This window comes from Apostichopus japonicus, chromosome 9 (genome assembly GCF_037975245.1).
Source record: "Apostichopus japonicus isolate 1M-3 chromosome 9, ASM3797524v1, whole genome shotgun sequence".
In the NCBI taxonomy this organism is placed as follows: Eukaryota; Metazoa; Echinodermata; class Holothuroidea; order Aspidochirotida; family Stichopodidae; genus Apostichopus; species Apostichopus japonicus.
Genome location: NC_092569.1, coordinates 25,916,881 through 25,981,218, shown reverse-complemented (window position 1 = coordinate 25,981,218; position 64,338 = coordinate 25,916,881). Strand labels below are relative to the sequence as shown.

At 39.1% G+C, this 64,338-nt stretch overlaps 1 protein-coding gene and 1 long non-coding RNA gene across 4 annotated transcripts; both read left to right on the top strand.

Annotated features, from left to right (window-relative positions):
• The first annotated feature begins 301 nt into the window (after positions 1-301).
• On the top strand, positions 302-4,524 carry LOC139973595 (uncharacterized). Its single transcript, XR_011795263.1, has 3 exons — positions 302-747; positions 2,200-2,414; positions 4,183-4,524. It is a non-coding gene; the product is annotated as an uncharacterized lncRNA (long non-coding RNA).
• Positions 4,525-9,689: 5,165 nt separating this feature from the next.
• On the top strand, positions 9,690-63,807 carry LOC139973207 (multifunctional protein CAD-like). Of its 3 annotated transcripts, none has more exons than XM_071979723.1 (41): positions 9,690-9,875; positions 11,573-11,677; positions 13,921-14,190; positions 14,760-14,818; positions 15,650-15,733; positions 16,288-16,429; positions 16,931-17,102; positions 17,885-18,172; positions 18,749-18,902; positions 20,412-20,543; positions 21,198-21,431; positions 22,277-22,498; positions 22,857-23,045; positions 23,770-24,003; positions 24,455-24,592; positions 25,043-25,287; positions 26,027-26,273; positions 27,427-27,627; positions 28,106-28,228; positions 28,615-28,797; positions 29,591-29,809; positions 30,302-30,469; positions 31,335-31,517; positions 33,503-33,607; positions 34,834-35,076; positions 35,493-35,741; positions 36,836-37,000; positions 37,809-37,940; positions 38,740-38,941; positions 39,435-39,550; positions 39,952-40,167; positions 41,159-41,384; positions 42,182-42,202; positions 49,353-49,537; positions 50,354-50,431; positions 51,363-51,504; positions 52,369-52,565; positions 53,602-53,757; positions 57,254-57,355; positions 57,984-58,078; positions 59,384-63,807. In XM_071979723.1, exons 2-41 carry the CDS (start codon positions 11,593-11,595, stop codon positions 59,484-59,486), a joined length of 6,705 nt encoding a protein of 2,234 aa, XP_071835824.1. In that variant the 5' UTR covers positions 9,690-9,875; positions 11,573-11,592; the 3' UTR covers positions 59,487-63,807. The 3 variants fall into 3 exon arrangements, with proteins under 3 accessions (XP_071835824.1, XP_071835825.1, XP_071835826.1); XM_071979724.1 differs by having other exon boundaries at positions 9,690-9,941; XM_071979725.1 differs by lacking the exon at positions 42,182-42,202.
• The last annotated feature ends 531 nt before the right edge of the window (positions 63,808-64,338 follow it).

Sequence of the window (64,338 nt, the reverse complement as noted above, 5' to 3'; positions counted from 1 at the left end):
AAAATGTACCTTGACCGGTCTTAAGAGAGTTTGACCAATTTAAATGACAGCTACACCACCACTTCTTAAATGGAGGAAACGGGACAACGAAAACAATGTGGGCCCTAATCAAACCAGCACGCCTTGGACCACCTTCCCCCAATGGGTCATACGAACTCTAAGGACAACGTTGTAATGTACACTAATGCTTCTTGCCAGGTCCAAAGAGTGCTTGGCCAATTCATATGACCATGCACTACACTGCCATCACCGCCTCCAAAAAGGTAACGGTACCACGAAAAAACTTTGGGACCTAATCAAAACCAGTATACTGAAAAAATAAACTAGTCAATATTGCTACGGACTAACGTTAAATTAGTCTGTAACGTTAGTCAATGCACACGGACTAGCAAAAATCTTCGTTTCATCGCTGCTTCTTAGTTAGTTTACACTGACTAAGGAAAATATAATCGCAGCTTAGTCGGTGGCGACGGACTAAGGTATTTTAACCCATGGAATAAGAACGAAACGGACACCCGATTTACGCTATAATCGTAGCTTAGTCGGTGTCGACGGACTAATGTATTTTAACTCAATTCGATTCACTTCAATTTGGAAACCGAGAGGCAACGGCAGCTTGCTGGGCTTGGCATAGTTTCATACGATCACTCTAAGCAACTTTCAACCGTAAATCACCCAAGAAGGTCTTTAGAAGAATGGAGGTATTAACTGCATCATCGGCCTACCTGTTATTCCTTTAACTTGAAGGTAAAATTAAAGTTAATTGTTAGGCCACTGGCACTAGTACTGTATTATGGTTAGTGTAACGCTAACGTTGTCACGTTGGCGTTTCGCAATACACAAGTGCAATGACAGTGAGTAGCCTATAGGCTTCTACTGGGTACTGCAGTGCATTCTCAACACTAAAGTGTGCATTCTAAACACCAATTAACAATGTGTTATGTGTGTATTGGGCTAGATTGAACAGTGGCACATAATCTTCTAATTTATTCCCAAACAAATGCTGGAACTATAAGGCTCAATAGTTTATTTGAAGTCTACACTCATTTGGTAAAGATTTCCTGTAATTTCCCATGTGAATCTAAATGGGTAGGCTTTGTGATATTGAATAAGCAAGGCTAGACCTTCAAACGTACAGTCACAGTAGTCTGAACAAATTATGTTGGCTAGTCAACGGTATTATATGTTGCGAGCAGTCAGGATGCACGCTTCAGTTCTATTTAACCTTTTCATTTATCACTTTTTAGTATTTAATTTCCGGTCACGCCTAGGAAACAATTGCGACATTCCTTCACGGTCGACTTGCTTACTGTAAGAAGTATTAACCGTTTTTTCTCAGGAAAGCTTGATAGTCTGAAGTTATTATAACATGTGCTTTTAGTATACTGCCAAAAGAGTAAGTTGTTGTATTTGTATTGATATTTTATGTAGAAGTAACGGAAAATTTAGTATGTTTAGTTTGGTCTAATTGCACGTTTTTTTTCTCTGTCCAATGTAGTGCAGGGTTCACTTGCGCGAATTCAAATTATTCTGTTTATGTATATGTATATGCATCGATTCTTAGATTATGTTTTTTGACATTTATTTGTAATTCAAGCATATCTGTTTAGTAGCAAAATTTAAAGGTTAAGATTAATTAGTTTTCTCTTTTTGATCCTGGATTGAATGAAACTCATTGGCGTAAATAATAGATCAGATGATACAGTTTAACGCAGTTGCTAAAACTCTGGGTATTCTCTACACCGTAGTCTTCGCCGGTCCATTACATACTTTAGTACTACTAGTAAGACTAAATCAAAACGACCGAAGACAAACTTAGTGTAACAAAGTACTGATTCTCCTCTAGCCTAGGTCTAAACAGGCTTGTTATGTGAGCAAGCAAAATAACAACTAAAAACGATTAGGCCTATAAATAAGTTGGCTCAGTGCATTTCTGTTTCTAAAATTTTATATTTTTAAAGATCATAAAAACAAACAAAGATTTAGCCCATGTTTTATTATCTCTGTATTCTGGGCATTTGATTCTGGTTGCAATGGTGATGACACTCTCGTTCAAATTTTCAGCTTTATACAGTCTGCTTCAAACTTTGGGATTGTTTTTTGAGACTATAGTGGAAGCAAATCTCACATAACTTTGTGGTGACAACTTTATTTATTTTTTTTTCAAATGATGAATACTTTGCTGTTTCTTTTTTCCAGCAGGAATTGAAAAGCCAAATATCTAAGTCAAGGGTGAGCTTTCCTGTGATGTACGACACCAGTGTGGAGGCAACAACAGAAGAGGAGAACTGTGTTATATATGGCTTAAAGACATGTTTTAAGATGATATATTGGTACCCTTCGCAGAACAAAAGAGTTTATCCAAGGGTCCAAAAAGCAAAGGAACAAGTACCATAGAGAAAAAAGATGGAAGAGTGAGTTTAACTATTGTACCCAACTGTTTAATGATATTTAAGATACTTTTCATAACCTGTTTTAAAAAAAAACAGTCTAGTATATCATTTACGTGCAAGCTTCATAAGTTTGGTCAAATTTTCACTGTTCTGTAGAGCAGGAGTCCAGAGGGTTTGGTTAGGTGGGAAGGTAACCAATTGCCTGGTACATCACAATGTTCACAATGCATTCCTGTATATGAAACCTGACGACTGGCAAACCGACTGTGGTGGATGTGGCTGGGAGAGCAATTTAAAGTCACCTACCCTGTAATAGCTAACCTAGATCAGCTTTCATGGTAACCACATCAAAGTAAGAACAATGTGTCAGGTATGGCCCCAAGAGCAACAAATGGCCATCGCCAGTAATTATTGGTGGTGGGGTACCCCTGCCAGTGATCTATAATTGACCCCTCACGGCTGACCTAGGTCAGCTCATGAGGTAACCACTTGAAACCTACTGGAAAATGTTGGTTAGGACTTCAGATACAAGGGATGGGCATTGCCAGTAATTTTTATTGGTGGGGTACCCCTGCCAGTAGACTCCCAATATGCCCATCCCCTCATTGACCTAGGTGAGCTCATGATTTGACCAGTTGAAACCTACAGGAAAATGATAGGTATCACTTCATATGGGGGTCTACTGGCAGGGGTACCCCACTAATATAAATTACTGGAAATGCCCATCCCTTACATATATATAGAGTCCTGCCAATCATTTTACAGTAGTTTTCAACTGGTTACCTCATGAGCTAATCTAGGTCAATGGGGATGGGCATTTTGGGGGTCTACTGGCAGGGTTACCCCACCAATGTAAATGACTGGAAATGCCCATCCCTTACATATGAAGTGATACCTATCATTTTCCAGTAATTTTTCAACTGGTTATCTCATGAGCTGACCTAGGTCAATGAGGGAATGGGCATTTTGGGGGTCTACTGGCAGGGGTACCCCCCCCAATATAAATTACTGGAAATTCCCATCCCTTACATATGAAGTGATACCATTTTCCAGTAGTTTGCAACTGGTTACATCATGAGCTCATCTAGGTCAATGGGGGATGGGCATTTTTGGGGTCTACTGGCAGGGGTACCCCACCAATAAAAATTACTGGCAATGCCCATCAGTTGTATCTGAAGCCCTAACCAACATTTTCCAGTAGGTTTCAAGTGGTTACCTCATGAGCTGACCTAGGTCAGCCTTGAGGGGTCAATTATAGATCACTGGCAGGGGTACCCCACCACCAATTATTACTGGCAATGGCCATTTGTTGCTCTTGGGGCCATACCTGACATATTGTACTTACTTTGATGTGTTACCATGAAAACTGATCTAGGTTAGCTATCAGGTGACTTTAAAATTGCTCACCCAGCCACACCCACCACAGTCGGTTTGCCAGTCGTCTGGTTTCATATACAGGAATGCACTGTGAACATTGTGATGTACCAGGCAATTGGTTACCTTCCCAGCTAACCAAACCCTCTGGGATCCCGGTCTATTGGGAACATTATTAACATGATTAACATAATTATTAAGCTTTGAGAAATAACTTGGTGTTATGCTGTGCAAAGCTAATAATAATTTGGTAAAGCTGCTATTCCTGGCTTATAATTTGAGGGACCTAGATTTAAATGTATACCTCCCAATATGTTATAAAATTTTAATGTAAATGTATGTTTATGATAATGTGAGTTATCATGTGCTATATCTGTATCTGTGCTTACACGTATATCATATTTTCTGTTCACAGGTCAATAATGATGCAGATTTTGGCTTCCTGAAGACAAGTGGGAGGCCATTTGTAGTTAAGAGAAACACTCTTTGTTCGTGAAGACTTAACTGGTGTCGATTTGGGGTACCACTTTAAAACGAAAGTCATGAGGAACCCTTGCCCAAGATTCAACTTTGCATTATTGTGCAGTGCTATACTTTTGCGATTCATGTTTGATCCATTAACTTGTCTTAACTTTGTTGAAAAAAAAAATCAGATTTTCAGATTTTATTTACAGTGATTTCTTCTCTATCTGTCGAAAGTCAGCCTTTTGTAGACATCAGAAGTTTTATCAGAAATAAATACTGCCAACGTACACATTATTTGTGTTTCTTCTGCTCTCTTTTCTTTCAGTGATGCTAGTCAGTGAAAATAGTCGGGTTTAATTCTTTCAGTGATTCTAGTCAGTGCAACTAGTCAGTCGATACCGACTAAGAAAGGTTAGTCGGGAGAGGCACCATCCTGACTAATGTAAAACCTGCTATAAACTAGTCGGTGGCTCATATAAATTAGTCGGTAAAGACCGACTAATGTCACCAACTAATGTAACTGACTAATATACATTTACCGACTAAGAAATTTTTGATCGACTAAGCTGACGGACTAAGATGACCGACTAAGAAATCCAACTGACTAAGGAATAAATTAGTCGGTATAGCAACTGACTACGGCTATGTTAGTCGGGAGAGGCACCAGATGGACTAACGTTATGTTAGTCGGTGAACCAATTTAAGTTTTCAGTGTACGCCTTTGACCACCTAACCAATGGGTAATATAAACTCTAAGGACAATGAAGAAGAGTACGGGTGCCATAATGCGTCTTGCCCGGTCCGAAGAGTGACTGACCAATTCAAATGACCGCTACACCCTGACTTCTTGTATTACTATGTCCTAAGTGCGGCTTCGGGTACGATAGATCATATAGCATACTTTATAGACACGTTTCAATTTTTGTTATGGTTTTTCTATAATACGGGCCTTAGATTTAAAGGCAATTTAGAGTTCACATTCAATCCCATCAATCTTCTGATCATCTACTTAATTTTGGTGTGCATCAGGGAAGCGTCAATTAGGCTTAGGCTCATTATTATTCACTCTTTATACTTAGCCACTGAGTAATATTCTACTTACTAAATCAAATCTTTCTTTCCGTATGTATGCAGATGATACGCAAATTTGGACTGAGGTTAATTTAGATGAACCTGCAACTGACATCCAAACTAAGAATGACTGAATTCAAGACACATTTATTGAAATTCAGAATTGGATGGTACTAAACCAACTCAAACTTAACGCTGACAAAACTGAATTCTTGTTGTTATTATCAAAATCACGACAGAACAGGTACCAACATAACATTAAACCTTTGCGGGGCGATTGTTAATCCATGCAATCATGCACGACATTTGGGCATCACCCTTGATACAAATTTAACCCTTAAGAAACATATCTCAAATAGTGTTCAATCTTGTTGTGTACACCTCAGATATATAAGATATATACGGCAATATCTGTCTCGTGAACTAAGTGAACGTTTAATTCCTGCTTCATGACATCTGGTCCCGACTTCTGTAACGCCATTTTAATTGGTCTTCAAAAACCTATACAAATTGTCTGCAAAAGTTCAAAATTGGGCTGCTAAACTGCTGTTTGAGCAATCAAAATGCGCACACGTTACCCACCATTGTTAGATCGTTGCACTGGCTACCAGAATACAGTTCAAAATTATTACTTTAGTACATGGCTGCATGTACGGTTTCTCACCTAAAATACATATGTATTGATCGCCCACCAGTACGGTACCTAAATTATATCGCCCCTTATAGTATACACTGGGCATGCCTTTTGATATATGAGATCGCCCATTCTAATGAGTAAGAAAGGATCGTGTATCATATTGTGGGATATATTTTAGATGCATTGCTTGGACGTGCGGTATAAATTCTCACCCGGGCAATCCCACTTTGTAACGTACCCGCATATTCCCTATAACTTAGATGTAGCTACCAAAGATCTCACCCGTGCAAACGGTCAACGCATGCAAGTTTATTATCTCTCTCCTAAATATATGAGCTTACTTACCGTGAAAAAAAAACAGACCGTCAAAGTGGAGACAGATAGTCTATCATCCTCAGTGAATATGCACGTTACGAAAACGGGTACAAAAAAATCAATACAAAATGACACAGATTGCATGTTTAACGGAGAAAAGCTTGCTCTTTCTGGAATACTTTGATGGCCATAAAAAGAGCCGTTGAATTCGATCGATCTCTTTCATCTTGTATGACCTTGGTTCCAATGTGTGGTATTTTCTGGATACATCTATAGCATAATTCCCTTCTGCAGTTTTTGTAGGCCTATTGCTTGTTATTGACAAATAAACAATATTTGTGGGCGAAAATGTACAGATAACTGTGTTTGACAATGTCTTTTAGCCTATTTTGATTCATTTCAATAGTTTTCTCAAGTCATTGTGATCAAAAGTTGAGATTAGGCTACTTATGTTACGGCGCCAGGATTTAGTACATTTTATATATTCATCAATTTCTTGTATAAGAAGAATGTTTAACAGTTTTACGTACGGTATGAGATTAAATGTCGAACTTTGAGACCAAATACGAAAGTTTCGAGTTTTACCCCTTCATATCACGGCCGTAAACCCCATGCCGTATGGAAAGCCGTTTGAGCATTTAAACCGAAATATAAAACATCTGAAACTGTGATTAATTTCAGATATCTTGAGTGCTAATACAAATATCTGAAACTGAATTCGACATATCTGATATGGAATAAATGGTAGGCTATCTTAAATAAAATTAAAGATATGTGAAATTCCGTGTTAGTTTAAGAATTTCTGAAATTGATTTAAAATTTATGCGACTCGTAGATATCTTTAATAAAACTGAAGTATCAGAAATTAATTTGAGATATCTAAAACGCCTGGAGGCTCAGCCCCCCCCCATGAAAAAGTTGAGGGGGCAAATGCATGATAAGCCCCCCAATATTTACCAAGGCTCCGAAACGTGCATCTGCCCATTTTTCAATGCATACTTGTCGATCTGTCCGATGCACACGTATACTATATATATAGGTGTAATAATTTTAGTAATTGCTGGGGGACCCTCGGCCCGTCCCCTGGCTATAGACTACATTGTCACCCCAACCGCGTCTTCACGCCCCGTGAAAAGTGGAAGCAGTGAGTGTGAGTACCGGTAAGCGTAACACAACTTCGTCTTAGGCCAATGACTTGCCTCATTTCAGCCAGTTCTCCAACATCCCCTTACTTAGTGGCGGAGCGTCCATATATACAGTCAGGGGCGGATGCCCCCCCCCCCCCTGACGGACTCAAATGGACTGCTGGCGCCCTTTTCAGCTTTTCACTACTTTTTACTTATTCGCGATTATTGACTATTTTATTGCGCTCTCATATACCTATTGACATTTGTCATATTCTGTTGGTGTAATTTTTCGACAAAATGGCGACGACACCTTTTTATTCTCCGTTAATCTGCAAATTAGCAAGGCCCGGAAAGGGTCATTTCCTGCAATCTAGGGAGTATCTTTTCTCAAAAATTTTCTGTACGCTCCGCGCCAACTTGTGGTGGCGCTCCGCTTAGATAGTGTCGAAAGCGCCCCTACAGACCATTCTTGCCCCCCCCCTGACCAATACCCCTAGCTCCGCCACTGCCCTTACTACACTCAAAAACGTCTTTGCGAGTACACTACGAGGAATAGCTACTCTCTTAAAACACCATCGAACATACAAGTTACAATGTTTTTACAGACTTTTAGGTGCAATCTGAGAAATTGCAGGCTTGAGACCCATATTTTAGGGCTAGGTATTCGCAGCATTAAACACTCGGGAAGTGCCGTTTCCGGCCATCTGGGGGTTTGTAAAAACCTAAAATTTTCTTGTACGCTCCGCGCCAACCGATGGTGGCGCTCCGCTTAGATAGTCTCCACACATTAGCCCCCCCCCCCAATAATTTTTCCGTTCCGCCGCGCCTGCCATCTCCAGCGATCTGGCAGGTATTCAAATCTGAAATTTTCTTGGTACGCTGTGCGCCAACCGATGGTGGCGCTTCGCTTAGATAGTACTTACGGCCGGAATACTCGAATCGATTATGTCCCCCCCAGGCGCGGATCCAGGGGGGTCCAGGGGGTCCGGACCCCCCTGCTCTTGGCCAATAAAAAAAAAGGAAAAAAAAAGAGAGAGAAAAAATAATTAAATTAGCCAATTTTAAACATGTAGGACGTCAGAAGGGCGGTTATCCTTACAAGTCAGCCAGGTGTGTCTTTTCCGTCAAATGAACTATAGTGTGCATGCACGCGTGCTACACGTGCATAAAATGTCTAAAAATCTCATTTTTCAGACCGAAAAGTTTCAAAATTGAGGTGGTGTTCGAATTGTTTTGGGCGGTAAGGTGGCAGAGCGGTAGGCTGCATAGGATGCGCCGACGAATTCTTCATGAGAGATCGTTTTCTGCGGTGAGAAGGCATAAAACTGTTCTCCGATCAACAATGGGTAAGGAACGTCTCACAGCTCTTGTTCTCATGAACACGTATTATAACACTCATATCGACACTGACGAAGTGGTCCGAAAGTTCATTGAGAAACATCCACGGCGTTTGTTCTCTCCAATCTACCATGAATAGATCATCAATAAAACTAGATAACTCGTACTGATGCAGATACATTTCGAGTGAGTTTTTGTATGCTTTGAATGGCTAAATTGAAGGGGGTTCCCTGTTGTACTTAAATATCCAAGAATTTCACAATGGATAGAGGGAAACCCACTCCCCTTAGACCCTAGGATCACTGGAGGCCAAACCCCTCACCCTTCCAGAATCCTGGATCCGGCCCTGCATCAAACAGTGGTGACGGAACGGGAGGGGGATTGGTGGCTAAAGGCATTATGATTTTTGTATCATCTCAACTCATCTGATATGTATTACCATATTTCATAGATTGTTTTTTTCTCATCAATTGAGAAATTGCAGACATGAGATCCGTATTTTCAGGCTAGGTACATGCAGCTTAGAATACTGGGGAAGTGCCGTTTCCGGCCATCTGGGGGGGTTTGTAATGCCAAAAATTTTCTGGTACGCTCCGCGCCAACCGACGGTGGCGCTCCGCTTAGATAGTCTTTCGATCAGGCGCGGCTGGACCAGTCAGACCCCCCTGTCAAAAATCCTGCATCCGCCCCTGCCCCCCCACGTTTCAAATCGGATTGACGCCCCTGCCCGCCCCCCAGGCGCGTAGCCAGGAATTTGCCCCCTTGACTACGCGCCTGCCCCCCACCCCATCCCCACCAATATCTTCCACATTGAAACATTTCCCGCCTATGTACTGTCTCCAATATATTACAGCGAGTACTATAGGCAAATATATCTTGCCCGTGTTGGAGAAACAACCTTGGCGTTCCATAGGTACGTTGGCGCGAACCGCATGAATCAACAACACTGTCGTTTCATCGAAGTCAGTGTGTGCCATGTGCTCACGTTTTGTGGTGCGCAGTTATATTGATAATAACAAAACATATACACATTGTAAATTCTACAAAGAAACCGTTGCAAGCCGAGGCGTAGTGCGAATACAAAGTTTTCCGTGGTGTCATTTTTCGATTTCGATTTACTGGATACAAGCAGAGAACACTTCCAAACAAGGAAAGGTACTACTACATGCCATTTGAACACTATAGCCTCAGAGTCAGAGGATTCACGATAAGGTTGATTTTGTACGTACATATATACAGTAGGCCACCACTGGCACTAGGCCTAGTACTACTGTTGTAGTTCTAGCCTATAGCCCTATGTGAGGCCTAGCATGCTTTGGTTGAGTCTACTCTAACATGACAATAATGTCATTAGGGCCATTCTCGGTCACGTGTGTGACGGAAAAAAGGGGAGATTTGCACTTTACCCCTAAATAACTACTTTTAGGTAAAGAAAGTTGGGTTGATTGAAGTATGCACTAGGGGACTCTTTTACAAAACCATATAGCTTAGCCAAAATCAGAACATTCATTTGCTGGCAGAGGTTATATAAAGGTCGGTCACGTGTGTGACGTGAAATGAAAAGGCACAGGAAAACATTGGCAAATTCCTAAGTTTCTAACAGGGCTGGATAACCCTAATTTCTCATGTTTCTACCTTATGTGTTTGCATTCTAACAAGACATCACACCTCAATATTTCACTTCTTAAAATTTGCATAATACAATGGACACTTCGAAGTTCGGACACCTAAGCCTTAAAACACCCCCAAACTAAATCTTCTGGTATAAATCACCGGAAAATATACTTCATATGGTGGGAGAATTGTGTTATAGTACGATACACGGCCAAACTTTCTTTCCTGCAAACTGTTTTTACGTTGTTTTCCAAGAAGATTCTTCGTGATTGTGGAACTGGTATTTCTTTGCTAGAGTATTGCTAAGTTCGGACACGCAACCCACAGTGTGGCGCTGGTGATAAAATTGGTGGCGCAGTTGCTCTTTCAGTAATTATAACAGCCTTCATAGATCTTCGTCATTTTATTGACAAATATGTAAGTAATTTCTTGCACACGGGTCATTTTGGAGAGAAAATAACTGTAGCTTCGTACTTTTTGGTGAAATTTGGCTCTTCCTGTAGGTTTTCATGGTGAAATCGTGTATCGCAGTATGCCGAACTTCGCAATACTGACTATACTACATAAGCTAAAAAAATCCTGTCATGTGTGTGACATTCTTGGGTCACGTGTATGACATACTGAATTTTCAGTCCATAGTATGCAATTTTTGCAGTGCAAATGTGACTCTAGTAATGACCAAAGAACAGCACTGTTGTTGATATTCCATAGGAATTACTTTAAAACGGTTGCATATTAAATGTGGACATCATAAGGCACATCAGTTGCTTTTTACGAAAACTTTTGCGTTATTTTGGTCACGTGTGTGATATCAAAATTATGCTAATTAGCACCCATTATTAACAGAGAATTGAAGATCAGGAACCTCTGCTTTAGAAATGAAATAAATGAACCCATGTATAACTGCCTCCATGTGATAGTTGATAACTGAAATATTATTCTAGATACTCATGTAGAAAAAACAAATTATATACAGTTAAAAACTACAAATTTTGGCTAAAACTTACAATACTGCAAATTTATGCAAATTAGTATGTTATGGCAAGTAATTTTAATGAAAAAAATATGAAACAGAAAACTTGAGGAATCCCTCTAAAACAAAAAGTATAGCATTTGGTCCTGATGAACACTTAAGTTTTTTCATGCCAGTTTCATTTTCCAGAGAATGGCCCATTAATGACCCACCAATATTAAACATATGTTACTTGTCTTGAGTTGTCTTGTTTCTTTCATTGTAGGTTTGAATTGTGGATAGAACATGGAGGCCACCCTCATATTGGAAGATGGAACAACCTTTTCTGGCAATCATTTTGGAGCAGAACAGAATGCTTCTGGTGAAATAGGTGAGGCTGCATAGGCTAGTATAAAAGTAGTGACATTATTTATTACTTCCATTCAGCACTCTTTTGCTGCAATGGAACGAATCTGTTTTAACTTGGTGGAAAGTGTTATCCACGGGCAAAGGATCTAACAGTAACAGGCACAACAAGGGAACTAAATTATAACATGAAAACTAAAGACCATTGTGAAATGCAAGCCAAACCACACAAATGTGAGATACCAATCATTCAAAAACTTTTCAGAAGTAGTCTAGCATGGTAACATGATGGTGCGCGTCTATATAAGTCAACACAGATACTGGTATACCTGCTGACAAATATTTATTACTGGTATTACCGAGTATACTGGAAATTTTCTCAGAACCGCTACTTCCAGCGTTAACTGTACTAATACTATCGAACACTAACATTAACCTATGGACACTAGCCTAGCCTACAAATGTGATCTGCAATTGTATTACGACTTTCCCATTCTCTGTTTTTTTCTTATTTCTCATATTTAAAGATTTGATTTAAAAGAAATAAAGTATGAAAAATAAGTGTTGTTCATGTGTCTTTCATTTCAACGCGAAAGTACAGTTCAAGTACACTAGTTACACTACAGCCTACAGGGCCAGTCCAACAACAAACAGTACACTTAGCATATATTTGGTATGGGAATTACCAGGTAATTGAGTATTTGGATAGTAATATGCATAGAATCGGTATCAGAACAGGTATGGCGTATTGCGCCAAATCGGTTAGTCAAGAAAATATAAATCGGTTGTGTGGGGCACCACTTTTCGCAAGCCTGTGAATCTGTAACCTTTTTTCATCCAGCTACACTATACCTACCTGTGTCTGGAATAATAACAATTGGCTTAATAGCATGGATTGGGGTTAGAGCAATTGATCATATTTTGATCATATTTTAACAGGGGGCATTACAATAACAACTTCGTTGCAGGAAGATTCTCCATCTGGCAAATTTTTTTTGTGTGTTAACAAACGAATGCTATGCTGGGGTATACAATGTATTATGTTGGAAAGTAGATAGCTTAAAGTGCGGGGAAAATTACCACATGATATGATAACCTTGAAAATACTTTTTTTGTGTGCATTTTCTACTTCAATCAGGGTAAAACTTGATTGTTGACCCTGTATATTGTGTAGCTCGATTTTTAAGAAGGTCAAAGCCAAAATGGCACATTTAAAAGAACGAAAATCCGGCCGTTCGAACGTTTAGATCATTCAATGTAAAAGAAACTCCCCTAGCACACATGTCATCCAATCCTTTTTTCCTCGAGGCCAAGTTTCAAGCAAAATCTCCAACAGGTGCTGTGCTGTATTCTGTACCTCCCCCAAGTTGCCCCAACCCCTCCCCCATCCGTACATAGACTGTTCCAAGTTATCGTGTGTAAATGTACCCCTTGAACTGTGCTCGTGATTGGCTGATAAGGCTTAAACCATTTTTCAAGACCTGTGAAAATGCAAGAAACATATATGTGTCTCTTTGTTGACCTTTTGCTCGGTACTGTACAAGCAACAGATGCAAGTGCTAAGATTGTGCAGCAATAATGTTTACAGTTACGGTCTCAAGGAGTTATACAGTAGCAGCGGTAATATAGCTATACTTGAGTTTGCGTGTACTGTGAAGGTTGGTATTTGAATAAGGTATTATATTTACTGGGTATTCAAGGTTGTTTCGGACATACCTGGTATTTTTGGTATATATTTGTTGATGACAGATTTCAATACCGTCGGTATGGGTGTCAATGAAGTTACCACTATACTGGTATTATTGGTAAACCGACGCAACCTAGGTAACAGTTTGCTGATTTGTACTTACATAAAGTGAGCATATGGTGTTTACTTATTAAAAATTTCCTGCATTTCCAATGATCCTGTTCAGATTGTAATCAAGGTTTTCCTTCCCTGGTCAAGCTAATCACCAACCAGAGTACATGTATTACACCGGATAATGCTGGTGAAATTGTGATGACTGATGAGATAGAATACTGGCTTAAATACTTCTTGGTCTGTAGTTCTACATGCAGGAAAGAAAGACCTTTTTTTCCACCTAGCTCAGTTGGAACTGTGCAAGGGTTTTGTTGCTGTACGTGTACTGTACAGTAGGCCGTACTGAATGTTGAAAGTTCTGTATTAAACCAGATTCTGGATATTACAGTATACTCATTTTGTGAAGGATTGTCAGAGATGTGGAACTACAGACAGTACTAAATTCATGTACATGGTTTCACTTGTAGTGTTCCAGACTGGGATGGTAGGCTATCCAGAATCTCTGACTGACCCCAGCTACAACCGGCAGCTGCTCGTCCTGACTTACCCTCTCATCGGTAACTACGGTGTCCCAGGCGATGACTATGACCAGTTTGGGATCCACAAGTGGTTTGAGTCAGAGAAGATCCATGTTGCTGCCCTCATCGTTGGCGAGGTGTCGTCAGAACACAGCCATTGGGCAGCAGTCAAGACTCTCTCTGATTGGCTGAAAGAGAACAACATTCCTGCCATTCATGGTAAATAATAAATTAATGAATGTTAGAAAACTGATTGTGAGGGGAGGGGGAAGGGGAGCAGGGCAGTTGAGGGGAGTGGGAAGTGTTAACAAATTTGTAATAAAGCAGAGAAATATTTGCAAGTTTTTTCCCAGATTTGTTTATATATTCTCAGTCACTTAAATTCCATTGTTTACTATGATGTAATGTTCATAAAAAGCTGAATTTTGTTTGAAATACTGTACCTTCCATGCTGCTTTGTGCTTTGCATCCCACGAAAATGGGCACCTGGGATCCCTTGTTGCACAGCATGGTAGGTACTGTGACTTTTGACTATGTAAATATTGTCCACTAGCAAATTGAAAGCTGTTTAAAAAGCATTTTTAGTCGGGAATCAAGAATTGAAACATGGAGCGCTCAAATTTCAACTGTTGAGTGGAGCTGAACTAGTTACTCCTTGCAGTTTCCACTAAATGAAGTTGTTGTTAATTTAGGTATAGAGAGAGGGGAGGGGGGGGGAATGGGGGTTAATCAATGGTTGATATGTTTTGTGAGTGATCTGTAATAAATTTTCTGCGATTCCATTCTAGGTGTGGATACAAGAGCTCTTACTAAACAGATCAGAGAGAGGGGTACAATGATGGCCAAGGTATGTTCAGTTTGGACCCTCAAAAGTAACTGTAGGAATCCGTTGAGTGCATAATATGCAGGTTGAATAGTTGATATGGATCATTCCATAAATGGTTGGGTCATATTTAAATTGTCCTTGTTGACATATACCTTGTGTACTAAGACATGTCTTGCATAATTATGACTGGTAGATTACTAACCGGTAATCGGTAATAACCGATTATCATATAATCGGTCGAACACTATTGTGCAGTACTTATAGCCAGTAAGCCGGTTAAGACTTTGGTGTTGATTTTTTGAAGTACAGAGGCCAAGGGGAGTTGTTTCTGTGCGTGTAACAGACACATTAAGAATGTCGACACAATTGAAAAACTGACATGTATGATTTATTTATGATTCACTGATTGCATCACACGTACACACCGTACACTAGGTGATAAGGACATAGTATATAACAACATTCTCATAGACTTGTTCTTCAAATGACTGTAGGCTGTTTCCACATTATCGACTGGTACATCTGTTGCTGATGAGAAAAGATTTGTCTTAAAGAGTCCAATTTTGAGATTTTGTGAATTAATCGGAATAAATTGTGAATTAATCGGTCAACCTCAAGTTATTGACCATGTATTGTATGATATCAGAGTAGTAGTACTGTAGATGCCAACAACTTGGAATATATTTGTGTGGTTAAGTCTTTGCTTGGAGAGTGAATGTTACATTCCAGATGGAGCACACTTGGAAGTTTTACAGCAGCCCAATCTGTGAGACTGAGATGTTTATTTCTTAGGTATGACGGTAGTAGAAGAGAGTTAAAACACAGTGTGGATATGATTTCTCCTGATTTCAGATCGTCTTTCAAGGGACCAAACCTGAGGAAGTGGAATTCTTAGACATCGATAAGATCAATCTGGTCGCAGAGGTATCTGTCAAGGTAAGGTCATGTCTTTGAATATGAAATAATTATAGCACTGGCAATGGTTGTGAGCTGAAACATACATGGTCCACTGGACAAAGTTACAGGTTGTCATGGTAACGTTCTCCGGCCGGTACGTTCGACGTCCAGATTGATGAAGCTAGGTGCTCTAGTTGATGAATTGGGGTGGGTGCTCATGTCTATGAATTATGGTGTCATGGTTGGATATGAGCAGCACCATTGAATTTCAGATGCAAATTGACTAACGACGGTTTGCCCTATTGACAGAGCAATGTGCTCAGGTTGACGAATCAGATTGTGCAGATATATAAAGAACACAAGTCAGGGAGGGTCCTCAGGTTAATGAAGAAAGGTGCATTGGTTGGCTGCAAGCAGCACAATTGATTTTCAGATGCAAGTTTTATTAAAGTGTTGATCCAAAATACTTTGTAATTATGTTTCATAAACACTGGTTGACTTGGCAGTGCCATGTGACATATCTTGCCAGTAATCTTTTACAAACCTTGATAAACATTTCATGGCATTTTCAATTTCTTTATTTAACTTGATAGAAACCAAAAACCTTCAACAAGGGTGGTGCTTTCAAAATAATGACTGTAGACTGTGGGTTCAAGAATAACCAGATTCGGATGCTAGCTGAGCTGGGAGCAGAAGTCACGGTGGTACCGTGGGACTATCCCTTTAAAAGTTCAGGTTAGTATTTTCTGATGAGTTTGTCAGTGTTTTTGACTGATCACAACCCGGGCAGCTGTGTAAGCATTGAAGGTACTGTAACAGAGACTTAAAGTAGGTTTATTTCCGTTCAATATTGTATACCATAAATATGAACTGTGCCTTGTTCTGTCCTTCCTCCAACTCTGCCTCCACCTCTCTGTCAGTCCAATGTGCCTGTCTCCAATCCCTCCTGCAACCCATCACCCCCTCCCTCCTCCTTCATGCCTCCTCCTTATTCCTCACACCCGTCCTGCTTCTCATCCCTCTTGCCTTCCCTCCTTCACTCTTTCCCATCTGTCCTGCATACCATCCCTCCTTCCTCTGATCCCTTCCGTCTCCCCTCCTTCCTGCCTCTCATCCCTCCTGCCTTTCATCCCTTCCACAAACCATCCCTCTTGCCCCCCTCCTTCCCACCTGACTTTTCATCTTTCATAATGAAATCCTAAGTAAATATTTCTGATTGCGTCTGTTTTTGTCTAGAATATGATGGATTATTCATTAGCAACGGACCTGGCGATCCCGAAATGGCAGAGAAACCCATAAGTCACATAAGGAAGGTCATCAAGGAATCAAACCCGAAACCAGTCTTTGGAATCTGCTTCGGTCATCAGTTGCTGTCTCATGCTGCTGGGTTGAAAACATTCAAAATGAAGTAAGCAGAAACTGTCCACATTTAACCAACTTCCATCCTAGAATGGTTTTAACTGTTTTGTGCTTTCTGTCAAGGAGGTGTTTTTTTTTGTTGGTGGTTTCAATTTAGTAAATTATCATTGGTGGTTTCAATTTGCTTCAGATTATTTAGTCTCTAGTTGATTTTAGTAGGATTATTTTGTAATTAGTACTCTGGCCACAGACAGTGTGACATGTTAGGTAATAAAGAGAATATTGTACCTACAGACTTAAGATACTCCATGTAAAGTATCTTGTTCCGAACTCCTGGTGGTTTGAAAGTAATTTATAAATATCAGATAAAGTCTTTGTTACTACAGGAAATGGATCACAGCGACTGATCAATATTTTGCCAGTTGGAAGTCGCAGTGGCTTCAGTTTGAGAAGTTTAAAATGTAGAGATTTCTGGACTGGCAGTCAATAGTCGGAGACAGTTCAAATACTAGAACTTTTCAGTTTAAACAAAATGTAACCAATCACGGGGGAAATAATGTGACTTAATTAATTAGCGCAAAAACGTATAAAACAACTTATTAACATTTCTCTAATTAATGGTAATATTTTCTCTGAATGTTACACAGCTGTGGCTGGTGGAATAGATTCTCTCCAAGGAGTGCAAGACACTTTTGGTCTTCTCCTTTAAGAGGTTAAAGACGAGAGTAAATGAGTAGACCATCAGCTATTGTTACGTTCATATGTTGATAGGTTGATTCTTTGATACCTTGATACGTTGATATGTCTGACATGTTCCACCTTAATTTTCAGGTATGGCAACCGCGGTCACAACCAACCGTGCATTCACGAAGGAACAGGGAGATGTTACATCACCACGCAGAACCACGGCTTTGCTGTCAACGTGGACAACATGCCCGCCGATTGGTCGGTGCTCTTTACCAATGCAAACGACCGGACCAACGAGGGCATCATACACAATAATAAACCTTTCTTCAGCGTCCAGTTCCACCCGGAGCACATGGGTGGTCCCAGGGACCTAGAATTTCTCTTTGAAATCTTCATGGATGCTGTGAAGGAAAGGAAAGTAGGACAACTTAGGTAAGATTTTCACCGGAGTGCTCTTAATCGAGTTAGAAGTGGTTTTATGTTTTTACTTCTCTATTATGAGTACGTATATACTTCATGCTGTGAACCAATAATGCTGGCAAGATGTGAAGCTTTCATCATAGTGTCTATGATCCTGTTAGTTGTTATCACACTGGTTTCATCCTAATGTGTCATAAAACTTTTAGTCACTGTTTAAATGTTACTTTTATATATTGTTTTTGGTCACTCCAGTTTTATCTGTTAAGCATTTTTATTGCTTGTTGTTATAGTTGATGTTTTTGTCTGTTTTCTGTCCTTTTACACCTATCATCTTTAAATGTTTTCATCTTGGTAGATTTTTATTCCCCAGGCCTCAGGGAATTAACTAATTGGCTAGCCCTGTTTACAAATTTTGTCTTCTACGTATATACCCGTACAAGAATCAGAGATCTGCACTTTATTGATAAGAAAGTTCTCCAAAAGAGTTCTAGTAAGACCCTTGCACTTTTTGATCACAACATCTATACTCCAATATATTAAAACTTGACTCGGCATTTATTGTCTTCATTAAAATTCTTCATCTCGTAGCAAAAGCATCAGTGAGAGGATAAACACCAGACTGGCGTACAGCCCCACCCTCTACACCCCTACTGCTGAGGATCAACCCAAGAAAGTCTTGATTCTCGGCTCTGGGGGACTCTCCATAGGACAAGCCGGCGAATTTGATTATTCCGGCTCACAGGTAAATATGTTACCATGGCAACCACACATGACGGACTGTTTTATGATAGCCTAGAACGGTTGAATGTCTCAAAGAGATAAAAGTTTCACTTCCCGTTTTGTAGACAAATGACTTACGTTGGCTTACATAGTTGATAATATTGTTATGCAGGTGGTTTGCTATATCATGTACAGGGATGTGCCCACGCTGGGTGGCACTGGGCGGCCCCGCCCAGCACTTAATATTACCGCCCTGCATTGTCTTAAAAATCGTGAATCCCGCCCAGCACTATTTTCATCTAAAATCCCCCCCCCCCCCAAAAAATTAAAAAAATGTAAATTGTTAGCAAAACTAGGACTTGTGTATGTCCTTAAAAAGCTACACAAGTGCCAGCATTTGGCATCTGAGCACCTTTAAAAATCAATTTCTCAAAGGGGAGGGGGACACCCCTCCCCCTTAAACCCCTCCCCCAGGACGGCGATCAGTGTACCCGGCACTCAGGAAATCCTGGGCACATCCCTGCATGTAAGTAATAATAAGTAGAACTAAAGAAATACAGCTGGGACGGATAACAATCAGGGAATAACTTATCCGGTACCGCATCGCATATTGCTATGTAAAATGGTCAAACTGCTATGTAAAATGGTCAAACTGCTATGTAAAATGGTCAAACTGCTATGTAAAATGGTCAAACTGCTTTGTAAAATGGTCAAACTGCTTTGTAAAATGGTCAAACTGCCGTGTAAAATGGTCAAACTGCCGTGTAAAATGGTCAAACTGCCGTGTAAAATGGTCAAACTGCCGTGTAAAATGGTCAAACTGCTATGCAAGTCGAAGAAATATGTGTAGCTTCTTTGTACACAGAAGGCAAAGTACTTTGGAAGAGACAAAGTGTAGATTCTTTAGAAACATATACACACGATGAGAGCAATCAATTACTCCCCTGACAATGGTTTCTAGCCATTGACACTTGATCTAAGTTAAATTTTGTTCCCTAAATTCATCCATTAATGACAATAACCTTTACTTGCTGTGTACACATGAGTCATCATATACATGTGCACACTAGGCGGCTAGGTTAGCTGCGTCGGCCATGAAATTTGCTATCGCCGTTTTCTTGAGGAATTGAAACGGCTCGGACTTCAATATTTATACAACGATATTTAGTATTTGGAGGTGATAAGTGGTATCAAGTTCAAAATTCCTGAAGTTATCCGACAATTTGAGAGTGGTCTTTATTGCTCTAAAAGTCCCTAAAATTGTGGAATTCTTAATGCTTCTATATAGTTGCATATTTAATGCATCAATCAAGTGGTTACAAATTAGTCTATTACCTAGGTTTTGCTGTGAATAATGTTTGTGTTTGTGGTTAAGAAAAAATTGGTGTTTAATAGATTGTACATATGCTAACATTTTGGGTCTTTGTAACACCTTTTGATGTATTGGAGTGGTTGAGGGGGAGGGGGGGCAGGGTAGCTGATAACCATCATTGGATTAACATTGTTTCTTTTCCGTTTGTAATCATAACAGGCAATCAAAGCATTGAAGGAGGAGAGCATTCAAACAATTCTAATCAACCCAAACATAGCAACCGTGCAGACATCTAAGGGAATGGCCGATCGGGTCTACTTCCTGCCAATCACCCCGAAATATGTCAGTCAGGTAGGTCATGAAAGCCATTGATAGGGTTTAAATATATCATGTAATGGGGAGACAGACAGGATCAGAGAAGAGAGTTCATGAGCATTTCATTTGGTCTTGTGAACCACTGTGAAAGGGCTATGAAGCTTAGAAGTCATACTATTTCATACATATATTTCTTTGTGGTTGGAAGCATCTCACTTTGTCCTGATTAGTTATCTTAACATATTAAAAAATGTGTAAAGCCTGATGTCCGAGAAATGACACAAGGACAAGTTGCAATATTTCCATAACTTATAATTTAGTCTTCCAATGGAAGATTAGACGGTGTTTAAGGCTGAATGTCACTAAAAATGCAACCTTAGAAACGGAGAGCTCGATTAGCGACCACAAGAGTGTGATTCTCTTGGTACGAAACGAAATTATGATTGAAGGAATGTGAGAGAAACAAACAGATATTAGTATGAATTTTTTTTTTTTTTATATTCAGAGACTAAAATGGACTGGTACAAGAAACGCAATACATAGTATACAGATATTCTGCAATCACATCATCATATTTATGTTTGGGAAAAATGAGTCAGGAATCAGGTTGACGTTAGAATTAAATCACTCTTCAAAACTCAAAATGCAGTACATTCCATGGTTGTTATTTTTCTCTTCTTTCTTTGACAGGTCTTGGAATGCGAGAGACCAGATGGCATCCTTCTGACATTTGGAGGACAGACCGGTCTCAACTGTGGCGTTCAACTGAAACAGTCCGGGATCCTGGAGAAGTACAAGGTCAAAGTACTGGGCACTCCGGTCAAATCCATCGAAGACACGGAAGACAGGAAGATATTTGCAGACAGGATGCACGAAATCGGAGAGCAGGTAGCTCCAAGCCAAGCAGCGTACTCGGTGGAAGAGGTATATTGTCAGATGAGGGATTTGTATGTATTTAAGATTGCAATAGAGATGAGTTGGTAAATAGGAGGTGGTCAGTGAAGGTGATGAGGGCTCCAGAAGGAGAGAATTGAACAAAAAATTGTCTCAAAAAAAATAGGTAGTTATTTGCTTTTTCGCCATCAGTGTCTTGTTGTGGTAACTGATGTAGCCTACTATATCACCCGTATAGCAGGAAAATGGTGCCTAAGCTTAACAAACTAGATAGTTTTTTCCAAGATGTCGTCTTTGCACTTTGGTGTTGCTATAGATAAGTAGAGAATAAAACAGGCATGTTCTTCCCTGACTACTTACTAAACTGTAGTTTTTCCTACCAGAAACTATTGACATAAACCACCTGATACGGACGCTGCAACACACCATACGAATGTTCATATATTTTCTTTTTTCTTTTTCGTATTCAAAAAGGATTGGCTCTCGAAATTTTTTTGACTTAAATATATTTCGGGATAAAAGATGAGGTTTGTCGAGAGATTTTGAAGCAATGAATGTCAATGCCCAGTAGCTATTTTTTCGTCAAAGTTAATTCCACCTATTTATTAGTCAATTATTACTTAATTATGATTACTTAATTATTTATTAGTTTATTCTACTTATTTATCAATGAAGAGTATTTAATTGATCAGGTACTGTTAAAAAAGAGAGAAAAACAACAAACAAGGGAATAAGAAACCCCCCAAACCCCCCCCCCCCAAAAAAAAAAAAACCCAAAGAGACTTGAGGGAATAGATTCCTCTGGAATAATGTTTGCTTTTGACAACATATTTCCATCACATTGACTATTCTTAAAACATTTCTGCTATTTGTAGGCTCTTACGGCTGCCGATACCATCGGCTACCCTGTCATGGTAAGAGCCGCTTACGCTCTCGGTGGCCTGGGGTCCGGCTTTGCGAACAACAGATCAGAACTGACCAAACTGGCATCGGCAGCGTTTGCTCTCACGAGTCAGATCCTGGTGGATAAATCGATGAAAGGCTGGAAGGAAGTTGAGTACGAGGTCGTGAGGGATGCCTACGATAACTGCGTTACGGTAAGAATAGTGTACACGATATGTGTACAATGTGGGACAGCATGTCACCAACGAATGTTAAGAAATAAAAAGAGTTTCACAAGTTTTAAGATATATATATTTTAAGATGAAAGGGGATTAGTAGACAAGGGATGGAGAGAAGAAAGGAAGAAACCAACAGGGGGAAGAGGAGAGGTAGGAGATAAGCTGTAAAGGGTCAAAGTAGGATGAAGGGAAGAGGGTAGCTGGGAATAAACTGCAGAAGGACACAGACAGGAATTGTGGAGAAATGAGGTGGAAGAGAGCTAGGAGAAAGCCCCTGGCCTTTTCTTACATTTCTTTGTTAACGCCAATCAATTAATGTCTTCTTACCCACCAGGTGTGTAACATGGAGAATGTTGACCCTCTGGGCATCCACACTGGTGAGTCCATCGTAGTGGCACCCAGCCAGACCCTGACCAACATCGAATACAACATGCTGCGTAGCACAGCCATCAAAGTCATCAGACATCTGGGTGTGGTTGGGGAATGCAATATTCAGTATGCACTGAACCCAGAGTCACAGGAGGTAAGGAAAACCCTCGAAGGGCATTCAGAAAGAAACCCCAGTCAGTAATAGGGTAGTTACATTGATTCTTTTCATTAAATAAATATGTTAGTTTGAATGATGGGTTACTTCAAATGGTAGGTAACTAAAAGCCTACATTGGGGAATGAATTTGAATGAATTTTTTTTATCTTTAGCATAAACCATATGTAAGTGTGAACTAAGGATTACCTTAGAAAAGTAGTTTATTAATATCCGGTGCATGGTAATTAATCTGAAACTGAGTAATTTAATATGTGTTTTTAACTGTTTTATTTTGTTTTTTATTTTGTTACTTTTTATAAAGCCATGGTAGGGAAATGTCTCTGAAACCTTTTCCAATAATAAGAGCAGTGGAATTGATCTTTTTCAGGAATAGCAGTATTTCAGTTTCAACTATATGTTGCCTTAAAAAAGAAGGAAGTGGGAGACGACGAAAGAATACTTAAAAATGATTCATAATATCAAAGAAAAAGGAGGGCGAGGAGGGGGAGTAGAAGGAGGGTGGGGAGGGGAAAAAAGGAGGGCAGGGAGGGGGTAGCAAAAGGAGGGTTAAGCAGTGATGGAGGGGAACCAAATTTCCTCTTGTATTCTTTTTGAATTTATGCCTTTAGCATTCATTGGTTCGTGTAGTTCGCCATTTCTTCAGGTCGACGTAAGCGAAATAGAAAAACATGTGACATATATTTCTTTCCCTCGTGTCCCAGTACTTCATCATCGAGGTGAACGCTCGGCTCTCCCGCAGTTCCGCCTTGGCGAGCAAGGCCACGGGGTACCCTCTGGCCTATGTGGCAGCCAAATTAGCCCTGGGTATACCCTTACCCCAGCTCAAGAACTCGGTAACCAGCTCAACCACGGCCTGCTTTGAGCCCAGTCTGGACTACTGCGTGGTCAAGATGCCCCGTTGGGACCTGAAGAAGTTTACAAAAGTCAGTAATAAGGTGAGTGTCCAGTAGATGTCGCCGAACGACGGGCAACATGGATTACACCAGACGTCTTGTCATGTGACTGCCCTACCTCATTAATACCGTCAGGAACCAAACCAAATTAGGCGTTGTTTCCTCTCATCAACAAGAATGTCAGTTTACTTGCAAGTCTATTCTAATGTTTTCTCAAAGTTGCGGTTGTGCACCAAAGTTGTACCCTTAAGTCCTTGTGAACATAACTCATTTATCATTTTACTTTAGAATATATTTAATCCCCCCCCCCCCTATTTGCAGCTAATTTCTTAACATTAAATAGTATGACGGTACACTGATATTTCGGGTTTTATCATAATCCTCTGCTCATTCCTCTGTTTGATCAATACAGGCATTCTTTATCTTGTTGATTTATATTAAATGCGACATGATTTTTTCAATATATTTTTCGTTGTCGGTTTCCCTTCCTCAGATTGGCAGTTGTATGAAGAGTGTCGGAGAAGTTATGGCCGTCGGGAGGAAATTTGAAGAGGCGTTCCAGAAAGCCCTTCGGATGGTGAACGAGAATGTAAACGGTTTCGAAGCACATGTCCTCCCGTATAACGAAGGGGTAAGCTCATGGTTTAAATGATCGTGTTGCCTCAAAATTTGACAAACAGTCCTGCCTGTTTTATTTGTCTTTTTCTTTTTAGTGAGAGCGTGGTGGCCAATTGGCTAAGGCGTCGGACTTGTGATCCAAGGATTGCTGGTTCGATTCCTGCCTAGTTCATCACGTTGTGTCCTTAGGCAAGATGCTTTGTCTCACTTGCCTCTCTCCACCCAGGGGTTAAATGTGTACCTGTGAGGTAACTTGTCATTGGGCGCAGTATGTAACTGCTGCCGACTGGAGGGATTGTCTCTGGGACAGGTTATCATTGACCAGGGGTAATATAACGTCTGTAAAGCGCTTTCAGACCTATCGCTGGTATAAAGCGCTATATAAAAAAAGCAAATATATATTAACAAAGTTAGCATTGTTTACTTGCTATAGTAAATCCTTTGAACTTATCACGACCACCAGGTACTTAAAATGCCCACCGACGAACGAATATTTGTAGTGGCTACTGCTTTGAAGGCAGGCCATACCGTCGACCAACTCTACCAGCTGACCAAGATTGACCGCTGGTTTCTGCACAAATTCCAAAACATTGTCCGTTGTGAAGGCAAGCTGGAAGAGTTCAAGGTGAAGACCGTGGAACCGGAGTTACTCCGTCAGGCTAAGCAGCTTGGATTCTCGGACAAACAGATCGCCAAGTGTATCGAGAGGTAGGAAGCTAGTTCCACTGTTATTACTTTGGGATCATATGATTTACTAGTGACTGAGACATTGCAGACGACACACTCTGATGGGCCTATATGGACCAACATATATACTAGTGTTTGTACGGGGTATCTGCCAGACGCCCGTTATACGCCCGGGATACTACCCGGTTCCTAATTTATTATCCGAATCCTACGCAAAGTGTTTTTTTTTGTTTTTGACTTGGTTAGGCAAATTTTTCCCATTGACTTAGTGTGGTGTTAGGCTACTATTGTGGTCGAAGATAACAGCACTAACGAAAATATGCCATGGATATCTTATAACTGCGTCACAATTTCAGCTAATAAACAGATGGTTAGGTAGATTAACCCATTGACTTAGTATGGTGTTAGGTGTAGTTTCTTGAAAATCGCGATACACGAGGGTAAACTATTTTTTTTCAGGTACCCGGATACCCGACGGGTAACCAGTCTCGGGAACCCGGTTCCCGATTTTTGGACCCGTGTAAACACTAATATATACAGAATTGGAGGCTCTTGGTACATTTCTGTTAGTCTGGTACTTACAACAAGCTTTATAAAGACAAGGCTGTTATGTTACTTTAAGTGTACTCTTGAAATATAGGTTTACCTGTGGAGTGCTTTTATGTCCCTTTAACTGTACTATGAAATACAGGTGTTTTATAGTTGTGTTCAACAGCACTGTTTATAACTGTTCTCATACACAATGTCTTCACACACTCAGCACCGAGCTAGCCGTCCGCCATATGAGGCAGGGTTTCGGGATTCGTCCGATGGTGAAACAGATTGATACCGTGGCCGCAGAGTGGCCGGCCAGTACGAATTACCTCTACCTGACCTATAATGGTACCACCAATGACCTGGACTTTCCAGGTGGTTACACCATGGTGATCGGTTCCGGGGTCTACCGCATCGGAAGTAGCGTGGAGTTTGATTGGTGCGCTGTCGGCTGCATCAAGGAGCTCCGAAAGGTGAGGCGACTGCTATCCTTAGCTGTGTTGTAGCAAGACAGTTCTGTGAATATGAAATGTGAATGCATCAGTTGAGGCAACTGCTATCCTTAGCTGTGTTGTTGTAGCAAGACAGTTCTGTGAATATGAAATGTGAATGCATCAGTTGAGGAGACTGCTATCCTTAGCTGTGTTGTTGTAGCAAGACGGTTCTGGGAATATGAAATGTGAATGCATCAGTTGAGGCGACTGCTATCCTTAGCTGTGTTGTTGTAGCAAGACGGTTCTGGGAATATGAAATGTGAATGCATCAGTTGAGGCGACTGCTATCCTTAGCTGTCTTGTTGTAGCAAGACAGTTCTGTGAATATGAAATGTGAATGCATCAGTTGAGGCGACTGCTATCCTTAGCTGTGTTGTTGTAGCAAGACGGTTCTGTGAATATGAAATGTGAATGCATCAGTTGAGGCGACTGCTATCCTTACCTGTGTTGTAGCAAGACAGTTCTGTGAATATGAAATGTGAATGCATCAGTTGAGGCGACTGCTATCCTTAGCTGTGTTGTTGTAGCAAGACAGTTCTGTGAATATGAAATGTGAATGCATCAGTTGAGGTGACTGCTATCCTTAGCTGTGTTGTTATAGCAAGACGGTTCTGTGAATATGAAATGTGAATGCATCAGTTGAGGTGACTGCTATCCTTAGCTGTGTTGTTATAGCAAGACGGTTCTGTGAATATGAAATGTGAATACATCAGTTGAGGTGACTGCTATCCTTAGGTGTGTTGTTGTAGCAAGACGGTTCTGTGAATATGAAATGTGAATGCATCAGTTTGTCACATAGTGTTTAAGTGTAACACAGATTTTACAGGGTCTCTGAAAAGTAGCATCCTGAAAACAAAGTTAAACATGATATTATAATTAATATTTTAAAAACAAATTGGTTCAAAGTTAAACATGATATTATATTTAATATTTTAAATATAAATTGGTTCAAAGCTAAAACTAAAACAAGGCCCTTCTTTCTCAATTCAAGTGTTACAGTATGGTTAAGGGTGTTCATGCGTCTTGTGTCCTTCCCCCCAAAAATAAGATTTTTCTTCCTTCTCTATTTCGACCGATATGTTTCTGCAAGTGAATAGAACTGGTTATTTTTCTACTTCATCATCCTTTCCAGATGAGACGTAAAACCATCATGATCAACTATAACCCTGAGACTGTCAGCACAGACTACGATATGTGCGACAGGCTGTACTTTGACGAGATCTCCTTCGAAACCGTGATGGACATCTATGAGATTGAACAACCCGAGGGAGTCATCCTCTCCATGGGAGGCCAACTGCCTAATAACATTGCCATGGCACTCCATCGCAAGAGGGTATGTATCCATGTCTCAGTGTTATTGTACAATGACAACAGCTGGTCCGGGTGTTAAAACTAAAATGGTTTTTAGCCTATTGCATTTCCCCCAGGTTATCATAGATGAATATAATCCCGGTGATGATATTGGCTTGAGATGGAAATTATGGTAACATCCCTTCCCCTGCCCCATCACCTCCCCCTTCATCCTCCTCCTATCTCCCCCTCCCCAGAGCAATCTTGTGAACAGAAGACAAACTGATCCAATAACATTGTGACAAACTTTGAGTCTAGTTAATGCAATAGTAATTTAAAATTTTTTTTTTTTTTTTCGGTTGCATCTCTGCTTAGCTTTTTAATACCCTTTTCATAAATAATTTCTAATAAAGATAATGAATTGGTTGTTAAAAATAAACTGTTTTTCCACCGAAACCCATCTTAAATGAATAAATAAAGAACGATCAAAAGTCATGTGTCTATCATCTTCTCCTCCTCAGTGTCGCATCCTGGGTACGTCACCCGAATCGATCGACAACGCAGAGAACAGATTCAAGTTCTCTCGTATGTTGGATTCCATCGGTGTCCTACAGCCCCAGTGGAAGGAACTGACTGAACTGGAGGTAAGAAAAGAGTTACCCCCTCCCCCCCTCCCGCATCACTTCATGTACCAAACAAAACCATGTTCTTGTATCCTCTTTCCCCATCTCCCTTCTTTGAAATACACCGGTCACTGATTCCAATCCCATTCTAGCCTTATACTGCTTTTCACTTTTCCATCGTCTTTTTGGTTTTACAGTGACAACAATGCAGATTCATTTTTTTCATAGTCTAAAATTATCCATAGTCAAAACTATGGATAGATATTCTGGTGTTCCTTTAAACTGCTTTTTCTTTGCTGGTCACATTAGGAGTGAAGTCGCCATTCATCGCTAGTATACCAATTCTTTGAGATGACTCGTTGCAATCTTTTGTACATTTGATATATTTGTGACTTTTCTGTTTTCAGGGCGCAAAGGAGTTCTGTGCTCGTGTTGGGTTTCCATGTTTGGTTCGTCCATCCTATGTCTTAAGTGGGGCAGCTATGAACGTCGCACACACAGACCACGACCTGGAGACCTTCTTGACCTCAGCTGCGGCCGTCAGCAAGGAACACCCAGTGGTCATCTCAAAGTTCATCTTAGAGGCTAAGGTGAGTGCCTGTGAAGTGCTAAGTGGAGAGATCATTTTATAGTTTGGTTTACATTGGATTTGATTGGTTTGGTGTTGATTGGATTGGTTTGGATTGGATTGGTTTGGATTGGATTGGATTGGATTGGATTGGTTTGGTTTGGTTTGGTGTGGATTGGTTTGGTTTGGTTTGGTTTGGTTAGGATTGGATTGGATTGGATTGGATTGGATTGGATTGGTTGGTTTGGATTGGATTGGTGTGGATTGGATTGGCTTGCTTAGGATTGGATAGGTTTGGTTTGAATTGGATTGGATTGTATTGCATTGGATTGGTTTTGTTTGGACTGGATTGGTTTAGTGCCAAAAATTGATCAGGAGGGACGTGAAGTTCCAGTCCATGTCCCTATCTAAACAGAAAATCTGAACATAGAAACCCCACATCCTATTGCAATTCTTAAATAACTGTCTAACACAATCTTATAACATCATTCACTTTGGAATGGACAACTGACTTTCACAAGTCTTTCCATTTCTCCACAACCAACTCATTGGAAAAGCTGAAAGTTAAAGTCTTGGACAATCTTGTAAAACTAACTAATTTTTTAACATAATGTTTTTGATCTGATTGTTGTTTTGTTCTTTTTAAACCTTGCATTTGCTGCTTTTTACTGGTAATTGCCTTATACTTTCCATTGCATGTCACCTTTTTGTCACCCCCTCCCCCCCAAACCACTTCTTCACCTCCCTCCTCACACAATGGAAATTCACAATTCAGTGAAGAAGTCTAATGAACACGTTCCTCTTGTCGCTTACAGGAAATTGACGTTGATGCTGTTGCTAAGGATGGAGAGCTGATTGTCGTGGCAATCTCTGAACACGTGGAGAACGCTGGAGTACATTCTGGTGATGCGACCTTGGTGACTCCTCCCCAGGATCTCAATCAGGAGACCATAGACAAGATCCTACAAATCACCCAAGCTATCGGACATTCTCTTCATGTCAATGGACCTTTCAACATGCAACTTATCGCTAAGGTAAGATACAACAGATCCGAATGTATAAGAGGTAAAAAAGATGGTGATGGGGGAAGGGAGGGGAGGGGAGGGAGAAGAGAGGTGAGGGGAGTGAAGGGAAGTGAAGGGGAAGGGAACTCAGCAGACAACATTCTAATAAGGGCTGAATCCAAAATGGTATCAGAAGAATTAAGGCAGTGAATCGTTCAGTAAATTTCTTGAGTTTAAGTAGCGTCTTCTGACTTTAACCATAAGTTTATGTTGTAGTAGTTTTGTCAGTATTCATTTATGGATCATAAAGAGAAGTTGAGAAAGAGAAAATCTGATTTTTATTGATTTTCAGTTGTTTCATGAGTCTTATATAGACAGATAAATATATGGTGAAACTCTTCAGTTCTCTTCAAAACTTGCAGGAGCTTTGTGAAGATTGCATGTGTATCGTTGGCTGTTACTTTGATAGGAATTTAAGCTTTTATTTGTATCTGAGACAATGTGTACATTTTCTGTAACCAGGACAACCAACTGAAAGTCATCGAATGCAATCTGAGGGTATCCCGGTCGTTTCCGTTCGTGTCAAAGACACTGGGACATGACTTTGTTGCTATAGCAACCCACATCATTCTAGGGGAAGACGTTGAAACCATCGGGCCATTGACGGAAAACAGCAAAGTCGGTGTAAAGGTAAGAGTGGTATTGCATGAGGGGTGTCAGGTGATCCGTAGAATTGTTTTCTGTTTTCTTTACTTAAATGTGAAATCATTTTGAAAGTTGGAAGATTATGTTAGATATAACAGGCTAATTGTAAGGAAAGTAGTTAATTTGCTTACCAATAATGGTGCGTCATTTCTATGATGTGGTTTGAAATATTAGCTTTACAGGACTCAAAATAAACATAATAAATGTAAACCAAGATGTTAACCTGTGAGAGGAATTAATTTGTTGTCAGGGTGGGTACTCCAATTTCTATGACTCGATAACTTACCATTGTCAAAGTTAAAAGATTATTATTTCTTAGTATAAAGTATATATGTGAAAAAGTAAAATTGAAAACCAAGCTGTGAATGTGATATATGAAGGTGCTTGATTACATATTTTTTCGTCCTATCAAAATGCATTTGTGGCTGTTTATCGGTTGTTGATAAGTTCTGTAATTCCTATGAAGTGATGTCATCAGATATGGTGAGCTTTGAACAACATGCTTCGCCGTGCCTGCTGAAGTAGTGTGTATTTACTAAGGTTCGGTAAACCATTTTGAAAACAGGTTAACAAAATTCCTGTTATAGACCGTCAAAGAATCAAACCGATCAGAATTGGACAACTATTTTATAACATTATTTCCTGTAGTAACTTTGTCTTTAAATATCTATTTTCAATCACCTTTAATGGATATCCCAAACAAGTGTACACTGAGATCACTTCACATGGGAGTTTTTAGGTTTCTAAACTAGAGTAAATCTTGCAGATTTTTGCACCAAAGATCTTCATTTCAAAGCCCTTTCACCCTTGATAAGTGTTCAATCAAGTTTATCTCTGTTTCGTGGACCAGGTCCCCCAGTTTTCATTCTCCCGTCTGGCTGGGGCGGATATGTTACTGGGCGTAGAGATGGCCAGCACTGGAGAGGTGGCCTGCTTTGGTGAGGACAGATACGAGGCCTACTTAAAGGCAATGATCAGCACTGGGATCAAAATACCAAACAAGAATATCTTCCTGTCGATAGGAAGCTACAAGGTAAATAGTGACTGCCGTTGGAATATAATTAGTTAAGCTATTGATTAATACTGATTGCCATATATATTGATTGATCGGTCGTTTGACTAATCTTGATTGATTATTGATTATTAATCGGAATGAGACAAAATGTGCGGAGGTATTAGGAAACATCAGGACTATAACAGAGGAACCTAAGTATATGATTGACTGATTGATTGTTGATTACTTTTGATTGATTATTGATTAATATCGGAACGAGTCGGAATGTGCGGAGGTATTAAATAACATCCAGGACTCTGGTAGAGGAACCTAAGTATGTGATTGACTGATTAATTGTTGATTACGTTTGATTGATTATTATACAAATAATGAATGGTTATGAGTGCAATAGTGCAAATATTTCATGAGTTGAAAGATGGAATGTTCCATTCAACGAGGCGCAGCCGAGTTGAATGGAACAAATTACATCTTTCAACGAATGAAATATTTGCACTATTGCACGAATGGAAACCATTATTTGTTTTATACAACACCTTCAAATTTGGATATAATTGGATGTAAAATGCACTCATGCAACAGATTGTTTTGAACAGACAGGTTTCTCTGCTCTCTTACCATTGAAAAAAAGTGCTATCAAAAAAGTATAACGCATGGTTCTATTTCATAGAGTGCAATAGAGCGTATTTTGCATGCAATCGACGAGCAATTGACCAATCAAATGGCCGGAATATAATTAGGTGTTGTATACTGATTGATATTGGAATAAGACGAAATATTGGCGGTATTAGATAACATCCAGGACTATGGTAGAGGAACCTAAGTATGTGATTGATTGTTGATTACTTTTGATTGATTATTGATTAATATCGTAATGAGATGAAATATTGGATGTATTAGGTAACATCCTAGATTATGATAGAGTAACCTTAGTGTTTGATGGATTGATTGAGTGTTGATTACTTTTAATTGATTATTGATTAATATCAGAATGAGACGAAATATTGGAGGTATTAGGTAACATCCTAGATTATGATAGAGGAACCTGAGTGTATGATGCATTGATTGAGAGCTGATTGCTTTTAATTGATAATTGATTATTGATTAATATCGGAACAAGACACAATGTTGGCGGTATTAGATAACATACAGGACTAAGGTAGAGGAACCTAAATATATGACTGACTGATTGAGTGTTGATTACTTTTGATTGATTATTGATTAATATTGTAATGAGACAGAATGTGTGGAGGTATTAAATAACATCCAAGACTAAGGTAGAGGAACATTAAGTATATGTTGAAGTAAGTAACACAGTAGGTAAGCAACGTAGAATTATGTAAGTAATATGTAAAGAAACTAAATTACAACACCATTTTGAAAAAGGGACGCTGAGGGGGCTGCAAAATCTTGAAGTCCGGCTGTGTGGGACATTTGTGTTCCACAGTCTTTGGCAATGCCCTGCAGGTCTGCAGATGTAATCTGGAACATTTGATGATGCTTCATCCTAGCCCAGCAGCATTTAGCAGCTACTCCCATCTTTGCTGTGATTTTGTGTCTAAGAAGTGTACCTGGGGAATATGTTCATGGATTCAATATTCCCTGGTTACCTGCAGTATGTTAGGCTTGGGATCTGTCATAGGCTACTGTGGGAAGGGGTAGGTATGCAGAGGAGAGTAGAGGAGAGGGGGAGGGTGAATTACATCTCAACGAAATTGATTGGGAAGCAACAATTGTGGAGTGATTAAAGCCTACAATTTATGAATTAACTTCACTCCTCTCTTACCTGTCTCCATTCAACATATATGCACTCAAATCTACTGAGCTTACACAAGTTGGCAAACATGTTCTTCCTTCTTTCCAAATGTACCTTGATTCTAAAGGCCTTCAACTCTGAATTTCTTGATAATTTGCAACACAATCTATGGAAATGTGTAAATCAACAAACTTGATTTACATTTATAAGCTAGTTATTATAAGTTGTTGTTTCTCCATTTGGCCACCAGAGTAAGACAGAACTATTGCCTTCCGTTCGAACCTTGCAAAACCTAAACTACAACCTCTATGCCAGCATTGGAACGGCTGACTTCTACTCAGAAAATGGAATCAAGGTAATTTATTAACATTTGTGAGATATATCTGTTCCTTCATCACAAAGATTTCTTATCATATATTGAGCTAAAAAGATGGCTATTGGGTGTGTCTCTTCCAAGATTATATGCAATGCATATTCATAAAGTCAAATTAATATTCGTTTGAATGATTGAGTAAACTTTTTGTTTCAAATGATTGAAAAAGTGCTTTTCAAGGACCGTAACATTCTTGAAACAGTGCTTGTGTTCAGACATTGGCTCAAGGGGACAATCTGGTCCCAGATGACATAATATAGCATACATTTTACCACTGAAGACATCAAACATCCATACTATGAAAGGTTTGTGTCTGTCACAATGCGACTCAGTAAAACATGTTTGTAACTATAGCAATGGTTGCTATGAGAGAGTTAATAAAGGCGTTGGCATTAGAAGCAACAAAACCTAGCATCTGGAAGATTGTGGGTTTGATTCCTGGCCAGACAATGTAAGATGTGCTTTTCATCCAGGAGAACACAAAAATCCATGGTGTTTTCCCATCTGAAATGGTCTTCCAAATAACACAATTTCAAAATGATATAAAAGCTGTTAATTGGATGCCAATGTGAAGTGTTATAAGTTACAATCCTTTCGGCTTCTGCCAGGTATAAACGTGGCTGCTTTATTGTCATTGACTGCCTGCCAGGCCAATATCTATTTAAGCTAGACAGATGAAATCTCCATGGGAACAGTGTACAAGTAACATAAATGTTCAATTCCATATCACTGTTGAACAGCAACATAAGAATTGCATTTCATATCAATAGAACAGATAGTCAAATATTAAGAATGCAACTTCATATTGACGGTAGAGAACAAAAGAAGGCAATATTCTTCACTTGTCAAGGGTGTTTGGACAAAAGGAGTTATTTGTGGACAAAACAAAGTTAATTTTTTAAATAGAAAATTGTTATCTCCATGGCAACAGTGCATGTACATGTAAAATAAGTTTTAATACCTCATCAATATTTGAACAACAACAATAAGATTTGAATTCCTTTGCAACAGTATGGATTGGAGAAGGAAAAAAGACAAGTTGTACCTCTGTATCAAAACAGAAATTATGTTAAAAAAAGGATTTTGCAGACACAAATAGGAATTAACATTGATACTTTGCGTTCAAGTTTTTGTAATCCTCGGAGAGGCAACGTACTGTTTCATCCAGAACGGGTATTGTTTTGATGACTTTATCCCATCTGCATCAGATCCAGGCTGTCGACTGGCCGTACGGTGATGGCGCCCAAGGCAGCATGAACGGGGAACCCCAGAACATAGCAGACTACCTGACCGACGGTCACTTTGACCTGGTGATCAACCTCCCCACCAGAAACGGGGGCACTCGCAGAGCCTCGTCTTTCGTTACCCGTGGTTACAGGACCAGAAGAATGGCAATCGACAAAGAGATTCCGCTGATCACCGACGTCAAGAAAGCAAAGCTCTTTGTGGAGGTAGGACTTATCATTCTCGTGTTTGGTGCACTTTGATCCCATCAAACTTATCACATGCATCTAGTCACTGAATTATGAAATTTTTGTCTCAATTTTTCCTAATTTAGTCAAATAATGAAACCAAGCCCCTGTAACATTGTGTAGTTGATGGGCATTTTGTCTTTAGGTCTATCACAAGAATATTGTCCCAAGAATTAACTAAAATAGGAAGCTTTTTATTCTGTTCTCGTGGCTAAATAAGCTCGGATACAGCTTTCACATTTCTTACCGTGTCTTACGACTGGTTTGTCACCGTCATGGGTTGACCGAATTCACAGGATTTTGCTGTTTGAAAATGTCTGATAGCCCAAATTTAGAAGATATTTTCATTCCCAAATATAAGCCCAGACCAAATGTTTGACCTTCCCTCCCTAAAGGCCATTCGTAGAGTCGGAGGGGAGCCGAATCTGAAGACCAACATTGACTGTCTCACGGACAGTCGAATGCTCCGCCTCCCGGGTCTGATAGACGTCCACGTCCATTTGCGTGAGCCGGGCGCGACCCACAAGGAAGACTTTGCCTCGGGAACTGCCGCTGCACTCGCCGGAGGTGTGACCATGGTTGGCGTCATGCCAAACACCCATCCCGCATTCATCGATCAAGAGACATTCCTCTTGGGCAGAAAGGTAAAATGACTTTGGACTCCTTTGGACTCCACCTGTCGGTTGTACTAATTGTTTCGTGCTGCGATATAGTTCAGCATTGGAACCGCAGTCAGTGGGTCAGATCTGTTCCGTAAGACACTTAACTGCCTGTTTGGAAGAAATAAATGAACTCTTAATCTTGCAATTATCAGGTTTACAGATACCCATATGTCCTTAGATTTAAGCAGCCTACCGGCCTAACTGGCAGTCATACCAGGAAACCTAGGTAAATTTAGAATTTGGTTTCCTGTGGGCCCTTTTGCTCAAAGCAATGATACTCTCTAGCCCTTGCAGAAAGTAAATTGAGAGACACTTCTGTAGCACTGATAGTGGTGACATCAGTTTTAAATTTTTATACATCTAAATATTTGACCAACCGTCACTGCAAGTTATTAAACAAGATATGCATCCACCTTGCCAGTTAATTCAATTTTTCTTGAAGGGAAGTTTATGATGCTAACACGTTTGAGTGAAGTCAGAGAAGTCCGACCACATTTATTATTTAATTTAGTAAGCCTGTATTTGGTTATCAACATAGTTGAAGGACAGACATACCCCAGGTCAGCTTAGGAACTATCGTGGGTGTTGCAAACTTTAAAATTGCTGTACTTTGTGCGCTGGGTTTTTGTGCTATTCTGACTGAGCCATGTAATATTCTGACATGATTGGATTGCACTTCATGAAACAGAGAGATTTATATCTTTTAAACCATTTAGTTGCTCTTAATTATATTGCTAACCTGTTAATCTACTAACAAAAATTTGATTGTTCCAAAATGCAATGTGTTTGTATATATTTTCGTTTGAAAAAACCTATGCCCAACCCCATGCGACTTTGGTAGACGTAAATAGAATAAGTTTGCAGGAAGCTGGTCTTTCCTTAATTTAGTCATGTACCTTGGCACATCATTAGATTACAGCAATTTTGTAACACAAAAAGGCAGTTTTGTGCTGAATGTTGTCACTAACACCATTGTAAAAACTAACAGTACCATACCATCCAACTGAAAAAGCTTCTCATACATTCGTTGTCGGCTGAAAAATGCAAAATATGTTTCACGTTTGTTCCGTCACCAGCTCGCGAGGCTCGGGGCGAGATGTGACTACGCCCTCTACCTTGGAGCTGGACCAGATAACGCTGAGAAGCTGGCGGAGATTGGTTCCCAGGCGATGGGACTGAAGATGTACCTGAATGATACATTCACTACATTGAGGATGGATGATGTTACTCTCTGGAAGAAGGCAAGTGTGCTACTCTGCAGTGTGGTTCTGATGACCGTATCTGAATAAGTTAGATGATTTGTTTGGATATCGGAATAGTTTATATATAAACGTATCTGAATAGTACTTGCTTTGTTTTTTCCTCTTTGTGATTTGTGTAATATAGTATTGTTGTGTAGTTATGTTGTATATTAATGACTTGTTTCATTTGTGTTTAAGTAACCTAACATTTGTATTGTGTAGTGTGGTATTTGTATTGTGTAGTATTTGTATTGTGTGGTATTTGTATAGTATAGTATGTGTAAAGTATAGCATAGCATAGCATTTGTATTGTATAGTATTTGTTTTGAATAGTATTTGTATCGTATTTTTATTGTGTAGTATTTGCATAGTATAGTATACTTTAGTACAGTACAGTGTTGTATTTGTATTACATAGTATTTGTATTGTATAGTATTTGTTTCATATTTTTATTGTATAGTTTTTGTATTGTGTAGTATTTGTATTGTATAGAACAGTACAGTACAGTGTTGTATTTGTATTGCATAGTATTTGTGTATAGTACAGTACAGTATTGTATATGTATAGCATAGTATTTGTTTTGTAGTATTATGTAGTACTTGTATTTGTAGAGTGTTTGTGTTTGTACAGTACTTTTTATATTAGTGTAATATAGTATTGTTGTGTAGTAGTCTTGTTTATTTCTTGTTACCTATGTATCATACTCGTATAACATTCCTGTAGAATGTCTGTTGGCTGTTTCCTGACTCATTTCCATCTCGACATGTTCGTTCAATTAAACCACCATTCTATGATGCTCCTGTTACAGCACTTTGAGCATTGGCCCCGTCATCTACCCCTGGTGGCCCATGCAGAGGGCAGGACCACAGCTGCGGTGCTCTTCCTTGCCAGGATCATCAACAGACCAATCCACATCTGCCATGTGGCTCGGCGAGAGGAAGTTAGTAAATGTTTCATTATCTTAGAGCAAAGAAGAACTTTGATGTTAAATCATTTGGAAGAGGCTTTATACATTTTCTTTGCTTAAAGTGAAATAGTTTTTTTCTCACCTCTTGTCACCTGTAATAGTTGTTTAATGTTTGAAATGATATTCTCCCCCCCCCCCTCCCAACCCCTCTTACTCTCATCCTTACTATCAGACACACAGTTTTGTCATACTGTGTGTGGTCAGTCCACTTGTCCATGTTTAACTGTTCATTTCATAGTTGTAATGGAGCTTGTCCATAGCAGCCTCTAAATTAACATAGATGACATGAAGTGTAGAATTATTGTACCGGCAATGAACCAATTCTTGCACACAGTAGTAGTAGTAGTAGCAGCATTAGTATGAGATGCTATCATACTCATCCCCATGCACTCTCCACTTTCCATTAGTACACTTACTGTCAGGATGTGTCATAAGGGGTTGAGGTGTATCCTTCTCAAATCTCATTGCTGTTGCTAAAGGCAGTGACCCCCCCACCACCACCCACCCAACCCCCACCACCTTACCCTCCCATCCACTCAAATGTCATCATCATTGCCTCCTATTTAACATTTGCAAGCAAGGGAGAGTGAGTATTAGACAGTTACCTATGTCTGTGATGGAAAATGCTTTGATGGTCACTACGGAATGATTGTTCAATGTGAATGGCAATTGTTCTGCTGTCGAACATATCACACTTGAAGTCTGTTCTTTATTTAGTCTGTTGATTATGGATTATCTTCCATTGATGGTTGTTTGGTTTCTCAACCAACAGATTGAAGTCATCAGAATGGCCAAGGAGTCTGGTATGCAGGTCACCTGTGAGGTGGCTCCTCACCACCTCTTCCTGACTGCCAAGGACCTTGAGGTCATAGGTCAAGGTAGAGGTCAGGTCAAACCACCACTCTGTACCGAGGATGACCAGAAGGCTCTGTGGGATAACATGGATATCATTGACTGTTTTGCGACCGATCATGGTAAGGCGGCTGTCAACCAATCATCTTTATGATAGGCCTGTATCCACTTGTTCAAAAAAAGATTACAGATTTAATTGTTTTGAAGAAATCACCAAGAAATTGACGTCCAAGTAGCTTAAGTTTCGGAACATAAAGCAGAGGATGTCTAAGAAAACAGAGCTTGTGCAAGTAGACTCTCATAATATTTTAATCAATCATTCAATCGATCAATCGAACAATCAATCGACCAATCAATTGACCAATCAATCAATCAAGATGAAGCCCCCCCCACAAGATTGATTATCTATGAAATAAGAAAAACACATAAGAAAACAAAAGGAACAAAAATAAAAACCAAGAATTATTTTCACTTGTGACGAATGCACAGGCCTACTTGGAGGCTTAGGAAGTGTCAGTGGTGTGGAATCGTTTACAGCGTCATATTTTATCACCTAAAATGGAAGTTGGGAATATTTACATGTAGTTTTGAAAACGCTTGTTTCCCCATGAATAGCTCCTCATTCGGTTCAAGAGAAGAACAGTAGCAAACCTCCGCCTGGTTTCCCCGGCCTGGAGACGATGCTGCCACTACTTCTCACGGCGGTGAACGACGGGAAATTGACCATAGAGGTGAGAAAATACTGCGTTGAATAAGAGATTGCTTTTGAGGGAAATATACAGTGTAATGAGTTTTGCTTTCATTTTTGCATATATTGTAATATTGAATATAGTGACATCTCCTAGAAGGGAAACAACTCTTAAGCTTTAAGCTCTATGACATCTCTGTTGGTCAGTGGTGATGATGCAAAATGGATTTACATCAATGCACATCACTCTCACCACCAATCGGACGGAAACTTTCTCAATGACTGTATTTTCTGCGGTATTATTGCTCCATCAATATTGTAGTAAGTTCCAGTCTGTTCCTGTTCAGGTTAAAAATCTTAGTGATATGATTGACAGGTTAAATGGTATCTATGAGCCATCTCAAGGCTTAAACCTGACGATACCTTACATATCTTCCACCATAGGATATAGTGGCGCGGCTGTATACCAACCCTCGACACATCTTCAGCTTACCCGAGCAGCCTAACACCTACATTGAGGTGGATATGGACCAGACCTGGGTCATACCACAAGCTATGACTCACACCAAGAGTAAATGGACACCCTTTGCGGGTCGAAAGGTCAAAGGTGCGGTGAAGAGAGTGGTTCTGCGAGGAGAGGTTGCTTACATAGACGGTCAGGTAAAGTACAGTGCTCCCTACAGATCTGATAAACTGTCACCTCCGTTCAGTCAAACCAGTAGCGATAGGGAAGGGTATCGCCATGGTTACAGTGCAGGATGAAGCCATCTGAAAGGAATGTGGCCTGCCCTCCCTCCCCAGTTTTGTGAAAAACGTAGGTAAAATTAAAGCATCCCTTCCATGAAGATGAAAGATCCCCCCCCCCCGCATCTTATTCAATAAGTCCAAGAACATATGCCATGTGACTGCTAATGTGGAATTCAAACTGTTAATTCCACTTTATGGTAGCATCTTTCAGAATTTCAAATGTTTAAGTGGAGACTGAAATATGTGAATTGGAAAACTCGATCGTCGTCCTTTCATCGGCACAGAATTTTTGATCATTGGTGGTTTGTCAGGCATTTATTCACATTATGGAGGTAAATAATTGCTGTGCCGTGGTTTAGACCTGTGAACTCATGCACTAAGTATGGTACAAATCAAGTCCATATAGTTTTCCCCACTGACAAGTACACCGTTGTGTGTCTTTTGGCTTACCTCTAGCCGTCCTTGCGTTAAAAGGCACTGTGTTAAAAAGAAAGCTTGCAGCAGCTGCAGAATCGCCAACAGCTAGACTGAACCCATATCAAACAATAGAGATTAATCCCAGTAATGTAATACTAATAATAATAATATATCCCAGTAGTATAATAAACCAGGTACATAATATATTTCACTAAAGAAAAATTTTAAAAATGTAAATTGTTAGCAAAACTAGTACTTGTGTATGTGCTTGAAAAGCTACACAAGTGCCAGTATTGGGCATTTGAGCACCTTCAAAAATCGAAAAAACCCCTCCCCTAAAACCCCTCCCCCAGGACGGCGATCAGTATACCCGGCACTCATGAAATCCTGGGCACATCCCTGCATATTGTCTACAGGATGCTGCAGCCCCTGTTCTGTTCTAATTTTGAAATGTCTTACTATGGTCCCCTTTTTTCTGTTTGCGTAGGTCCTGGTGCCTGCTGGGTTTGGTCAGGATGTCCGCACTAAACCAGACGGAGTACCGTTCCCGGTGCCAGCTCCTCTGTCTGTGCAGGTCCCTCAGCAGTCCACATTGTACCCATCATCAGCGCCAACCTCTGCTCCACCGTCTGCTCCAGCCTCACCCCACAAAGTCGGCGTGGTAGATAAGTTCTCGTACCCGCCAAAGGTCCGACGTATTTCCGAAGGACAAGGTATGAGTTGTGCTCCCTTTACTGAAAACATTTTTTTTTCGTCCTGCAATCAATCTTTGCTATGTATTGATGAACTCAAAGCTTCAAGAAATTTCACACACTGCAGATTATCTTAAGAGATTATACACTTTGATGTCACTGTAGTACAATGGAAAGTTTATTTTCAAAGCTTTAGTTATGGCAAGCCTGGGAAGTTTTCCTTTATATCTCTGTGGATAATGATAGCGAAACAGAGGTACCTCCCATTTTTCTTTCATCTGTAAATGATGTCTCAGATGTCCCAGTCAAGCTGTTTGGTTTTATCAGTGCATGAAAAGTGTGTCAAATCAAATTGAACCATCATCAGACTGTTGGAAATGTCCTTCAGAGAGGGATGTCTTCGTAAGATACTCTAGAAATATTGCACAAGCTGCAGTTAACACCTATGGACCAAAAATAAAGAAAACAAAAAATGTGATGCTTAATACATTTAATCCTGAATTTGTGATTTCAAACCTTTTAGCGACAGGTTTGATGACCTCAATGGAGTTACCTTTCTGAACTAGAGGTTTGATTTACAGAAGTTTGAAATAATTCTGAAGAACAAATTGCAAGCAGGTTGTTGTTGTTGTTTATACCTGTCATCCAATAGTGTGTTGTGAGTAATTTGCCAGATGAAACACATTATTAGACCACTCGAATTCATCAGCCAGCTATCTCTTATTAATACTACAGTTAAATGTTAATTTGCATAAAAAGTTATCCAAGGCTAATTTTATCACAATTTTTGTTTTTGCATTTTTTGGTTTGAATTACAGTCAGTGTGAGAACATATCGTGGTAAGACCTTTCTTTGCCTCTCATTTCAACATGCTGTTCTCATGCAAAAGTTTGCAGTTGAAGTATAATCTTTACATGCTGCCTCTTCATGACAATATATCAAATTGATAAATAATAAAAAGAAAAGAATAAGATATTTCCATAGCAACAGGTCAGCTCTCATCTTGTGACAAGCTGTGTCCATCATGAGTTTGCAGTTACAGTAATTTTCCCAGGTTTCTCAACCTCTTCCCATCCTCGAAACCCCAGGGACAAGGAAGTATTGTTAAAAAGGACCCCAAAACAAAAAAGGAGTATCACCAGTGACCTGAGCTCCTCAATCATAGGAGAACTAGGGCTGAGGTCAGGAAAGTTTTTTTCTCCAAATATGCCTGAGGGAGTTGGCAGTATAAATAATTCACTAACATTTTTATGAATCAGTTTAGCTTTAACACCTCAATTGGTTAGCTTCCCCCCCCCCCCCGGAACGCTTTCCATCCCCAACCCTGAGAAAGGATTCCTAAGGGGTTTATGTCCGCAAGGTTGAGATTATTGATCTGTATTATCGTACATGCTGCCTTAAAGTTATAAAAGGTGGAGTAGTAACAAAAGTTAGGCAAGTAGTAAAACCTGGATTAGTAATAAATTGCTAGACTAGTAAAAAAGCAGTGGTAGTTATAAAAGCTAGGCTAGTACTAAAAGTGGGAATAGTAATAAAAGCTAGGCTAGTAGTTAAAGCTGGACTAGTAATAAATATCAAACTAGCAATAAGATTTGGGCTACAATAAAAACTGGACTAGTGTAGGAATGATAACAGCACTCATTGTCCAGTCCAGGTAGTGATTTTGTTTCCATTGCAAGCCAAATATGCATAAAGTTTACTCTCTGTGATACTGTTTGGTTTAAGATGAATCTCAGAAGAGTAGATCGGTTGGTATCAACAACAGGGAGGTCTGTGCACTACTGACTGTATAAGCTCGTACTCCTCAGTCCAGACTACACCATGCATTGCTGCACCTGGAAGGGCTACATAATACAATGTCATGTATAATAGCTAGGCTACATAATGTACTGTCATGCATAATGTCTAGGCTACACAATGTAATGTCATGCATAATAGCTAGGCTACACGTGTAATGTCAAGCATAATAACTAGGCTACGCAATGTAATGGCATGCATTATAGTTAGGCTACACAATGTAATGTCATTTATAATAGCTAGGCTACACAATGTAATGGCATGCATAAGATATATATACAGCAGGATATACAATACACAGGCATGTGTAAGGTGCAGTGTGCATAATATAGATTAAGTATAGTGCGTCTACTTAGATAAACAATACATAGTTATAGATACAGATAGTAACCTAGACAACCCTACAATACAACATTCAAATTACAAGTTTGTAGTTTAGATGTCTGACATAGAGATTCATTCATTCATGGGTCATCATCAGCAGCAGCAGTAACGTGTATCTTCGACGTTTCTACCGATGGCGCTGTTATATTGGTCCAATTGTGCTTGATCCGTACTGTTTACAGCTCTCTAAAGGTTATGTACAGCGATGTAACATATCTCAATCTATGTGCTAGAAAGATCTCGTCTTCAATAATCACAAACGAAAAATTGCACTTACCACTAGTGATGAACTATAAATCGCAGTTAAATAACTCCAGTATATTTCAGAGACTTTAAAACATAGGCTCAGTTAAGCGGACAACATTGAGAATACGTCAAAGATTCTTTATGATTGGTTGACGATCAGATGTGTGTAAAGTTGGCAAACAGACAGTAGGCAAAATGTCGTCTCTGAAATGTACTAGTTATTACTGGTAAGAACCATATTGCTAGCTCAAATATGTTACACTATCTGTGAATTAGGGAATGTGCAGGTAGTTTGGCAAGATATGTCCATGAGAGATTCCTCAAAGGAATTTCTCAGTGATTTCAAAGATTGCAGCTTGTCAAGTTTTTACAGAACTAGATAGGACCAATATAACAGCGCCCTCTCCTTCCTTCTTCTTTTTCCATTTCATATTTTCTTGTGCAAAGTATTCTACAAGCAGTCTAACTGTCAGCTTCCACGCATAGCTTTGGTAGCAAATTCTATCTTCTTGAAGCCATCTTCGGTAGCGGTACAAATCTCTGCTTCTTGAACAATGGGATCTCTTTTAAAAGCTAATGCTTTTTTACAGATTGCTTTTGATAGTTTTTTACATGATCTCATATTCCATGCAACAGATTTGTAGTTGTGTCTTCCTCACAAAGATCAAAACAACAATTTCATAAAAGTGTCATTAGGGCACAGGATATCAGCTGCATATATTATCCTTATCCTTGAAATGGCAACTTGAAAACTGCAAGTAACTGGAAGGACAGAGATATGTAAATGGTTAGCCACAACTCTCAGCAAAGACAGTACAGTAGTTATTTATCTCTAAGTTAAATTCAGTCTGTAGGACAGATAACCTGTATCCCCGAAGGGTTATTCCTCTGTTTAGCCACAACTCTCAGCAAAGACATACAGTAGTTATTTATCTCATAAGTTAAATTCAGTCTGTAGGACAGATAACCTGTATCCCTGAAGGGTTATTCCTCTGTTTAGCCACAACTCTCAGCAAAGAGATACAGTAGTTATTTATCTCTAAGTTAAATTCAATCTGTAGGACAGATAACCTGTATCCCTGAAGGGTTATTCCTCTGTTTAGCCACAACTCTCAGCAAAGACATACAGTAGTTATTTATCTCATAAGTTAAATTCAGCCTGTAGGACAGATAACCTGTATCCCTGAAGGGTTATTCCTCTGTTTAGCCACAACTCTCAGCAAAGACATACAGTAGTTATTTATCTCTAAGTTAAATTCAGTCTGTAGGACAGATAACCTGTATCCCTGAAGGTTTATTCCTCTGTTTAGCCACAACTCTCAGCAAAGAGATACAGTAGTTATTTATCTCTAAGTTAAATTCAGTCTGTAGGACAGATAACCTGTATCCCTGAAGGGTTATTCCTCTGTTTAGCCACAACTCTCAGCAAAGAGATACAGTAGTTATTTATCTCTGAGTTAAATTCAGTCTGTAGGACAGATAACCTGTATCCCTGAAGGTTTATTTCTCTGTTTAGCCACAACTCTCAGCAAAGACAAACAGTAGTTATTTAACTCTAAGTTAAATTCAGTCTGTAGGACAGATAACCTGTTTCCTCTAAGGTTTATTCCTCTGTTTAGCCACAACTCTCAGCAAAGAGATACAGTAGTTATTTAACTCTTAAGTTAAATTCAGTCTGTAGGACAGATAACCTGTTTCCCCTAAGGTTTATTCCTCTGTTTAGCCACAACTCTCAGCAAAGAGATACAGTAGTTATTTATCACTAAGTTAAATTCAATCTGTAGGACAGATAACCTGTATCCCCGAAGGGTTATTCCTCTGTTTAGCCACAACTCTCAGCAAAGAGATACAGTAGTTATTTATCACTAAGTTAAATTCAATCTGTAGGACAGATAACCCGTGTATCCTTTTTGTCATTGGTTGTCGGCTGAAATACCACCATATTGGTTTGGCGAATGACGTTGCTAACAAAGAGTTGTACCATCTTATCTCTCGCTAACTATCTAGTCTCCCAACAACACTTATTCGGAGCAGAACAGATTGCCAGCCGTACAGTCTTGATGTGATTGGTGTACTGTTTGGGTCTGCATATTCAATTAATATTGCCCTATCGACATAGTAGAATTTGTCAAGTGGTTAAGCTCCCAAGTGAAACACTAATCAACAGCTCTCCTCCCAAAATTTTTGCTAGTTTCTGTTTTCACTTGTACATTTGCAAACGTACGGTTGCTATGCTGCCCGACAAGAGTCTTGACAATCCGATGTGTTTCTTATTCTACAGGTAACCAGCATGTATCTAGTTAACAAACTGCGAACTAGTAACCAGCAGTGATTTAGTTGGCGGGACATTTAAGCGGTGTATTATCAAAGATTAAATACGACATCATTGAACCTGACCTTGGATTTTTGCGAACATGAGTGAGGATGGGTTGATCATGAATTTTATTAAACCATCCCCTCCCCAAAAAAATCTCAGATCAAATTTTTCCCCAGTTTACCTCAATGCCTGTAAATTTCGCCCAAACCCCCATTTTAACTCCCCCCTTCCCTCCCCCCTCCGTCCCCATGACCAGAAACAACATGTCACCTTTCTCTTTAACTTTTTTTATTTTTTCTCTCCCTCCTATCAACTTTGGTCATGCTTCAGAGAGTGCTCTCTCTAGCAGTTATTCTCTGCCTGAGAGTTTGCCACACAAAATGTCAGAGAGGTCTAGTAAACCTCTCGAAGTCTGCGGTGAGAAAGACTTACTCGTTGTCCATCCTCGTCATGGGTTGTTTCGTGTATGCTGACTGTTTGCAACACTCTTTTTTCCTTAAATAGTTTCATTTGTGGTTTTTGCATCACTGGATGTTCTGACAGAAAGGAAATGATAAGAGTACACATCTCTGAGACGTGCCAGCTGTTTCTATATATGCCACTAGATCGCCGTTCTAAAATGTTCTTTTCTACAAAAGTAATGTTGGACAAGATGTCTACTATTTCAACTTATTTTTGTGCATGGCTGTTAAGAGTGTTGATATCGTAATCCACAAAAAGAACATCCCAGTCCACTGACAGAAAACAGTGGTCTCTGAGAATTTCATAACCAAATAACGGCCAGGAAGTCTTATATTTAGCTGTTTTGTGCTTGGCTGTTATGAGTGTTAATATCGTAATGCACAATAACACCTTCATGGACTGACAGAAACTGAAAATCCAGATAATTTCTCTTCGGAAAAAAAAAAAAAAAAAAAAAAAAAAGGAAAAACTAGTTAATTAATATAAATCAACCATTATATAAATTTGAGAAATTTCTGTCTCTGAAATCAACAGTTTTGTAAGTTTGAGAAATTTTTGTCTCCGAAAATTACAAATTAAATCTGTTTCGAAATGAGGTCTATACTTCGATGTCGTCAGCACCCACCTCTCATTTATTTATCACCTTTCAAAAAAGTACAGATTATTAATATTAGGGATATTACAGCAGCAGACAATGTTATATGTGGAAAAGTAAGACAAATGCAGATAGAATCTGCTTTTTATGGTTTAATCTGGGTTAAAAAAACTCTCATAGTATTATTTGTATTTTGGCATTATGCTAAATACATAATATAATTACAAGAGTGAGTCCTTAGGACAAGTCCTGCTAGATTTATTATTTGTATGCATCTGTGTTCCTGAAACTTGTGTATAAACTGTCTGTTGATCTTGTTGTAAAAACTCATTTGGCAATGATAAACCAGTATTCCCTTTGTTCGGTCATTATTGACAAAATAAGGAGTACTGTTTTCAGCAAATGTAAATATCTATTGGAATTACTTTTTGTACTTTTAATTTTCCACTGCCAAGTTTTGCTGACGAAGGTTACAGGGGGATTAAAAAATCCCAATATATATTTTTTCTAAAACAGTACTCCTTATTAGTCAATAAGGAGTCATATCTTATTTCTCTGTGTTTGTCTATGATGTACGTATGTATATATATATATGTATGTATGTATATATTTATATACAGATGCAAGGAACACTTTATAGCAATGCATGTTATTAGCACTATGCAGCATGTAGCATGCTATGTGTCTTGTCTTTTTGGTCTTTTTAAACCTGTGATTGATGTCAGTTATTGTAGTCGATCCCAGCACGTCCAAGTCTGTAGTCCTTGGCATCGATGTCCGAGTTTGTGTCCTGTATTTTATTTCTAAGTCCAAACCAAAAGAGTCTTGATTATGTTTTCAAAGATGACTTTGGACACAATCTTAGTCTTGATAGGTCATAGTACAAGAATAGTCACATTTTGAGTGCTATTACCATTTTCAGGAAATACACTAAATTTGTGGAATGCTCCTTTAAGGTTGCTCCTTTAAGGTTCCTCTTAGCAGTGTTACAGTAGCTCAGTGGTTAACGCCGGTGCCTTCCAATCATAAGTTTGAGTCACTCCAAGATTAATGTATGCCGTCCAGTTACAGAGTTGTTGACAATTCATAATCATGGACGTTAAATATGAATCTAAGAGACTGACTTCTGTCAGCCTGCCGCTTTGATAAGTCAGTGCGCTTCTTTGCGAGTTTCTGCTTGCAGGAGGATCTAAAATACATGTATACATGGCTAAATTATTGATGACATTGCCTAAATGTTGATGTTAATCCATTGTTCGTTATCAATTTTAACAACCGAAACAAAATTGATTTCTAATTTAATTACTTCATATGTACAACAGAACAACTTTGGATGACAACCAACGTCCTTTGGTCATGTATCCTAAACATGACATTTGAAAACATGAAGTACATTCATAACGAGTTCCCATCGAGTTTTGGGATGTACCTGAGGAACTGACCCGATGGGCTGCTCTGTGTTATACTAGTCACTTTCTCAAAAATTAAAAGTGGTATAAAAATACATAAAAATATATGAAACAGTGTTTCATATTAATATCTAAAGCATCACAATTATTGTTCTGCACTCCTAAAGTCATTCCTTAATTTTTTTTAACAGTTTAATTTTGACAAGTTTGTTTACTAGAGTAACAATACAAAAAGTTGCTTAACAGAGGTAAGCATCCAAAGCAAAACAAATAATTACTCTGTTAAAAGGCCCGTTCAGAAAGTTTGAATTCAGTGGCTGGAAATTCAATCTTATCCATCATGACATTATATAGAATCCTGTAGTCGGAACTTGCAAAGGCACATGCCCAGGGATTGAGCGTGTTGCCGTTAAAGGTGAAAGAAATCTTGGGAGGTGTGCAAGTGAAATCTCAAGAGGTTTACATAACCGCCTCCCATTTTAATTAAAAAGTAATCGGAAAACATGTTTTTCTTGGTGGGGGAGAGGGGGACATCTTAGAAATATGTTTTTGGTTATACCATCTCAAAGTTGCATGTTGACTACCCCTTAGAAACTCACGCCTTCCCAAAACAATCCTGTTTAGAACCAGTTGTTGTTGTTGTCTGAGACTGATACTTGTTCCCCCCCTCCCCCCAACTAAATTTCAAGGTAACATCCACGGGTGTTGTCCAACAAAATAGTCTTGAATTGTCTACTACTGTACTCCTAATTTGTACTTTCTTTTGTCTTACGTTACAGATACTAACTTGATGTCCCCTCCAGTAAGCCTCCAACCTAGAGCACTACAGTACAGCTCACCCTCTCATCCTACGGTGCAAGTGGGTCCCTACGGAGACACCACACCCCCTATGAACCCCCTACTGGGGGTTGATAGTCTCACCAATAAACACATCCTCTCTGCATCAGCCATGAGCAGGGATCAGGTATGATACTACTACTTAATGGAATGTAGTGTAAATACCACATGTGGTAGTAAAAGTGAATATTTGGCATATATTACGATTTCAATTATATATATATTCATTTGCCTTTTGTCGTTTACCTCCATTTCATTATGATAAAGTCTGTTCAAAGTATCTCTTTCGAGCTCCGAAATTTGTCTCTTTATAGAATACTATTGTTTCAGAGTAAAAGAAAGCAAACATACCTTTTGATATACATGCTACACATGTATCGTGAGGGCGTTGTGGTTAAGGGCAGTGGACTTGTGATCTAATGATTACAGGTTCGAGCCCTGGCCAGATCATTGCGTTGTGTCCTTGGGCAAGGCGCTCTATCTCCATTGCCTCTCTTCACCCAGGTGTATAAATGGGGACTTGCGAGGTAACTTGTAAATATAGTTGCGTGCGCCGATTTGTGGCTGCACCCTATGGGAAGTCTCCCGGGTGGCACGTGGTTGTGGTGCACTGTGGTGCCCCATGAGAGGTTGATTGAATTGTGCACACTTTGGTGTGTAGGTGTGACAAGTTACCAATGACCAGGGTTAAGTTGTAAAGTCGTGTGAGAGGGCATTGGCCCTGAACAAGACTGTAAACCTAAATAATAATAATAATAATCTTTGAACCTTTATGACAACAGATCTTGGATCATTTTACATAGCATATTGTGATGCGTCACTTGATATTTATTAATTGATTCGCTGTACGACCTTGAGTCTGTCTGTCGGTCAGACCCATTGCCGTCCGGCCTTCAGATTTTATTGATCGCATCGATCCGTAAATTGATTGATTTGTCACCAGCTTCATCGACTGTTTAATGTCGCCCACGACTTCAGAATGCTGGGGCAGAAGGAGAAGGTACCAGAACAGGTTCTCAAGGTAAAGTCCTTCTTTCTTTTTCCCTTTCCAAATCGTTCTTCAAAACATCTTTGAATATCCTTGTTTTCAACTCAGTGAAAGTAAATGGAAATTGTTTACGGCAATTACATATAACATAGCATTATTGAAATGAATAAGTACCAGTTTAGAACATAGTGCTGATTTTAATTAGTCAGAATTTATATAATACCTTCTGCTATGTACACTAAAGGAAAATTGTATTTTCTACTTTTCTGTAATTTTCTGACGGTAAAATATTAATGTTCGTGAACACATCTTCACTGGTCAGTAAGTTCAAGTTTGTTCAGTTTACTCTTAAATAAGGGAACCAGTATGACACAAGTACCAAGTTTCTTGCAGTTTCTTAGGTAAAGGAACTCTTCCACAAGGCCCCGCCTCTGGGTTTTATAGTTTGACTTTCCTCTACTTCATGGCTGTTCAGATTATTTTGTTATTTTGTGCAACTTGTACTATTTAATGTTGTAGAAAAACAAATAAGGAGAACTGAAGAAGCAATAATCAGTTACTTGTAACTTCCTTTTTTCAGATAGTTATGCATTGCTCACTGGAGGGGTGCATCCAGGATTTCATAAGAGTAGGGGTTGTGGCTAATGGGGTTGTGGCTAGTGGGGTTGTGGCTAGTGGGGTTGTGGCTATTGGGGTTGTTCTTCGAGCTGACCCTTCATGTAGAAGGTCTGAGAGTGTCCTCTCCCAAGTCTTAATACAAGCTTGTGCTATTAAAATAATTTTGAATGTTTGCAGAGGAGATCGAGAATGGTGTGAAAACCCAACAAACACACACCAAAAAAAACAGCATAAACATTTATTTTTACCACTTGTGCATGCATTTGCCAGTAGACAAGAAGTTTTTGTAAGCACCATTCTGCTTTTCTGTTTCTCATCTCTTTAACACTTTTGTTTTATTTGATAGGGTAAAGTGATGGCTAATATGTTCTACGAAGCCAGTACTAGAACCTCTAGCTCCTTCATGGCAGCCATGCAGCGACTTGGAGGAACAGTGATTCCCTTCAACGAATCCATATCCTCACATATGAAAGGGGAAAGCCTCGCGGGTGAGTCTTAACGCACAATAGGGTGTTGTCAATTCTGTTACTATTGCCAAAGAGAAACATTGGTTGAAGCAATGCTCACAGTATCTACATTGATCAGGCGCGTAGCCAGGAATTTGCCAAGGGAGGGGCGAGACTGTAGATTCGGCATTGCAAACTATCTAAGCATAGCGCCACCATGGTTGGCGCGAAGCATACAGGAAAATTTTGGCTGTAAATGCCTCCCAGATTGCTGGAAATGGCACTTCCCAGGGCCTTGTAAGTTGCATCTTAGCATTTTCTCTTTTGAAAATACTAGCGAGATCATAAAACATTAAAAAAATAAAATAAAAATTATGCTCAAGGGGGGGGGGGCGAGTGCTGGGGTACTCAAGCCTTAGGCCATCACGATTCTGCATCTTTCTCACATGTGAATTTTTTTTTCAGACTGGATTTGGTCTGTTGGTTATGTAATGAAACCACTGGAGGTCTTTGAATTTATAGTTCATATTTATAGTTGTGTGAACATGTTGAAGTTAAAAGCATTCTTAAAAGTCTCAAAATCACTTACTGAGGCACAAAGAAAAGGGATTTTTTGCTGAACAGTTCTTATCTCCATTTGTATTCAAAGCCTTTTATTGGAATGGTGTACTTATTGAACAATACACCATCTCCCTTCCCTCTCCTTCCCCTGCCTGTTCCCCCTTTTCGCTCCCCCTTTTCGCTCCCCCTTCCTCCCCCTCCACCTTCCAACATCACTTCTGTTTTGCCCTTCCACTCTTTGAAGAGGAATTTTACCTACAGTTAGGACAATGACAAACAGTTGTTATTGCCATAGCAACCAGTGTATATTGAAGCCTATTGTGGGTGTTTTTCTCCCCTATGCAGACACTGTCCAGATGATGGCAGGCTACTGCGACGTCATAATTATTCGTCACCCGAAGCCAGGTGCGGTCCAAACTGCTGCTCAAAGCTGCCGGAAGCCGGTAATCAATGGCGGGGATGGTGTTGGGGAACACCCCACTCAGGCCCTCCTGGACGTGTTCACTATAAGAGAAGAAATCGGTACCGTGAACAACATTACCGTGAGTTTGATCAACCCTAGTATTATTTACAGATTCTTTAGCTTACAGGATAATCAGGGTATGTTAGAACTTTCAGTTAGTTTCTCAGTGTGTGAGCTCTTCTTTGTATGGTGAGAAAGATAAAGGTTCTTTTGTTTCAGCCTTCCACTGAGTCAACCCGCTATATTTGTGGATGCGTTTCATTTTAAACTATGACGTTGATATTTGAGTTAAGTGTTGTACCTCTCTTTGTTCTTTGACCCATATAGGTTAAAGTTCACCTGATATCTATGGCATATACTGACCAGTCTCTAAGGGGCAAAGATGTGGGGTGGGGGCCGGAGGGGGAGGGTTGGAAGGATGTATTTTGTCATGACACACTTTCCTCGAATTCAATTTTTTTTTGAACGACAAAATTTTAGTATTCACATCCTTCTTTGGATTAGTGTTTGAGATGTGCTATCATGCCATTGATATTTTTGAAATTCTTTTAGTCATATCAGCAGGCAAGAAATCTTCTTAGTGAAGTTTCATGAATATAATTTATATGATGCCGGCGTCTCCCAGTCATGAGATCCCCGGTTCGATTCCCTGCCGACAGCAATGTGTGTCGTCTGGCAAGGGTGTTGTTCAATAACAACTTCCCGACATGGACGTTAAATGGATGTGTGCCGAGAGATTGGCTTCGGTCAGCTTGCGAGTCTACAAGCCTCCATGGCTTCTTTCGCGAGTTCCTGCTTGCGGGAAGATCACATATACATACATACATACATACATACATACATACATACATACATACATACATACATACATACATACATACATATTACATCCTTTCTTTGTTGCACCTAACCCAGTTGTACCTTTGTTGTACCTAACCCAGGGCCATTTGCGAGTGACCCTTTGGCTAAAGTTAATATAACTTTTCTGGATTCATATTATTTCATTATTGGGAATTGCATGAAGCTATCACATTTCGCCGCTGCTACTTATGGGCGGGGGAACCTAGAAAACAATCGTCAATCATTTGCGTATATATATCTTTGCCGCTGTCCAGATCACAATGGTCGGTGACCTCAAACACGGTCGGACGGTCCATTCCTTGGCCAGACTCCTGACGCTGTATCGGGTCAATCTCAGATATGTCTCTCCCCCCAATCTCAAGATGCCTCAGGCAGTCAAGGACTACGTCAGTGGTAAAGGGATTCCACAGGTAAACCAACGGTCTCATTTCAGACTAACAGTTTCTTTGTGGTAAACTAATAATTTTGTTTGGTCATAAATCATCAATGGCATCTCATTACAATGTGTGAACCTGCCCTCATCTTACAGGCATGAGCTTTTTCCGCGAATTTGTGGAATATCTGTGATTTCTTTTCTACCTCGGGGACAAAAACTATTATCCTAACACACTGTAGCATACGCAAACTGGAGCCTATACCACAATTTTTGCAAAGTTCTGTGATTTTTTTTACCCTCTGGCTCATCCCTGATCTTAGTAGGGACAATCAAAGGCAGTAGTTTGAGTCTTCTGGCAATTTTGTTTTTTGTTGTCTCTTGAATTGACCAGTGGTAACCATTGTATCAGTGTTAATCGATGTGGCTTATTCAAATCAGTTAAATAGTGGTGCATTGAATATTTAAAGGCATTAATAGCAAGTGGTAAAAAAAAGACAAAGTACCAAAGATACATGTCAAGACCTGTGGCAAAAGAACTACAGAAGGGAACTTTCTCACCAGAGCAAATTTTAAGAGTTTTATTCATTGAGTAGACTAAAAGCCTAGAATACCGTCTAGAATACCGTCTAGTAGACTCAAGAATTGCATCTCAAGTTTTAAGAAATCGAATGGTGTCATTAATTTCTGGCTAATTGAAAAGTGTTAATTCTGTGAACGGTTTCTAAGAGGCGGTGTCTTAGTTTAACTGGTTTGATGAACTCCTCTAAAGGGTTTACTACAGTACAAACATCCGTTTTACTAGTGATAATGAAGTCTCCTCTAAAGGGTGTTGTACAGTAACAAACAGCCGTTTTACTAGTGATAATGAAGTCTCCTCTAAAGGGTGTTGTACAGTACAAACAGCCGTTTTACTAGTGATAATGAAGTCTCCTCTAAAGGGTGTTGTACAGTAACAAACAGCCGTTTTACTAGTGATAATGAAGTTTCCTCTAAAGGGTTCTGTACAGTACAAACAGCCATTTTACTAGTGATAATGAAGTCTCCTCTAAAGGGTTCTGTACAGTACAAACAGCCATTTTACTAGTGATAATGAAGTTTCCTCTAAAGGGTTCTGTACAGTACAAACAGCCATTTTACTAGTGATAATGAAGTCTCCTCTAAAGGGTGTTGTACAGTACAAACAGCCATTTTACTAGTGATAATGAAGTCTCCTCTAAAGGGTTCTGTACAGTACAAACAGCCATTTTACTAGTGATAATGAAGTCTCCTCTAAAGGGTTTTGTACAGTACAAACAGCCGTTTTACTAGTCATAATGAAGTTTCCTCTAAAGGGTTCTGTACAGTACAAACAGCCATTTTACTAGTGATAATGAAGTCTCCTCTAAAGGGTGTTGTACAGTACAAACAGCCATTTTACTAGTGATAATGAAGTCTCCTCTAAAGGGTTCTGTACAGTACAAACAGCCATTTTACTAGTGATAATGAAGTCTCCTCTAAAGGGTTCTGTACAGTACAAACAGCCATTTTACTAGTGATAATGAAGTCTCCTCTAAAGGGTTCTGTAAAGTGCAAACAGCCATTTTACTAGTGATAATGAAGTTTCCTCTAAAGGGTTCTGTACAGTACAAACAGCCATTTTACTAGTGATAATGAAGTCTCCTCTAAAGGGTTTTGTACAGTACAAACAGCCGTTTTACTAGTGATAATGAAGTCTCCTCTAAAGGGTGTTGTACAGTACAAACAGCCATTTTACTAGTGATAATGAAGTCTCCTCTAAAGGGTTCTGTACAGTACAAACAGCCATTTTACTAGTGATAATGAAGTCTCCTCTAAAGGGTTCTGTACAGTACAAACAGCCATTTTACTAGTGATAATGAAGTCTCCTCTAAAGGGTGTTGTACAGTACAAACAGCCATTTTACTAGTGATAATGAAGTCTCCTCTAAAGGGTGTTGTACAGTACAAACAGCCATTTTACTAGTGATAATGAAGTTTCCTCTAAAGGGTTCTGTACAGTACAAACAGCCATTTTACTAGTGATAATGAAGTCTCCTCTAAAGGGTTCTGTACAGTACAAACAGCCATTTTACTAGTGATAATGAAGTTTCCTCTAAAGGGTTCTGTACAGTACAAACAGCCATTTTACTAGTGATAATGAAGTTTCCTCTAAAGGGTTCTGTACAGTACAAACAGCCATTTTACTAGTGATAATGAAGTCTCCTCTAAAGGGTGTTGTACAGTACAAACAGCCATTTTACTAGTGATAATGAAGTCTCCTCTAAAGGGTTCTGTACAGTACAAACAGCCATTTTACTAGTGATAATGAAGTCTCCTCTAAAGGGTGTTGTACAGTACAAACAGCCATTTTACTAGTGATAATGAAGTTTCCTCTAAAGGGTTCTGTACAGTACAAACAGCCATTTTACTAGTGATAATGAAGTTTCCTCTAAAGGGTTCTGTACAGTACAAACAGCCATTTTACTAGTGATAATGAAGTCTCCTCTAAAGGGTGTTGTACAGTACAAACAGCCATTTTACTAGTGATAATGAAGTCTCCTCTAAAGGGTTCTGTACAGTACAAACAGCCATTTTACTAGTGATAATGAAGTCTCCTCTAAAGGGTGTTGTACAGTACAAACAGCCATTTTACTAGTGATAATGAAGTCTCCTCTAAAGGGTGTTGTACAGTACAAACAGCCATTTTACTAGTGATAATGAAGTCTCCTCTAAAGGGTTCTGTACAGTACAAACAGCCATTTTACTAGTGATAATGAAGTCTCCTCTAAAGGGTTCTGTACAGTACAAACAGCCATTTTACTAGTGATAATGAAGTCTCCTCTAAAGGGTGTTGTACAGTACAAACAGCCATTTTACTAGTGATAATGAAGTCTCCTCTAAAGGGTGTTGTACAGTACAAACAGCCATTTTACTAGTGATAATGAAGTCTCCTCTAAAGGGTGTTGTACAGTACAAACAGCCATTTTACTAGTGATAATGAAGTTTCCTCTAAAGGGTTCTGTACAGTACAAACAGCCATTTTACTAGTGATAATGAAGTCTCCTCTAAAGGGTTCTGTACAGTACAAACAGCCATTTTACTAGTGATAATGAAGTCTCCTCTAAAGGGTTCTGTACAGTACAAACAGCCATTTTACTAGTGATAATGAAGTCTCCTCTAAAGGGTGTTGTACAGTACAAACAGCCATTTTACTAGTGATAATGAAGTTTCCTCTAAAGGGTGTTGTACAGTACAAACAGCCATTTTACTAGTGATAATGAAGTCTCCTCTAAAGGGTGTTGTACAGTAACAAACAGCCGTTTTACTAGTGATAATGAAGTTTCCTCTAAAGGGTTCTGTACAGTACAAACAGCCGTTTTACTAGTGATAATGAAGTCTCCTCTAAAGGGTTCTGTACAGTACAAACAGCCATTTTACTAGTGATAATGAAGTCTCCTCTAAAGGGTGTTGTACAGTACAAACAGCCATTTTACTAGTGATAATGAAGTTTTGCGATGTTCTTTTCAACTGTAGGAAGAATTCAGCAGTCTTGAGGCAGCTTTGCCCGACACAGATGTCTTGTACATGACCAGAATACAACGAGAGAGATTCGAGAACGAAGAGGAATACAAACGGGTTAGTTTTTAAGTACCAAGTCTCTCAAAAAGTGTCAAGGGAGTCTTGCAAAGAAAAGAATTATTACAGGAAATGAGTTTTTTGAGGGGTGTGGGAGCTGGGGGAAAGGGGAGTTGTATGTGGAGGAGGATGGGGAGTCAGGGATGGAGAGTAATAGGGGACTGGGTTGGGGAAGGTGTTTGAACAATTGACTTCTCGTTCTCTTCATCGTTTTGAACATTTTACTTTTCTTTTAGTTCATCTGGTTCAGATGAAGTAGTGTATGGATGTTAAACCCGCTAAACCAAACTTATTTGAAAAGCTGTTATCCTCTTCTCTGCACCTGATGTGTTGGAAGGCTCACAATTGACCCGTGTTATGATTGTTTTAAACAAGAAAAGGAAAAAAGAAATAGTCAAAAGTAGATTCCGGTTTGAACATAATTTCTATTTTCAAAATTTGACTTTGGCTTTATGCTATGTCTCACAATATTACAACAGCAGAAAAGTATTTATATCTACTGCTTTTAATGTTTTAAAGAATTTCACATTTGCAACTTCTGATTTTGAATTTGAAGTGAGATTTCTAGATTCATCTCTTTCTCAATTCATTTTTTGTTAACTTTTGTTTTGGTTAATTTGCTCGGCAGTGCTGCAACCTTTACGTGGTGACGCCCCACACGATGACCAAAGCCAAGGAGAGAATGGTACTGATGCATCCACTGCCAAGAGTTGATGAGATCAGGTGAGTTTTAAAAGCATCGGGAAACACTTCCTCTCTTTAAATTTCAGAATCCCCTCCCACTTTCCACTAGTCTCACTCAATTGTGTTCAGTTTGTTTTCCAAGTAAAGAATGCTGCACGCTGCAAGACTGAACAAATCGATTCAATCTGATTGGTTGGGTAATACGCACAACTACGAAGGATCTAATCATCAATGTTTGTGCCAGTTTTAATTAGGTCATCCTCAGTCAGGGACGGTCAATAACACATTCAGTAGCATTTTACCGGAAAGATATCTGTCTCTGACCGGTGGTAAAAAACGACTTGACCATCTCATTGTCTACAAATGAAGGTAAATGATGTTGCATGTGTCTTCAGCATGCACCGGTCATTAAGAGGAAACAGTTGTCTCGGGCTCATTGATGTTGTCGGTCCGTCTTCACTCTTCGGTCGTCTGACCGCAGGGGCGGTGGGACAATCTGGATGACTATCGAAGAGCTTGGCCCCGATAAGCGTAGCTGGTTTGGCGTTTAACGTTGCGGGAAGCAGCCAGCTCAGCAAATGTCCTGAAGTATTTCTATAATTTAAAGACGCATTGCAGTGTTCAAGTGGAGGGGTTTTTAAGGGTAGTGAGTGATACTGTATGAAAACAAGAGATATATGTCTTTGTATGGAAGAAACAGGGTAAAGCAGATAGGCAATAATAACTACTCTCCTACCTTACATACTGTTAACTTGTGGTATGGTAGTTTTATATTCGAACATTCCTATCTCTAAATGAGAGAATCCAGAATTATCTGATTTGTTCAGGTCAAGTCCAAGTTGCAGTAAGACTCATGTAATTAAAAACTACATTAGGGTTCTTGATGGGGACTTGAGGGTCCCTCCTGATCATTTGTTTTCTACTAAACTAAATTAAACTAACATTAAGAATTAGGTATTTAGCATCAAGCCATTTAATTGTGATGCAAGATTATATTTATATTTTGTTTACAATGATTGGCAGCTGGCCATAACGCCTACTGGTTAAAGCTGCATTCTGGCTGGAATTTTACACCATCAGTTTGTAATAGCAGTTGGATCAATGGATATCCAACCAGGATATAAAGATTTCACGGCTTGGCCAATGTCACACCATAACGCTCTGTAAGAAGTGATTCATGACATGTGGTTGGCTGATGTGGATTTACTCAATGCTGAGGTCTCTCTTCACCAGGTATTAGCGATGAGATGACCAATAACCTGATTTTAAAATGTTGTTGTACAAACCATGTCCATGTAATTGTTCATTAAATAATACCCCAATTCTGCAATCTTTCCTTGGTAGCGTTGAAGTCGACTCGGATCCACGGGCAGCCTACTTCAGACAGGCAGAGTGCGGTATGTACGTCAGAATGGCGTTACTTGCGATGGTACTCGGGAAATACTGATGGAAGGGAGACTCGTCGTATATGTTCCGTCTGGTCAAACCATTACTTGCGATGGTTCTTGGGAAATAATGACGGGAGGAAGACTCGTCGTATATCTTCCCTCTGGATAACATTATAAAGAAGTTTTCATTTGTACGGATCAAAGTCACAGTTTCTGAACTCAACAGGGTAAAATATTATGTTTAAATCGATTCTGATTACTAACTAACATATGTATTGATTAGTATGTGTCTATGTTACATGTACATATTCATCCATTAGCTGGTGTAGACATGAGTTCAAACCAGCATAGAGAATGTAAACTAATCATGGTTAATACTTGGTTTCGGCTCTGGTGGAAGGCTCAAAAAGTGCAACACTTTTGAAATCTTCCGATTTGGTAAAATATTCAAATGGCGGTGTTTTTGTGTGCCTGTGCGCGTTGGGGGCGTGTGTGTGTGTGTTAATGATACTAAACTAAAAGTGCTATCGGTTGTTTAACAGTGCTGGGACATGCTTGTATCAACAAAGTCTAGTGCTTCCATGTTAACTTCTACCATTCTTCGCAGCGTTCAGTGGGTTGTGTTTATGAAGTAAGTGAAGATATATGGGTTACTCAAAGAGACAATTTTACCAACAATCTCCATTCAATATAAACAGTGATAATGTCAAGCTGTTAGAAGGTATTTAAATTTGGATCTAATTTAGCAAGTATTTTGATTTCGAATTTTGTTTTTGTCTTTTCAGATCTTCCTTTGTTTTTATTCTATGTTAACAAAACGAAGGAAAGTTAATTGATGTTGTTAGACATGTTTACAAAAGGCTTGAGAGGTTTTAGTTAGAGACTGTAAGACATGTCTTTCATAGAGATTCATACAATGTATTGTCTTTAAGAGCACAAAGGGATTATTTTCTTGTCTTCTCACAATTTAAATGTCTGTTCTAAATTTTTTTTTTTACATTTGGGTACTCTTTGGATACTAAGTGCTATTAATTCTGTTACATTTTCAGACATTGGCATGTCTGTGTGTCTTCATCTGTGTCTGTGTGTATGTCTGTTTCTTAGATTGCTTTGGCTGACTGAAACTTTTTTTATCTTATTCCATATCTTTATTATTATTAATTAATTGTTAATTAAATATTAATTATGAAATAAGGCCGGTTATTAAGCGTGAGGCTAATTTAAGTAAATTTGTCTCTTTATTTTAAAACCGCTAGTCAATCTTGTATTGGTTAGTAAAGGTTAAAAAAAGTGACAAATGTTTATAGGATGTCAGACTTCAGATTTATAGTATTGAGACCTCTCTCTACCAGGGTAACTCTTTTTTAACCCTGAAAACTGACTTTTGTTTCTTCTCCGTAATATTATCTACTTTATTCGCTGCATCTTTATGAATTGTTTTATTTGCATTAACGAAATACAAGTGGAAAGTGAAGGTCTATCAACTGAAGTTAAATTAATCAATTATACTTTATATAATTCTTTATACTTAGCATTCCTCATTATATGGTTTGGTATCTTTGGTGTATTGTGTACAATAGTACATGAGATTCAGAAATTGAAATATACCTTCCTGGCACCGATAAGTGGGAGGAATTCAGGTTTTTAAAAAAAAAAATTTTTCCCAATGTTGTTAGGTTAGACAGAAAACAAGATTATTTGGGTTGTGTCCTGATTGAAAAACTGCATGGATGTGTGACTTGACGCATACATTTTCGACAAGGTGGGATTCTATATATGTGTTAGGTCTGTTTGATAGAACATGTCATTATCAAAGGTGGTTTTTTAAGTCAATTTGAGATGATTTGAAGTATTTTTTGGATGCTTGCTTATGATAGTTTCGTTTCATAGCAGTGAGGCTGACTTAACTCGACTTTGCCAAAGTTTGATATTTTTTCCCAGTTATTGCGGGCAGTTTTGTGTCTCATGACCGGAATAGATTTAATTTCCACTTGGTTTCCTTGGCTTTGCCCTTCTGTTCTGAGGTCATCCAGCAGTATTTGTTGTTCTCTCGTACCAAGTAGTCAATTTATGCGCTGTGTTTGAGGTGTCATGTTCTAAGACATTCGGTCTCATCCTTGTAAGAGATGATTCTGGAAGGATTTTGTAGCGAGGATACCTCTGCTTGTTCGGGCTGTACTTTCATAGTTCAAAGTTTAATATTCATTTCCTATTTGTTGTTATAATCTTGTATAAAACAGGAGCTTTCCCTAATTTATCAGAACATCCTTCAACTCAAACCTTAATAGTGTTGAAGATTTCCCTCTCCTTGGGCATTTCCAATTTTGTTTCTAAAAAAAAAACTTTTGTCAGATTTATTTTGTATGAGCATATACTCCAAAAGGGCTTCCTGGAACCCCCCCCCCCAAACTTGGTCCAGTCCATTTGAGGATGTGAGCTATCGGTGAGAACGATCATATATTTTGTTTTGCCCCTCACTCCCTCCCCCATACCTCTATCTTAATCCACCCCATACTTCATCGTCACTTTCGAACCTTCCCAATTGACAATTATCTTTAAACTCCATCACTGTTTGTGCTGAACTGTGCTGACATTTTGATTTACTTCTTAAAGAGGCTGTCTAACATCATAACTCATAATATGACATTAAGAGACCACGTTATCCCGGTAAAGTTATCTCAGAGGTTCTTACTTATTTTATTTATGACGTCCCTTTGGGTCTCTTCCTCCCTTCACTGGTGGATCATCCTTGATTATGATTTATTCTTTAGGTTTTTAGTCCTAATCTCTCTCTCTTTGTCCTCTTGTGAAGTTAAAATCAGCAAATTTGTCTTGAAATGTCTCTCATGATTCTGTGTTACGAAGTTTAAACTCAGCCCATTGTGTAAATAGTGTAATATAGGCCTCCAGAGGTAACAGCTTTCCTTTTTTCATTTTTAATGTGTGTTACCACTTCTGGTAAGTTTAACTTACCATTTTTTTTTGTTATTTATGTTAAGTACCAATTTTTGTTAAACTAAGGTGTAAAACTTACCTTCCATGTTTAATGTCTTTTGCCAATATCTGTTAAATGTATCTTACCAATTCATATTGTTATAGTTAATCTTACCTACTGTGTTGAAATGTGTCGTACCAAATTTGTGTTAAGTTGCACTTAAACCTTTTGTGTTAATAATCGCATCGTACATTTCTCTTAAAAACCGAATTTTGCTACATTCCTGTTGTATGCCGAAGAAAAAAACAAACATTCATGGAAGATGAGCTACTTGAGACAAAAAAATGTTTTTTTCTTTAATCGGCCAAATCCATTCCACAAACCACGACCTTAGATTTACAGTTTGTAAACGAAAAAAAAAAGCAACAATGCATTAAAATTGTGGGACACAGAATTTTGTACATATTATTAACGTAGTAACTCGCTACACATCTAAATGACTTCAACCACCATGGAGCTCTTATATTAGAAGTAGAGGTATCCGATTATGTGTGTAAATATTAAATATGGAATATTTAGAAGCCAACTTAAAATACCTCTTTTGAAGTTATCTCTTTTAGAGGTGTTTGGTTGAATAAGTGTGGAACGAGTCTCTTTGGTTTTTGGTCAGCTTGGTAGAAATTAATATCATAATATTTCGGTATCGGATTTAATGATCGTAGGTGTTAGGGTCATTTTCCTTGTCGGTGCTTGGTGGAGACAGGTGCAAAAATCAGTCTTCCTATATTTCAAATTACTTTTTTTTTTTTTTTTTTTTGGGGGGGGGGGGGCTTTCTACTGAAAAGCTGATATGACTGTTTTTACCTCATACGGATTTACATCATATTACCTACGGAACGCCTTCATGAGCGTCTTCAGTGTTATTGGAATGCATGATGGAATGCATGATGGAATGCATGATGCATGAATGAACAGACATGATTTATAGATTATATACATTTGTGTGGAATATTGGGTTGTAACACGGGCACTCCAAACGATGTGTTAAATTAGTATAACAGAATGTCCGCGTGACGTTCATTAATGAAATTAATTGAATGTGATGCACATTTAAAAGATGTATGCAATTCTTTGTTGTAGAACAGTTCTTGATATTATATTCGAAATACACTGGGGGTCCATTCCAATGAAACTTTATTTTTTCCCCACCAGGTGTTGTAAACCTTTGGCAAAGTGGTAACAACTACAAACATTTTCAACCACCATGGTAGAAATTTTAAGGTATAAGTTGCTTAGAAAGTTCAATTGTTGCCTTCTTAAAGAGATTGCCTAATATATATTCAGGTATGAAATGATATCATGTAAAAATGTGAACCACCCGGGTGGTGGATATGAATAAAAATCACACGGGAAAATATCGAAAATTTGTTTGTTGAAAAATTTAATTAACTGAAAGTAAAACAAAAATCACATTTGAACACCTGTCTGTTATATTGTGCCTTAAGTGTTGAAGCACTGGTGCGATCACGATAATTTCTTAGCTATTATATACGGTGATGACCAAATAAATTCACAAAGCACTGCTTGTACATATTTATACACAGTTTATTGATTTATTATTTTGACATTTATGTGTCTGAATTTCTCAGTCATCCAGATTTAGGAACGTCGAGAGCCTAGTCGGTCCCCCGGGGAAAATGAGGGCACCCGTGCCCCTTTTTTAAAACCTCCCCCGCCCCTAGGTATATAAATATTGTGAGAATATCTTCTCTATCCACATTCCTACGGTACCCGCCCCACCCCCTACCCACATACATACACCATTGACCTGAGCCCAGGAGGTATCCCTCTTCCTTGATTAATGTTTTGAAGTGAACTTTTCATGAGGTTGGAAATCGTCCTCTGGTCAGACAAAGTTATGTTATTTCTATAATTAATTTATTTATGGGGCTTGGTGAATCGCGGCTCAGTCCTCA

Coding starts and splice junctions, on each gene's coding strand:
- LOC139973207 (XM_071979723.1), top strand. CDS start 11,593: ATGGAGGCCACCCTCATATTGGAAGATGGAACAACCTTTTCTGGCAAT. Junction 18,173..18,748: donor AGGAAAGTAGGACAACTTAG/GTAAGATTTTCA, acceptor TTCATCTCGTAG/CAAAAGCATCAGTGAGAGGA. Junction 25,288..26,026: donor ATCGCCAAGTGTATCGAGAG/GTAGGAAGCTAG, acceptor TCACACACTCAG/CACCGAGCTAGCCGTCCGCC.